The 72089-nt window shown below is 43.1% G+C and overlaps 1 protein-coding gene across 1 annotated transcript; it reads right to left on the minus strand.

Annotated features, from left to right (window-relative positions):
* Window positions 1-2763: 2763 nt before the first annotated feature.
* On the minus strand, window positions 2764-52393 carry SH3BGRL2 (SH3 domain binding glutamate rich protein like 2). Its single transcript, XM_065889111.1, has 4 exons — window positions 52343-52393; window positions 22346-22531; window positions 6071-6151; window positions 2764-3129 (listed from the first exon to the last, which is right to left on the minus strand). The coding sequence occupies exons 1-4, from the start codon at window positions 52385-52387 to the stop codon at window positions 3118-3120; spliced, it is 324 nt and encodes a 107-aa protein (XP_065745183.1). The 5' UTR covers window positions 52388-52393; the 3' UTR covers window positions 2764-3117.
* Between the last annotated feature and the right edge of the window lie 19696 nt (window positions 52394-72089).

A 72089-nucleotide genomic window follows, 5' to 3' on the forward strand; every position in this document is an offset into this window, starting at 1 on the left:
CAATGCCTTTAGAGACAAATAAATGCATACAAATGGAAATCTAAACACAATAATTTTGCAGATCAAAGTGGGCTCTGACACTTTAGAAAAGATGTAAGCATTTCTAGAAAAAGCAAAACCCTATACAGCAAAATCAAATTAAAAAACAAAACAAAACAAACCAGAAAGAGGCTTTGGTACCTTTCAACAAGGAAGGACAAAAATAAGTTTAGTTCATTATTAAATTCATGTAATATAAAAACATCTATGTGGGAGTGTTGAATAAATCTATAAAACAGAAACAAATCTAAAATATATTAGAGCCTGAGAGAAAAAAAAATCCTCCTTTTCTCCTTTGTGATTTTAATAGAATACCAGAATGTGGAAAAACAAGTACTTCCCCAACTAAATTTTCTTCTGGTCTGCATATACCTAGCAGGATGGCACTCTCTGTATTTTATCTCATTTTAAAATGGGATAATTTGATTTTTAGCAGCACATTTTCTTTGCCCCAACAAGCCTACTACAGGAAATAAAAATTCTGTCTTAAAATGCTTTTGATATTACATCTATGTCTGCAATTCCCATCCACTTCTTTCCTAGATTTTTAAGACTATGATTATTCAGATCTAAAGGCAGCTAGTTAAAGAAGGGATGAAGGGCTTCCCTGGTGGCGTGCTGGTTGAGATTCCGCCTGCCGATGCTGGGGACAGGGGTTCATGTCCCGGTCCGGGAGGATCCCACATGCCGCGGAGCGGCTAGGCCCGTGAGCCATGGACGCTGAGCCTGCGCATCCGGAGCCTGCTCTCCGCAACGGGAGAGGCCACAACAGTGAGAGGCCCGCGTACCGTAAAAAAACAAAACAAAAAAAGAAGGGATGAAGAAAACCATTACAGGTTTGGAATTCAGCTGGTAAAACACAAGTAAGGACACATTGCGGTCCCAGAGGGCAGTACCTTAGGACTCTGCAGAGCCTGGGTACTGAGGGAAATGCCACACAATGTGTTTCTAGCTTGCTCATAACAAGTACAATACCAGGTGAAGCTGGTCTCTCCTATTTCTTTGCTGCTCCAAAAAAAAAAAAAAAAAAAGTGGGGTGGGGTAGGTGATCTGTAACTGTGGTAAATAATTTAGCACTCCTATTCATCTAGTCTGTTTAGGACAACCATACTGGGCCTACTACAACCAGAGTAATTCAGAAGTTTTGAGACAAACAATTCTGAGTAGCTTTCTTGGTCTAGCATGTATTGAATTGATCCTACAACCCCAAGACTCAATCTTACCAAGTTGCTTCTCGGTCGTCACTGGCAAGAGTAGACAAAATGTAAGTTAGACCATTGCAATGTTAACTTTTAAAAACTGCTGTATCAAGAAATTCTAAGTCTTCTTAGACTTTAACACGATATCCAGTTCAAAAACATTTCCTGGTTAGTCCCTGGGATTTAGCAAGTGGAATTTGACCTGGATCGTATTTAATGCCAACTAAGCAGTCATAGCCGTGATTTTACAGCAGCTTTCCTTGCAGAGAAAATTGTGGATTATGTATCTGTTCCAGTCATGTAGGAATCAGTGGCATGCTTTCCTTCTGGTTGTAGTCCTGGGGTGCAAATCTCAGGCCGGGATGTCAGCTTTAGCATTCAACAGGTTCTTTACAATAGTCCACATTTAGCAAGTTGGAGGGAGAGAGAACACAGGTGACAGGGACTAAATTCTTCTGTTCTTTCCATTTCTTACAAACTTCCTGCTCAGAATCAAAAGGGCAGGTCCACCATCAGGACACTGAGAATAGCAGAATATCTTAGGCAGCACTCTGAACTTATTCTATTCAAGACTATTCCCAGGTTTGGCAACTAAAAACTCTAAAAAAATGTGAGCAGGGACAAGGATGCAGAAAAGAAGCCTTTGCCCTAATGAAGTCGACGGGTTCAGTGTTTGTCAGCACCCACTCCAAAGGAAGGAGAGATTTCACATGCCAAGTACAATTCAGAGTGAGTCTCTGACAGCCCCTTTCTCGTATGTACTCTGTTCTGAAAAATCACTGGTGTTCATATATGGAATGAGAACGTGTATCTATGTTACTCTGAAAATCCGGAACTGTGCACTGGCCAGAAATATGAGCTGGCAGTGTCAGAGGACCAGTGAAAAGTAACACAGGAAACAAATTAAAGTGTGTAGCAATATTAGTATCTTTTCATATGCCTCATCAAGGGTTCACAAAATATATCTGAGATCTTCCTTTCTCGAAAAATACAATCCCTTTGCAAAATATAGAAGCAGCTATTAGTTGGGGGACCTGCGTTTAAAAATATACGTGCACTTACGCATAATAAGTTGCTAGAGTTGAAATGCCTTCAGGTACGAGTCAGATAATGTCCCTATAAATTAACGATCAGTGCACCTCTTTAAATATATCTTTTAAGTCATCTTACACATTAGGTGAAACTTTTCCTTTGTAAGAGATAAAGAAGCATTTTTTTTTTTTCCAAATAGCAATTCTTTTCATCCCTGTCACTTGGTTCTGATCACACATTGTTGTGATTTCTGGAACAACAGTGATTTCTGGAAACATCTGTAGGGGTCTGGAGGACTTATGGGGGTAAGAGTTTCCATTACCGAGAGGAGGCTAGAACACCTAATTTTTTCTACAGTGCGGCAAAGCTCTTTAGCCCTTTGTCAACCAACATTGCTTTTTTTTCCTTTCTGATCAAAATATTCTAAGAGCCTGGCAGACTGATTTCAAGGACACCACCTAGGCAGCCTGAAGAGAAGCAGGTCTGAGCGATCCTGGCATCAACCACAACCTGGGGCAGATCCAGTACTTTCTCTCTGAGGGTGCCACCCATTATCACTCAGTTACTCAGGAGGCACACCTGTAACAGGTGACAGTCCCTCCGGGTGAGTGAGGCAACTGCAGGCAATTCTGAAAACAAGGAAAAAACCCACCACGGTCCTGATTCGGTTTAAAGCACTCATGCAATCCCATTAGACCCACGTCTTCCCCAAACACCTTTTCCATGGCAAGCAAAGTTACTGATAATGCACGTGGCTTCTGTCACAGTGATGCATTAGGTGAGCAGGTGTGTGCTGAGTACCAGGGGCGCTCCAGAATGCATCTCCGTCCTCTTCCGCTTGTCTTCGCTAAGGTTCTGCCTATTTATTTTAAAAAAAAAAAAAAAGCCAGTTATTGCATTGTGTGGGCAAGAAATTTCACCCTGGCGGTGATATTTTAAATGTCGGGAACAGAGATGTTGGAAATCACCGCCATGTGATGGATCAGAGCAAATAAATCCTGGGTTCAGGGATCAGAGCCCAGAGTTAAGTCACACCCACCTGACCTGCCAAATATAAAAGTGGAAAGAAAGCCACATGTTTTCAACTGAGGAAACTCCTCTGAGGTACTGTTCCACTCACACCTGGGTGAGTGGCGTGGCCGGGGGTTACCTTACTCAGGGGCCCTGCGGAGGGTGACCTGAGGGGACAAACGGCACTGGAATGGCCATACCTATTGGTAAATAGCTGATACCCTTCTCCCCCAAGTGCTACCATGATCCAGCCACTGGATGGCTGACCCCTGGCATCGGCTGGGAGTGGGCCTCTGAGACCTGCTCCCCGGCTGGTCAGTGCTCAAGGTTTACTGGTGGTTGCGTATTTTCAACATCACCCCTGAATGGCAGGGATCCGAAAGCAGAAACTTCCATTTCAGGCTCTGCTTTGAACCTGTTACGATAAGAAGACTGATGATTTTCTACCTGAAAAGTATTGGTGAAAAGGCCTTCTTTTCTTTTCGGTAGGTACCACGCTGGGCTCCAGCTGGCCACAGAAGGATGTGGGACCCCCTCCACCCCCCACCAGGGCTGCAACAATTCAAATTCTGGAGAAAAGTGGGAAATCTGTATTTTAAGTATCAGCAACCCACCTGAAGTCTTTAAAAAAGAGTCCGTGCAGGACAAACACATCCAGAACCAATGTGGCCTGCAGGCCGCTCTTCCGTGGTCTCCTACCCGCCTCTGCCCCATCCACTTTGGAGAACTGCCCAGGGTCTAGAGTTGGGTCTGTGAATGTTCTTTTCCTAGGGACCTTCTCTCCCCTCACTGTGCGAGAGCAATTAGATGCTAATTGAGTCTTTATACGTCCCCTGGCGGGCTTGCTCGCCTGGTCTTCCGTGTGTGTACTGCAGAGAGGGTAGGAAAGGAGACAGGAAAGGGGGCTCCATCTTTTGGTACATTACACCCGTGAATGCTCCGTCTAGGCCTTAGAGGGTAGACTGTATAATGAATTACTACCAAGGTACAAAATGACTAACTAGAAAGGGGGAAAATGCTGACTCGCTCTTAAAGATATTTGCACTTCTTTCCTACGGAGGTGAAGTATGAGTTGCTATTAACCCTTAAGGCCCTGAATGGCTCACGAGAGGGGATGGCACACACACTGGCACCGTGGCCTTCCACTCTGGTTCCGTGGGCCCCTGCTCTTGTCTGACTGACTCAGGTGCCTGAAAGCGGGGGGCTGAATGGGTGGAGGTGCCTAGCGCCCTCACTGACCATGGAATGGTCTCCTGCAATCAAGCAAACCTCAATGGCATCAAGACCAACTCCCATGACCGTTAAGTCATGTGAGAATGCATATCCTACAGGTCATAGGTTTCCTGAAAAACTTCTAAGAGAATAAATATTTTCAAAGAGTAAAAAAGTCAGCCCGAAGCCTCTCAAAGGAACCTACATCTTCAGGGAAAATGAGAGCAAAGATGGCAAGCACGCAGTATTTTTCAAAGGTTTTTGCACAGACGCTGGTGTCCGCTGGATTTATGCATCCGTTAGACTGCTCCTACCCCAGTTTATTCCAGTTCTCTGAAGATAAATCTGGATGGTTTACATGTCTTTGCACGAAACATGTTACAAAAATACTTTCATTTTCCTAAGTATTCCAGTGTTCCATCTTTATAAAGATAGTTTTAAGAGCCTTTAAGGGTTTTCTGTGTGGGTTTTGTCTCTGTTTAAAACATGTGCACAGAAACCACCCACAAGCATCTGTGGACTTACTGATGTATAACAAAGCATGATTTCACATCGGCGAGGAACTACAGGTGCTGTTGTATAATTTTTATTATTGATAGTCTCTGTCTTCCTCCCACAAGTGTTCCAGAAACGGCACAAATCCTGGGTAGCCTCAAAAGACCTATTACTTACAGATATCAAAGTTCCCAGCAATGTACTTTCATTTCAATTCAGTGTTACAAACAGAAGCTTTAGAATTCAGTTTCAATTTGAAATACAGTCAAAACCTCAATTGCTATGTATATCAAGACTGCAAGGAAATACACCAAAGATGTTTATGTGGTTTTCTCTGGTGACTTTTTATTTTCTACTTTGTACTTTTTTGCATTTTCCCAATTTTTCTACATGAGCCTAGGCTACTTTCATAATCAGAAAAAAAATAGTATTTCTGAAGTGGAAATAACAATCAAAATACTGCCTTATTTAATAAAGAAATGTTATTTTTTATTTTGAAAGTGAATCCATGTGCTTCACAAAGGTACCATAATATATATCATCTATAGCTCTAAATATTAGAAAAGTTTGAGCCTTTTACATTTGCTAAAAGACACATGACATAATAGAGTGGCTTCAAAAACACTCTGATTAGTTTAGGAATTGCCCTTTTTTTCAAGGTTGACCATTTGTTATTGCAAACCACGTCCCTTCCAATGTAAAAGACTTAAGTTGCAGACGACCTTAAAAACATGGCTTTGATACTATTTCAAAAAATGTAAAGTAATGTGAATTTGCACTTTAAAATAAAAAGCACCTACTGTTTTTTGCTACCTTAAATTTTTCTTGGAAGAAGGAGATATAAATTATAAATAAACTGAATTTTAAATAAAGATAAACTCTAATATACAGCAACAATTGAAAATGGGAAAGAAAAAAAACTGGCTTCCTTGTGTGTCTTTATTTACCCTGAGCAGTCCTAACTGTGTATTTGAGAAAGCAAAAACTGAAAATTTAGGAGACTAGATATGCACTCCTCCAACCTCAATCCCTAAGAACAACTCAAGAAAGATACATCTTACAACAAGAAAAGACTGACCTACCTTTGATGCCAACTGTGATTTGAGGCCTAAGAATGAAAAGACTGTGTTGCTTTCCTTGGATTCAAAGAAACTGTCATAATCCTAGAAAAAAGAGGAGGAGAAAATAAACAAAAGCAAACGACTGTATTTGGTGCTGTTGACAAAGTCTCTATGTAGATAAAAAAATGTACCACTACTCCATCCAGGCCAGGGAAAAGCTACATAAATCTACTGGATTTGCTCTGTTTGAGCCTCAACATTTGAGCATGATGATGAAGGTAACAACTTTTTAATCCAAAGTCTGTGGCAGGATTAAAATGGAAAACATTGAGGACAGAAACCAAATCAGAACATGCTCCCTCGAGTGTCAAACTAACATTTCTTTGTGTGGAGTCACTCTGACCTAAGCTTTTACTTAAGCATTTCAATCTGGAAGGCTGCCTCCCAATTCCACTCTTGATACTTTGTTACCTAGGGCTTAAAACAAAAAAAAAAATCACTGTGTAAACAGAAAAGCCATAAAGGTCTCCGTGTGTCAAAGTCGAGCGCTTCTATTCTGCTTTTGAAGTTTTCCACATTCCTTGAGACTGTCTTCAGAGAGAATAAAAAGATCAAACAAAAACTAGAGGAAACTATATTCTCTATAACATTTATCTTTACCTCACAGAATCATTTTTCTCCTCCTTTCAGGAGAGAAGCCATTAAGGAATTCTGGCCAGTGTGTCCATCAGTTGTTTTCTTTTCAGAAGCTTGCATGTGTTAATACTATTGGACATAGTTGCTAAGGCGGTGTGAAGCAGTCTTAAAATTGGAGAGAAATCCCTTGGATAATTTTAGGCAGAGGGTAAATATCACAGGCAGACAACGATCAGAATCACCTGTAGGCAACTGCTTTGTGCTTAGGGCCAGATCATCAGCACATCCTTAATCCCAGCTACCGCCCACCAGGTTAGAGACTCGCGCAGAGCAAAGAAATACGGTACCCAAGTTTGACAGCTGATAGGTAACGAAGCTGAGATTTGGGCCCAAGTTTCACTGGTGTTGAAATCAATGCTTTTTGTATGCTATGATGCTTCTTGCCCAAGAGGAAACCAGGTATGGGGTACCCTGTATATCAGAGTCACTGAGCCCTCACGAACCCACTGCTGAGCTGGGTCAATGGCATGACAAATACTTTTGAAACCTGTTTAGGAATCTAAATGAGAGTGGATGACTTAGAGTGGAGATCTGCTTCTTGCAAAGCAGGCCTCAGCTGAAGAAAAATCTTTGAATTATTTGACTCTGTGTAGAGATTCTCTTGTCCAAGTGCTTTAGCAAGTTGAGCCTCGTGTGGTTTGAAGGCAGCTTGATTGCAGTTCCCGGTCATCTCAGCCTCAGGCCTTGCGGGCACTGCTCCTGATCCTGAAGCGGTCACTCCTGCTGTCATTTCGGGTCAGCCCTGAGGCCAGTCACCTGCAAAGGGAGGCCTTCCTTGACCATGCCGAGAAGAAGCAACACATCTGAAGGGGGGGCGCTCAGCAAATACCTCCTTGGAAAATGGCATTTTAGGCTGAAATGTGAAGAATGAATAGAATTGGCCAAGTAAAGGGTTGGGATAGGAGCCTCTGAGACGGGAAACAGCACTGGGGAAGAGCAGAGCTGGCAGATGTGACCGGGATCAGCAATGCACCAGACTCTGTAAACCAAAAAAACGATTTTGAATTTTATCTTAAGTACAAAAGGAAATCACGGACGGGTTCTGAGCAAGGGAGCAGAATGACCTATTTCCTTTAAGAAAATCTCCACGTTGACTGCGTGGGGAATGGCTGAGAGAGAGGGCAGCAAGAAGAGAAGCAGGGACAAGGGTTAGGAGTGCACTGGGGGAATTCAGGTAAGAGACGGAGGCAGCCTGAACCAGAGCCACTGTCATAAATACGGGATAGGACAGGCTGGAGATATATTTTGGAGGATTGATCATACTCAGTTGTGTAATTGGTGTAGAGGGTTAGGGAGAATTAAGAATTAAAGCAGCCCTCGGGCTTCTCTCGGGCTTCCCTGGTGGCGCAGTGGTTGACAGTCCGCCTGCCGATGCAGGGGACACGGGTTCGTGCCCCGGTCCGGGAAGATCCCACATGCCGCGGAGCGGCAGGGCCCGTGAGCCATGGCCGCTGAGCCTGCGCGTCCGGAGCCTGTGCTCCGCAGCGGGAGAGGCCACAACAGTGAGAGGCCCACGTACCGCGCCTCCCCCGCAAAAAAAAAAGAATTAAAGCAGCTCTCGTACAACTCATCATCAAAAAACAAACAACCCAATTAAAAAGAGGTCAGAAGACCTGAATAAAACTTTTTCCAAACAAGAGAGACGGCCAACAGACACATGAAAAGATGTCCAACGTCGTTAATCATCAGGGAAAGGCAAATGGAAACCACAATGAGAGATCACCTCACGCCTGTCAGAATGGCCATCATCTAAAAGACCACAAATAACAAATGTGGTCGAGGGTGTGGAGGAAAGGAGCCCTCATGCACTGTTGTGGGAATGTAAATTAGTGCAGCCACTGTGCAGGACAGTGTGAAGAGTCCTCAAAAACCTAAAAATAGAACTACCATATCACCCAGCAATTCCACTCCTGGGCATATATCCGAAGAAAACGAAAACATTAATTCAAAAAGATTTACGCACCCCAATGTTCACTGCAGCATTATTTACAACAGCCAAGATATGGCAGCAACTTAAGTGTCCATATCAACAGACGAATGGACAGAGAAGATGTGGTATGTATACACCATGGAATATTACTCAGCCATAAAAAAGAATGACATTTTTTCCATTGGACTTGCAGGGTATTACGCTTAATGAAATAAGACAGAGAAAGACAAATACTGTATGATATCACTTATATGTGGAATCTAAAAAATAAAACAAACTAGTGATTATAGCAGAAAAGAAACAGACTCACAGACATAGAGAAAAAACTAGTTGTTACCAGTGGGGAGAGGGAAGGGGGAGGGGTAAGGTAGGGGTAGGGGATAAAGAGGTACAAACTACTATGTATTATAAAATAAATAAGCTACAAGGATATATTGTACAGCACAGGGAATATAGCCAATATTTTATAATAGCTATAAATGGAGCATAACCTTTAAAAATTGTGAATCACTACGTTGTACACCTGAAACACTGTAAAAACTATACCGCAATTAAAAATTTTTTGGAAAAAAAATTTAAAGCAGCTCTGAGCTTTGTGACTTGATGGGAAAGACCAGAGAAAAAGCAGGTTTGAGGGTAAGGTTGGAGTCGAGTTTTAAAATGTTAAGTTTGAGAAACTGTATGAGACACTGAGTGAAGACGATCTCAGTGGGGCAGTTGGAGGTTCCGACTGACTCTAGGTATTACAGATTTCATAGAAACTTATGGAAAATTGGATAACTTTTAATAAGAAAAACTATGTCTCAATTTGATGTAGAATTTTAGGCAAAATCCCATGAACTGAAAATGTTACCACTATTCTTTGTAACAAAGACAGTTCCAAATAATTGAGTAGCATTTCATTGACCTGGGCTCAAGAAATAACCCTGTTTGACCCACACTTTCTCTATCTGATCGTTTGTTGCTTATATTCAAAAGCAACTTCTTCAAGACTTCCTTCAAGACTTCTCATTGCTCCTTGGGGGAGAAGAGGGGTCTTGAACTTCTACCTGCACCAACCACTGTCTGGGTCACAGCTTCACTTCTGGGAAACTGAGTGGTACATACACTCAGTCAACTATAGATGAGATGTCCAGCAATCTACTAGCTGAGTTATGACCTTGACCAACTCCTTTAACCTCCTCGGACTGCTTCTTCCTTTCTGTATCAGATACGACCAAAGTCCCTTGAAGTTCCAGAATTCTAAAAAATAATGGAGCATTCAGTGGAGTTGCTCTTAAATGGGCCGTTAGCTGTGTCCAGATGTGAAGTCCAGCCTATGTATTCCAGTTCCTAGTGATACCTGTTTGAAGAGCTTACCTCTCTCTGAACAGGAAACAGGTTTAACCAAATAGGAGAGGGAAAGGGCAAAAGTGAGAGAAAAAAAACTAAGGACTAGTCAACAAAATGTCGTCCCTGTTCTTGAATTCTGAAAGGGCTTTACCTGTTTCTACCTGATAAATAATCTCTGATGTCAGTGTGAAAACGCAAGAATGAAAAAAGTAATAATACAAGAAATGAAAAATGAGAAACAGTGCCTGACTCAATGTCTATAAATGCAGTGTGAATTTTACTTTGAAGACAGAAGTGCTGGGACTTCCCTGATGGTCCAGTGGTTAAGACTCCACACTCCCAATGCAGGGGGCATGGGTTCGAACCCCGGTGCGGGAACTAAGATCCTGCATGCCGTGCGGCGAGGCCAAAAAAAAACAGAAACAAAAACAAAACAACAAAAAAGGAAGTGCTAACATGAAAATACAGCGTATGCAAAAGATCAAAAGGCAAGTTACGAGACTTGATATGTATAATTCAGGTTGCAGTGTTTATATTAAAAACCTTAATCTTAAAATGATTACAATTCTCCAAATCACAAAGCTAGAAATAAGGTCAACTTTCACAAGCGAGCTTCATACATATAAAACAAAACAGAGAATACATACGTGTAGAGAAAATTTGTAAACAATCCATTTAACCACACTGAACCAAAACTGTTCTCATAAATGTTAGTCACCAACAAAGGTATTTAGAAATGTCAGATATTAAGAAATCTCAGAATGGCAACATTTCTTATTTATATAAAAAATTCTCTTGAACTGTATTTCTGTCATAAAAGTTATAACCATTATTTTTAGTTTATGAACCTTTAACTCAGGGCCACATCACCACGGCCGGGGGACTTCTTACCGAATATTAAACTGGATGCTCCCAACAGTTTAGAAATTGTCACCCAAGGTAATAAACTCCCAAAGTGACAAACATAAAATTCGGTAATTGACTTTAAAAGCAATCATTTTTAAAAGTCAACGTGAGAATAGTACCTGACACACACCAGGCAAACTGGGGGATGAGTTGTGTCTGCTAATTAATGACCGACATGCCATGTTTTAGGTAATCTTGTGCTAATAATGTAATCTGATTAAATCCTATTTCTACTCTATTACTTACTGATTTAAAGAATTATGTAAAATATTTACTTTCTGACATACAAAAGCTTTTGAATGGCCTGTTGAATCTCAAATTGTAAGAAGTTAAATCACCTTCTTTGTCATGTTGACGCAAAGTTCTGAACACCCTCTTTTAGAGGTAATAAACTAAATACTATGATGTGAAATAATATGAGTAAAATAGTACTAGAAATCTTAAAATCACTTTCTATTAAGATAGAAGTTCTCTTATATCCTGGCCTTAGACATTCCCCAATAAAAGAGAAAGATCTGCTTCCTTATCAAATTCATTTCAGTTATCAGGCTTATATCTTAAAAGAAACAAACCACACTAGAGCTCATACTGCAAAAGTTAAAAGCACTGTATTTTAAAAACTCACTATAAAGTTTCTAAATGGGCTTGTTGAGTTCCTTATAGTCAAAGACACTCTCTCTGAAGTGTTTGCAAATACATGTCTGCAAATTGAACACTGTAAGACAGTCAACCTCCTGTGACTATAAAATGTAACGATCAGTTAATATCACCTTTGGAGGAGAGTACAAATACATAAAGCATATTCAAGAAAAAAAATCATTCAGTTTCAGAAGCTGGAACATTTTTAACTACATTTAAAACAAAGGCTGAAAAATTCACTTTGTTTCTAGTGCCAAATGAAAAGAAAAAATTCTGGGTTACAAAGATATCAGCATAACTGAGCACTGTTACTAATGGAATATTTACCTAAATGCTACAATTTTAAGAAGAATAAAGCAAGCTAAATAGCTGTTAAAGAGAAAAAGGAAAAAAAAAAAAGGCTTCCATTACCTACACTTCTGTTTGCGTTTAAGTGAAAACCAATGTTAAGAGACATTTATAAGCTCATGATAAAATCTACAACAGGTAGAGCTCACAGTAGTCTCATTCTTCCACAGAGCTTACTTAAGGACATTACCCGTTCCTACGGTTAGACTATTATGGACTGGACAAGCATTTGAGACAAAGGCCTTAAAGTTCTTTGCCCTTTTCGCGTTCCCTCAGAGAACAGCGAGGAAAACCCACAGCAGCCACTCTGAAAAGCTGCATCGCTTCCCACGCTAAGTCGATAACAAGTGACAGACCCGTATTATTTCTACATGCCAAGGGTCTTTCCAAACAGAAGGTTGCAGGGAACAAAAACAACACGTGGCCCGCAAGGAAATGGTGGCAGCAAGCACTTCTAAACGAGCCAAAGCAAATTTGGTTTACCCCAAAGGAGAAATTAAAGAAAAAAATTCCTCCTGAGACTACAAGAGCTACCGCTGCTGCTGCTGTAAATGGGCAGAGACTCCTTCCTCCTGAAATTTCTTTCAAGCCTGAGGGTAGCCTCTGAGCAGAATTTTTTGATTCAGTGGTTAAGAACCATTAATGCTATATTCCATTTTGTGAAATCTTGATAGAGGAGGAAAGAATATTTGACAGCTCCAATCCCGGTAGGATATATAAGATGTAGCTGTCTAAAACAGCTTCATTCAGCAATTTTTAGGCCAAATACCAAAAATATGAGTAAGCCCAAAGCTGAAGACTTAAAATTCCTAACACATTTAACATTTCTGACCATTCTGATACGAGACGGCAGAGCAAGCAAATACATCTACCCAAGCACCCACTGAAATTGGATGGGAAACAATTTTGTGCTAAACACAGGAAAAGCAACCAGCAATAGAAGTTTAAGAAATACTCAGAGGAGTAAGTGAAAAGGCTAAAATCAATTAAGAAAATCTCATAAATATCTGTGTCGCTCTTCAAGCCACAGGAATTTAGTAATATAGGATTATACACCTTCCTCTGCGACCACTCACACAGCTAAGCGGTTCTGTAGAGAATATTTATATGTTTATAACAATATAACTGTGGTATATTCACATAGCGTACAATAGTTATTATAATTACAGATGAGTATGTGACCGTTATAAACTTTAGCAGTGCAGAGTGTGCGTGCACACGTGTGTAAGTCAAAACGGGGGAGAAATGAGAGAAGCTATAAGAATGCAAGTTTCTCCTCTTCCAAAGAAAACAGTAAATACTATCTAATTTAAAATCAAGGAATATAGGGCTTCCCTGGTGGCGCAGTGGTTGGTTGAGAGTCCGCCTGCCAATGCAGGGGACACGGGTTCCTGCCCTGGTCGGGGAAGATCCCACATGCCGCGGAGCGGCTGCGCCCGTGAGCCATGGCCGCTGAGCCTGCGCGTCCGGAGCCTGTGCTCCGCAATGGGAGAGGCCGCAGCAGTGAGAGGCCCGCGTACCGCAAAAATAAATAAATAAATAAATCAAGGAACATAGATATTAGTCTATGAAACACAGAGTGGTGGTAACTTAAAACCACAAAGCAGAAACTCATAAAAGAGGCTACATCTTGGAAATCTGGGGGAGACTGACTTCACTTTGGACCCTCCCGTCAACAGACTTTATTGTCTCAACACTGATATTAACATGGCCTTAGTGTTTTAACAGTTTTGTTTTCTTTTCATTAACTTAAACTGTGTAAGGCTCAGAAAAGAGGAAAATTTTAATAAAAGGGAAACCGCCAGTTTGGGTATTAGTTAAGATACACTGCTAAACATGCAACGGGGGTGCCCTGAAATTGTCTGGACGAATACTGACACATTGAATATTTCAATATTCAGAGCACAAACCACAGTTTTCATGAAAGACATGTCCTAGGGATTCATCACTGTAGAATACTGAGACAAACATCTCAGTAAGGTGAACATGGGAGATTAAACATTTATAGACAGAAGAATAAAAACTAGGGTTATATAGAAGAGATAAGACTGCAAAGAATATCTAATTAAATTGCTATGCTTCTGGGCATCCAGCAATTAGCGATAAAGAGAATTGATAACTCCCTTCCCCACCACCCTTTCCTAGTATCCGTGAGGATGCCGCATGAGATCACGTGTAGTAAAACATCTGAAGGAGAAGATTCTCCTTGATTAGATAACTAATCTTTTAGACAGAAAACCTTGGAATACAGATTTTCAAATTCAGATCACAGGTCTCCTGAGAAAATTCTACCTGTGGGGTAGGCAAGCTTCTAATAGAGGTGATTTACCGAAAAGATTTCATTGTAAAATTTAGAAGAAGGTTCAATAAGCTTGCTTTTGAGAGATCTGGCTTTGAGTTTTATTAATAAACAAGAACGGAAACGCTCAGAACCTTGACAAGGCGAGACCCAACAGAATGGGTTAGCTACCTGCTTGGCTGAAAGTACCCACTTCTAGAACCAATTTTTGTTAAGTATGTTCTGTGTTCCCAACTTTCTGATAGGGACCAGATACTAAGACAAATATGCCACGTAGCCTGCTGAGGGTGAGTACAAGGAACTCAGAGACCAGCTGAAGGCAAAGGCATGAAAAAACATTCTGTGAACTAAAGGTCATAATAGGAGTAATGACACGCAGGTTTGCTGGGCATGGGGGAGGGGGAGGAATAACCAGAGTCCTAGTTAATTAGAGAGAGTCAATAGCAAGGCTCAGTGTGAACTGAGCTTTGAAAGGGAAACAAAGACAGAATTATGTAGGAGGTAAAACTTACAGGATTTGGTGACCAAGGGAGTATGGAGATGCGGAAAATGGGTGTGGGGTGACTTTCAGGGCTTTGCCTTGAACCTACATAAATAACATCCCTACTTTAGAGACAGACCACATCTCCTATGGGTAATGAAAATTTTTGACTTTAACTTTCCTTTTTATTTTTCTTATGGACTCTTAACAAAGTTCTATTAATTACTGCAGACAGCTGGACTTCAACATAGGTGGGTGATGATTACGTTAGTTCTGATAATCCACCCAGGGAAATAAGAGGCAACCTCTAAAAAATTAGTTTACAATGACATGGAAGCTATTTTTGTTGGGAGAACAAAGCAGGGCACAAAATGGTATATACACTATGATCATTTGTGAATTTTGGTAGTTGTGGAGAGTCCTGGAACCAATCCCTTAATCCCCTGCAGATACCAAGGGTATTTGTATGTATGTGTGTGTGTTGCGCGTGTAATCTTTTTTTTTTTTTTTTTTTTGCGGTACGCGGGCCTCTCACTGCTGTGGCCTCTTCCGTCGCGGAGCGCAGGATCCGGACGTGCGGGCTCAGCGGCCACAGCTCACGGGCCCAGCCGCTCTGCGGCATGTGGGATCCTCCCGGACTGGGGCACGAACCCGTGTCCCCTGCATCGGCAGGCGGACCCTCAACCACTGCGCCACCAGGGAAGCCCTGTGTGTGTAATGTTGTTAAAAATAAAGTTATATGTATGAGGCAGGGATTTGTAAAACTAATAATTAAGGGAGTTGGTTCTTCAGCTTCATAAAAGATCCCCAAACACACTTAAAATATATTATCCAGAGACAATCTTCTCAAGAGTCTTACATAAACACTGCACTTGGGAACAATACAACTGCATACATTTAGGTATACTTGTGGTGTGCTTCTGAACCTCTACCAATGGTTAGAAAATGCTAACACATCTTGTTTCCTTTCATACCTAAGAAAGAAAAGGAGAGGATACTCCACAAAGAACCACTGCTGGTCATTTAGCTTTTCTGTGCCTCATGAAGATTAGTCTTAACTTGTCTGTCGTCTACTTTCAGGCTCCATTAACCTAGGTAATATGGGGAAAGGCTGCCATAGCCGGCCCCCAAATCATTACTTAAACAAAACTAGTCAGTAGCTTTTTTTTTTTTTTTTTTGGCGCTATGCGGGCCTCTCTCTGTTGTGGCCTCTCCCGTTGCGGAGCGCAGGCTCAGCGGCCATGGGTCACGGGCCAGCCACTCCGCGGCATGTGGGATCTTCCCGGACTGGGGCACGAACCCGCGTCCCCTGCATCGGCAGGCGGACTCTCAACCACTGCGCCACCACAGAAGCCCTAGTCAGTAGCTTTAACGTAATCTTATTTGGTAATCTTATTTGGCTAGCAATACACCCAATGCTTGGGTACAAATTTAACATGCTACAAGTATCATCTAAAAGTGCAAAAAAAAGTAATTCAATAGTTTTAAAATATAAATAATTTTATCAGTTGCCTCATGGAAAATAATCAAATGGTTATTTTTCTATAAAAGTCTGCCTTCTGTCTCTCAGCTGAACTGTCCTCTCTTCATGAGACAGGACTTTACAGGAGTAGCTCCAGCCACACATTCTACCTCACTTCACCTCTCTCCCCACCTTCACCCAGAGCCCAGTTCTAAGTATTGGCCAAACATGCACCAGCTCATCTTGATTATCTGAATGGTCATTGGGTTCTTCCCCCTTGATGGCAAATCCACAAACTGGTTAATGTGACCCCAGTCAAATAAAATTTGGCTGCATTCCCATTTCTAACTACAAGGTTTTTTTTTTTAATAAAATGAAAGAATTAATAAATTCAATCAGCAAAGTTGCAGGACAGAAAAACAACACATAAAAATCACTCGTGTCTCTATACACCAGTAATACACGATTGGAAAAGGAAATTAGGAAAGTAATTCTATTTACAATAGCACCAAAAATGCCCACGAAACTTAGGAGTAAACCTAACCAAGGAGGTAAAAGACTTGTACACTAAAAGCTACAGAACATTGCTGAAAGAAATGAACGGAGACACAAAACATGAAAAGACACCCACGTTCACAGACTGGAAACTTAATATTGTTATGATGTCAATGCTACCCAAAGCAATCTAAAGATCCAACATATTCCCTATCAAAACCCTAATGGCATTTTTTGCAGAAATAGAAAAAAAAAACAAAACTCCTAAAATTCATACAGAATCTCAAGGGACCTCAAATAGCCAAAACAAGTTTGAAGAAGGACGAAGTTAAAGAAATCATACCTCCTAATTTCAAAACACATTACAAAGCGACAGTAATAAAAACTGTGGTACTGGCACAGACCAGTGCAACAGAATAGAGTCCAAAAAAATATAAACCCTCACATATATGGTCAAATGATCATGAACAAAGGTGCCAAGACCACTCAGTGGGGAAAGCACCGTCTCATCAACAAATGGTAACAGGAAACCTAGATATCCACACTCAAAAGAATGAAGTTGCACCCTTACCTTATACCATACACAAAAATTAACTAAAAATGAATTAAAGACCTAAACCTAAGACCCCAAACTACAAAATTGCTATAAGAAAACCTAGGGGAAAAGCTTCATGACACTGTATTTGGCAAGTAATGATTTCCTGGATATGACTTCAAAAGCACAGGCAACAAAAACAAAGACAGACAAATGGGACTACATTAAACTTAAAAACTCTTGTTCATCAAAAGATATAATCAACAGAGTGAAAGGCAACCTAAGAATGGGAGAAAATACCTGCAAAATACATATCTGATAAGAGGTTAGTATTCAGAATATACAAAGAACTCTTACAACTCAACAGCAAAAAGCCAAATAACCCAATTGAAAACTGGGCAAAGGACTTGAATAGACATTTCTCCAAAGATTATATACAAGCTCAACAACACTGATCATCAAAGAAATGCAAATCAAAGCCACAGTGAGATATCATCTCATGCCCATTAGCATGGCTACTCTCAAAACAAAACAAAAACAGAAAATAACAAGTGTTGGCAGGGATGTGGAGAAGTTAGAACTCTTGTACACCACTGATGGGTTTATAAAATGGTGTAACCACTATGGAAAACAGTACAGCAGTTCCTCAAAAAATTAACAGCAGAACTACCATATGATGCAGTACATACCCCCAAGAACTGAAAACAGGATCTTGAAGAGATATTTGCAAACTCATGTTCCTAGCATGGCTATTCACAATAGACAAGGGGTAGAAGCAACCCAGAGTCCATCAATGGATGAGTGGAAAAACAAAATGTGATATATACATACAATGGAGATCTTAAAAAGGAAGGAAATCTTGTCACATGCTTCAGTGCTATAGGCTAGATGTTTGTATCCCCCCAAAATTCAAACATTGAAATGCTGATGCCCAAAGACCTTTGGGAGGGGAGTAGGTCACGACAGCTGAGCCCTCATGGATGAGATTAATGCCTTTCATAGAACAGGTCTGGGACTTCCCTGGTGGCTCAGTGATTAAGAATCCACCTGCCAATGCAGGGGACATGGGTTCAATCCCTGGTCCAGGAAGATCCCACATGCTGTGGAGCAACTAAGCCAGTGCGCCACAACTACTGAGCCTGTGCTCTAGGGCCCGCAAGCCACAACTACTGAGCCCATGAGCCACAACTACTGAAGCCCATGTGCCTAGAGCCCGTGCTCCGCAACAAGAGAAGCCCCCGCAAGGAGAAGCCAGTGCACCACAACGAAGAGTAGCCCCTGCTCGCTGCAACTAGAGAAATCCCACGCACAGCAATGAAGACCCAACGCAGCCAAAAAAAAAAAGAGGACTGAGAGACCTCCCCTACCCCCTTCACCATGTGACGATACTACAGAAAGTTGGCAATCTGCAACCTAGAAGAGGGCCTTCACCTGAACCGAACCCTAATGTAACCCTGACCTTGGACTTAACTCTGAGAAATAAATTTCTATTGTTTGTAAGTTACCCAGTCTGTGGTATTTTGTTATAGCAGCCTGAACGGAGGGACTAAGACATACAAGATTGATGCACCTTGAGGGCATGATGCCAAGTGAAGTAAGACAGTCACAAAGGACAAATACTGGGACTCCCCTGGTGGTCCAGTAGTTAAGACTCCGCACTTCCACTGCAGGGGGCACGGGTCTGATCCCTGGTTGGGGAACTAAGATCCCGAATGCCTCGCAGCGTGGCCAGAAAACAAAAATAAACAAAGAAAACAAAGGACAAATACTACATGATTTCACTTTTATGAGGTCTCTAAAGTAGTCAAATTCATAGATATAGAAAGTAGAACGATGGTTATCGGGGGAGTGGGGTGGGGGAGGGGACAAACGAGTTATTTAATGGGTATAGAGTCTCAGTTCTGCAAGATGAAAAGGTTCTGGGGACCTGTTTTACAGCAATGTGAATACACTTAACATTACGCAACCGTACACTTAATAGTGGTTAAGATGATAAATTTTATGATGTATGTTCTTATCACAACAAAAAAATTTCAATAAAAAATATAAAGAAATCCGAGTTTTCTTTTTTCCTTCTGAATGGGGAGGGAGAAAAGAAATGGGAGGAAATGTTTTCCTTTTGTGTAGATATGTGTGTTTTTATTTCTAGTGCATTCCACACATGCCAGTTCCACAGAGAGAGAGAACAGAGTTTAAACCTTGAACGTGAGGATCTGAGCTTTCTAAAATGAGAAAAGCCTGTAGGCGTTGGGATGTTGACCTTTAGGAACCCATTTCCAGAGAAGAATCGTGCTTATGGTAGGACACTTCAGGGAAACAGCAAGAACAACCAGTCTGCCCCAAGAAGGGTTCTTGCCTACAAACAACTGAAATAGACACTGGCAACTTAAAAGGAAAAGAATGTATGAAGGTATAGCGGGGAGCTCACAGAATCCACGTTAAGCCTGGAGGACCAGTTCAGAAAATAGGAGGAACTTCCATGTCTGGGGAGCCAAGAACACACCCAGGCCACACCCCAGGACCAGCCTCCTTAGGACACCAGCCGTATGGTGTCCAGCCACCAGGCTCTGCCTGGCCCCATCACCCCTGGACACTCACTGGGCCACCTCCAACTAATGCTGTGTTTCGGCATCATTTCCTCAGTGTCCAAATCTGGGGTGGGAAGAACTGATTGGACACACCAGGGAGCTTCCATTCGGTGGGGAATTCCTCCCAATAGGCAGGATTTTCATGTGCTAAAGGAGCGAGAGAAGGCAGCTGTCCACACTGGTCAGCAAGCAGCTCAGCAGCTGTGTATGCCTCACATGCCTAGCTCACCCAGTTTAAAACAAAGCAATAAGTTTCCAGCCAATTCCAGGAAACAGGAGAATCTTCATGCTTACTGGATCCTGTCACTTGCAATATGGCAGGTTTCCACAGGTTATCCAACCAGATACGACCACGCATAAACCACTGCCGGGCAATGCAAGGTGCACAGAAGCAGGTGGGATGCACGAGGCCATGGTTCATTGCCCTCAGGTGTTTTTGCTTTTATCAAAATCGAATTTATTTGACCTTGGTAAGAGCAGACACTGTCTTCAAAACTCCTGCCAGAACAGACTATAAAGACAGAATGAATACACCAGCACTGCTGTCACAACTGCTACGGGACTGACACTGCTCAAGCAGCCATTTACCTAGCACAGTTTAATCAATATGGACGCCTCTAGCCAGCTCCCAGTCTACCTGAAAAAACTTCCATAGACTCTATAAGGCAAAGACACACAGAGATTTAGAAAGTCATAAAGAGGTGGAAATAAAGGGAAGGAATTAACTTTATTTCACATCACGTTCTTTTTTATTCATTGAATACATTCTTCTACTCAAAGGGCTCTGAAGACTTCGGCTTTTATGGTGATAGAGCAAAGATGTCTCTGCGTCCTTCCTCTTGAGAGGTCTATCAAACAAAAAGGACTAAAAAAAAAAACAGCAACAACTCCACTTTTAAAATAAACTTAGGAGATGTCAACAGCCCTGAACCACGTATGCAGGAAGTGGGTAGAGCAATGGAGAGGGAAGTCAAGAGCAGAGGATGGTCAAACCTCAGTGTCTGCAGAGGCAGTATCAACAAGAAATAAGCTGCATTATTATATAATAAAGGTTATTATTTTTGTGGAATTTTTTTACATCATGATCTCATATTAGGGAAAGTATATGGTTACCAAGAGTGTATTCCATTCATGATTACTCTAGAAAATGTACTTTTGTGCCTGCAGACCAAAATAAGATAATAGACGAAGATGTGTGTAAACTGTACAGTTCAAAATAAAGCTATCAGTCCAACAGTGCTAGAAAACTTAAAACAAAAATCCATTGGTTCTCTGTTCCTCAGACTTGGCGGCTGTGAAAATGCCTTTATTCTGGTCTTACAGTTGAATGGTAGTTTGGGTGGGTATAGAGTTTTAGGAGTACTTTAGAAACAGTGACAAATATCCTGGGAAGTGAGATGGATATTATCGTCCTTTGCTAAAGATGAGAAAATTGAGACATAAAGAGAGATGTGACTTTCCAAAGGTGTCAAGCCAACATAAAGTAGTACTAGAACTCAAATCTGTGTCTAGTGCCAGGTTCGGTTTTCTCTTCATGACATGTGAAAACGCTGGGCACGATCTTTATGGCTTTATGTTTCAGCATTTCATTCTGCCTCATGTTCTTGGAGAACTGTTTCACTGTTATCCCTTTTCTCCACCCTAACGAGCACCCAGTTATTTATTTCACCTTGAGCACCTCTGCACTGTAGCCCCTTCCCCTTCTCCTGGCCATCCTTAAAGGACTGCAGTTCAGGTCTCACAATAAACACTGACTTACATACTTAAAGCTATGGCAGAAAGCAAATCCTAACTACTCATTAGAGAGACATTTCGCAATGTTTTTTCTGAACCTAAGAAGTGAGAAGGAAAATAATTAGTCGAAAGTGGCTTCATCTTCTCAATGCCACCTGCAGCAGGAAGGCATCTGATGTATTTTAGTTGTTCATAACGATCCAGCTGGCTCACGATCACAAAAAAGTGAAACTCTGGTTTATAATCAGCCATTAGCAGTTTTTTTACACTACAGAGAGATAAAGATTCAAGAATAATTACCGCTTCCCCTCTGCCCCCCCAAAATGTATTAATAAAAAAATACGCTTTCAAATGTAGAACACAGTAAACACACAGGTACGCAGCTTCCCTTCCCACCCCCTTTTCCCAAAGCAAACAGGAAGGCACGGTCTGTGACCTTGGACTCATACACCCTCTCGAATTCACCCTCTGTTAGACTTGTGGAACTGACTAGGTACTAGGTAAGGAGGTCAGTCTGCGTTGAAAAAAACCCAACTGCACTCCAGATAATTTTTTTTTTTTTTTTTGCGGTATAGATAATTTTTTTTTTTTTTTTTTTGCGGTACGCGGGCCTCTCACTGTTGTGGCCTCTCCCGTTGCGGAGCACAGGCTCCGGACGCGCAGGCTCAGCGGCCATGGCCCACGGGCCCAGCCGCTCCGCGGCACGTGGGATCCTCCCGGGCCGGGGCACGAACCCGTGTCCCCTGCATCGGCAGGCAGACTCTCAACCACTGTGCCACTGGGGAAGCCCCAGATGACTCTGTTTTGAATCAGGCAAAGAAATGATGTGATAACAATCATTTGATACTTACTCCACAGTATCGGTTACCATTAAATATCTGAGGTGGCAGAGGGTTGCCCTGGGCAGGCTTCTTCTCCAGGGGGATGTTCTTGTACATCCACTGCCTCTGCTCTTCTGACATCGTGATGTCCACCTCCTCAAACTCTATCTTGTTGGCTTCCAGAAATCTAACCACATCCTGCTGTTTCTTCTTTATCTGCAGAGAGAAGACAAACACATAAGGAGAAATGCTCCTCCAAAACCAAGTGGAAATATTTCCAATTTGAACTAGATTTGAGTGTTCATCGTCAGAGGCCACTGAGCTAATAAAAAAGAGGTGATTTTTGCAGACGGCAAGCACTGTCCACTCCCTGGTGATCCAGCAGACGTCTCAGCAAGTGCTGACACAGTGATTTCTCCAAGAATTCTGGGGCACAACTCCGCCGGTCTGGGAGGGACAGACGAGGTCTGAGGTGGGAGATTCACTTAGTTCTCAGGGGGCCATAACTACCCACTCCCAGCCCCAGCAGTTGACATTTACAGTCACGAAAGCCCTGTCTGTCCCCGACCAATTGAAAACCACAGAGAGCCCATCTGAGATGTCGACACTTCATTGATTCCTGGGAGCGGCAACAGTTTTATCCCCCTCAGCAGCCTCTTTCAGATATGCCACAGCTGTAGCCACTGTCATGAGAGTATCCTTTCATCAATTCACAAGAGTAAAACGTTCTCCACTTCCAAGGGGAGAGTAAACAACAAGCGCCATCCTACTTTGAACTCTCTTTCTTAACCCTTCTTGTTCCCCTGATGTTTCATCTTTCCTTCTCCAGTCACTAGGGGTCAGGTATGCTCTTGAAGAGCTGCAAACACATCTAAAGGTTTTCCAGATGTTACCAATCTTCTTAACTGAAGGTATGTATGAACTCATTGAGACGCGGTGACAAGATTCAGGTATCTTAACCACAGCATGTAAAACCTGAGAAAACAAGTGTGCTTTTTCTGAACGATCCTGGGAAATCTGCAAAAACAACAAACTTAAGTGGTGAAGTAAATGTTATAATGGCCAAAGAAAAGAATCATTTTGAGAAGTGAAAGCAGCTAGAAAGACCTCTGGACAAAGAAAATAAAATGCTGAAGAACAAACTTTCACAGACTGATTGTCCCAAACAATCTCCTCCACCCCACCTCAATCCGACTGCTCCCCAAAAGCCTCAGTGACATGTGTCTCTGATCACTGGGTTCAAGTCTATAAATGACTAATGACGCGATGGCACAGTTAGTATGGACAGAAATAAAAGGCTGGCAAGAAAGGACATCTTTTAAGCACAGTAATATTATAAAAGGAGAGAATTACTGTATGGTTGTAAATCCAAGTTGAAAATGATATTATCTCCATTTCTTGAATTAAGCCACTTCTCATGTCTGAAAAAGTTAACTTTTTCTCCTCACTCATAGAATTTCAGAACCTACATTATTTTGTAACTTCGGTATGCAAAAAAGTATCATCCATCCTACTTAATTTTCCCTTACAACTCTACCAGGTAGAGTTTATCGACCCTGAGGTTGAAAGCGTTCAGCTATTTTGATGCAAGTCCTAGTGTGTGTTCTTATCAAGACAATCATGTCACTGTCCTAAAGTCCTTCTTTTTTTTTCCGGTACGCAGGCCTCTCACTGTTGTGGCCTCTCCTGTTGGGGAGCACAGGGTCCGGACGCACAGGCTCAGCGGCCGTGGCTCACGGGCCCAGCCGCTCCACGGCATGTGGGATCTTCCCGGACCGGAGCACGAACCTGCGTCCCCTGCATCGGCAGGCGGACTCTCAGCCACTGCGCCACCAGGGAAGCCCCCTAAAATCCTTCATTAGTGGGTCCCCACTGGCTTTTGTAAAGCAAACAAAAAGTTACCTACAATCCTACTATCCAGACAGCCACTGCCAAAATTTAAATCGAGGAAAGGGTCTGGATTTAATGTCCATATATGGAGCTCTACATACCCAGCACATTTCAACTGTTCGTGAGCATGATCAAAAATGGGACTTATCCATAGTCAAACCTTGGTTTTCCATATATAATGTACAGACATATAACGTCCACCACGACTCCAAAATGTGTGTACTTAAAGGCTCAATGTGAGGATAAATCAAGACATGTACACAGCTTCTTTACTCCCCCCACCTCCTGGCCATAAACACACAGGGACAACATACACATACACACACACACAGGGTATTTATTGCCGGACTCTAATCCCCTACAGCTCACCTGGTCTTTCCTTTCACACAATCACACCTGGTAAAACAACTGCACCTTGCCCCTTTCACTGAACAATAAATGTATCAGGACCACTGCCCTCTGTCATTGAAAATTTTTCAGAAGTATGAATTTTAATATCTTCCTGGCAATTCCATCACGTAGATGCACGGTTAACTATTACTCTATTGTTGAATACTTGACATGCTTGTAGGTTTCACCACTAGAAATAATATCATCTTTTTATATCTTTGATGGTATCGCTCAAGACTACTTTACGACAAAGCCCTGTGAATGAAACCCAGGTGAAAGGGCAGAGCTATTTCTCAGACTCCTGAAGGACTCAGGGTAAAACTGTCTTTCATCAAGGCCACCTCAATTTACATTACCATTAGTCTAAGAGTGTCCATGTCTCAACACCCCTCCTCCTTATAGCCAATATTTGAAAGTTACATCGTAGAATATTAAAATTCAAATGACGTGAGGTGATGGATGTTAATAAACTAATTGTGGTAATCGATTCACAATATATACAGACGGCAAATCATTATGCTGTACACCTTAAACTTATACAAGTGGTGTATGTCAATTATATCTTAATAAAACTGGGAAAAAATGGTCGCTGTTTTAAGAAAAAACTTCAAATGCATCATTATACCCTATCAACGCGCAGGAAGCAAAGGACAGTTCCTCACCGACACTGGTGATGGCTGATGGTAGCGTGAGGAGTGAAATGTAAGTAATTATATCTGTATTTTAAGAGGAAAGCAGGAGAGGCATGACCAGCTTTGTGTTTCAAAGAGATCACTTTAATGCTATGCAGCTTAAAAAGAAAAAAGGAGAAATTCTGTAAGTACTGTTAACACTGCTATGAAAAGGTCTCCAAGATGTATACATGGAAAAAAAAAAAGCAGAACTGTGTGTAGGCTAGGCACATTAAAAAAAAAAAAAAAGGAGAAAAGTAGGAACACTTTTGTATTTACTTGTATTTTCATTTTTTAGAAAAATGCTTGAAGGTTTATATAAGGAGCTAACAAAAGCGGTTGCCTGGGGGGTGAGTGGGAACTGGAGGATGGGGACAAAGTGACAGCAAGAGTTTTCACTCTATGTTTGTAAACCTTTTGGAAAAGTGTGAATGTGTCAACATTCAAAAGATTAAAGAGAAGAAATTTAAGAGAGAAAGAAAGCTTCCCATAGAAAACAACCTGGAGGGGGGCAGTAGTCCATGGCCATAGAGACCAGGGGCATTTCGTATAAATCAGCAGGACATGAAGCTGGACTTGGAGCGTTTCGTCACTTGCTGGCCTCCCTGACTCCTTACACTTAGAAGAAAGGCCAGATGATTAAAAAGAAAAGAAAAAAAAAAAAGAGCTACAAATCCTTGTTCCCCCACTTATTTACTGGGTGAGTTTGAGCAAGCTACTTAATCTCTCTATGCCTCAGTTTTTCCAACTTTAAAATGGGAATAATAGTATTACCTGCTTTATTGGATTATTGTGAGGGTTATAGATAAATTATGTGTAGCTTACAATATTTATTGCCTGGCACGTAACAACAGTGCTGTATAACGTCTTTATTATTGTTGAATTTGTTATTTGACATCACATTAAAAAAAATCTTTCAGAATGCAGTGTCAGGGAAAAGTTCACTTTTTTGAGACAAGGTGAATCAAATTATCATATTTTGCTTTGCTTTTGTTGAAGTTTAGAAATAAATTTAGCACATGTTCAAAATTTTTAAAAATTAAAAAAAAAAAAGAGCTAAGGCCACAGAAAATTAATACGATAGCAGGTCACCCAAATAAACAAAGGGGAGAAATTGTACTCCAGAGAAGGAAGTTTCAAGGGGATGTTTGTGACATTAGCCTCAGGAAGGAAGATGAGTCATGGCAGCAGGGCTGTTTTGAGATTTCCCAGGTGACCAGGGCTGGAACTGTGGAAGCCCAGGAATGAGCGGCAGGGACAGACCAGCGCAGGAGGTGGGACCTGGGAGAAGCCAGGGTCGTAGGTAACGGAAGGGCTTCCCTCGTGGCAAGAGGAAGCCGTCAAGGGCACTGCACAGGCCGGCATAAACCCAGGGTTCAGATAACAATAACATATACCGTCACTTCCTTGACACAAAGAGTTTTATTTACGTTTCAACCGTTCTGAAACAAAACGCACCTTGCAATCAATATCAAAAGAAGTTTGGGGAGAGAAATTTGTGGAAGAGAAGTAAATTGTGGGGCGACGGTCAAGGCCTTCACCCATGTCGATTTAGCCATGCGTGACGGTACCTGTAACTCACGCGACTGTTTTTTTTTCTTCAAACACACTTAGAAGCCATGGCAGATAACGCTATTTATCCAGTAGCCCATCTCCCTTTCTTTCTTAATAACCGAAGCCTGATTTTGTTTCAGAAAGCAACGTGCTCAGCTATAAAAACTCGTTGAGCCAGCTCCTCTGCAGCTACGGGTGATCACAGAGCACAGCGCTGGCCAGTGAGATGTGAGGCGTCTGCTCCTTGGGAAGGCTCCACCTAATCAATGAAAAGACAAAGCCCATTTTGCACCTGGTCACTCTTCTCCCTTCTCTCCTGCAGAAATGCACCCGTGGTGCCCGGAGGTGCAGAAAGCATTTGGCAATTGTGAAAACCAACACCGTATGCAAGAATGGCGGTGGTCAAGCAGAATGACAGGAACCTGGGTTCTTGATGACATCTTACAGCTGCCACACGAGTCTTGTACAGCCCACTCTAAACCTTATTAGACAAATAAAACCCTAATTAGTTAAGCCACTTTTTAGCAACTTTTCTAGAGCTTGCATCCCAATGCAATGCTACCTGGAAAACTCTTAACTGCTACATAAAATGTCTTCGGCAATACTGTAGTAGGATGGATTGAAAATAAAAGCTATTATTGCACAGCAGGGCCTAAAAATAAAAGCTGTAAGACATAAATTTCATATAAGTGAAATGAGGATCTGTCACTGGATAAACATGAATTTTCATTCCTTTTCTTTGTAAAGCAACAGCAAAGCTGTTGGACCTAAAACAGGCAAATATCTGCAAAAGCATGAGTTGCATTCCACCTTATCTTTCAAACGTACACCATTACACGTCATCCAAAGCAATTAAGGGGAAAGGACACTGTTAAATCTCTTGGGCTCTATCGCAGGGAGGCCCACAGGCCAATTCTAGCCGAGTAACTGTGTTTTTATGGCCCACAGCCAAATATAGCCTTTATCTTTTTAAATGGTTGGGGGGAAAAGAAATCAAAAGAATGATAGAATGATAGTATTTCATGACATAAAAATTCTATGAGATACAAATTTCCGTGTCCATAAGTAAAGTTGCATTGGAAGACAACTACATCCATTCATTTACACGTTCTCCCTGGATGCTTTCGTCCTAGAGAAATTAGCATAATTGAGTCATTGTAACAGAGGCTGTACCGTTCCCGAAGCCTAAAGTATTTAACAGCTGCCCTTTTCAGAAAAAGTTTGCCAACTCTACACTAGGTCACAGATCTTCATTTCCGGCTCAAAGCTCACTTTCTCAGTGAGGCCTTGCCTGACTATGTGATTTTATACTTTTACCAGCCTCCCTCCCCCCAAACTCCCTATTCCCTTTCAATGCTTTATTTTACCACAGCACATAGCATCTGACATACTGTCGTTTTACACATTTGTTTGTCCACCTTGTCCTACTAGAACACAAATTCCACAAGGGCAGGGGATTTTTTTCGTGTGTGTGTGGTACACGGGCCTCTCACTGTTGTGGCCTCTCCCGTTGCGGAGCACAGGCTCCGGACGCGTAGGCTCAGCGGCCATGGCTCACGGGCCCAGCCGCTCTGCGGCATGTGGGATCTTCCCGGACCGGGGCACGAACCCGTGTCCCTTGCATCGGCTGGCAGATTCCCAACCACTGCGCCACCAGGGAAGCCCTCCTGTTGTTTTTGAGCCACCCAGTCTGTGGTATTTTCTTATAGCAGCCCAAATGGACTAAAACAATAAACCTTTACCCTTTCAACTCCGGGGCCCTGCAGGACCCAGATCTGCTGAAGCCCCAAGCCCTGACGAACCGGCCCCAGTGATAAGCTGTCTGGGCTGGTGCCACTCAATCTGCTGACGTAGCGCGAACACTCAATGACCCACGCAAATCTTAGTGAAGACACTGGTAGCTTTCCCTGGCAACCTCCTGGCTCCAGGCATCCCTAGGGACTGGATCAGAGGCCAGGCTAACTAAATCATACTGCACTTGACTTATACTTACGCCCTATTCTCAGGCACTGAGCGCAAGTAAACTTGCGCTTCTCTACTCTCTCTCCGCGTAGGATTAGTTCTTTCCCAGAAGGCTGCCAGTTAACTTATGTAATTAAGTAGCCCCTGCCAGATTCTTCCAGACGCTTCCAGACGTGTCTAATCATGTTTGAATTCCGGGGTGAACACAGCGGAGGCTGTACCCTGGGACCTTGCGAGTCTCTAGTAAACAGACATCATCAATTTGAATAAGATAGGGCTTGTTTTTTTTTTCTAACTGAGATTTAACGTGAGCAATTGTGGGAAAGCAAGTGTAAAGACAAAGCACAAAAAAAGAATGAAATAATGCCATTTGCAGCAACATGGATGGATCTAGAGATTATCATACTAAGAGAAGTAAGTCAAACAGAGACAAATATCTTATGATATCACTTATATGTGGAATCTAAAAAAAATGATACAAATGAACTTATGTACAAAACGGAAAGAGACTCAGACATGGAAAACTTATGGTTACCAAAGGGGAAAGGGAAAGGTGGCGGGGAGGGATAAATTATGAAGTAACATAACATACATCTATATATAAAATACATAAACAGCAAAGACCTACTGTATGGCACAGGGAACTCTACTCAATATTTTGTAATAACCTATATGGGGAAAGAATCTGAAAAAGAAAACATATATATTATATATATAATACATATATATACACACACACACACACACACACATATATGTATATCTTGAGTCGCTTTGCTGTACACCTGAAACTAACACAACATTGTAAATCAGCTATACTTCAATTAAAAAAAAAAAAAAGACAAAGCACAGATGGCAGACAACAAGAAAAACTGGAAAAAAAGAAAAGTATGCATTTTAGAGTTAGACTGTCCTGGTTTTAACCCTGGCCCTGTCAGTCGAGTAGCCTTGGAGATATTACTAAGCTTCTCTTTTGGCCTTAGTTTCCAAATCTGTGAAATGGACCCAGAATCTTTTTTCACAGGTTTATTGGGAGGATTAAATTAGAAAAGAGCTAAACCGTAATAGGCACTGCTCAGTTGTTTCATTCATTCAAGCATGTTTTCTTTCTTTGCCCTAGATGTGGCCTTCTGCAAAAAATATAAAGTAACTTCACTGAACTTTCAAATGCTTTAGGTATTGGATGTAACAGTTCTTTATTTCACCTCCTTTCACACTTCAAATACACAGTTTTCTTTCTTCTGACTTGAGGCAGATGTAAGGCTGATTTAGGGCCTTTTATGTCTGTCGCAAGGAAAAAATCAAAGGCAGGCAGAGGAAAGAGGACAGAGAGCATAGATTTTCTTATAACTTTCTAAGACTTACAGAGGAGGTGCTGGACTAGACTAGGAGGGGTAGGGGGCCCAAAGACAACTCCTCCTTCCAAATAAAAAGGGAAGAAAGGTCTGATGATCTTTTCTGGGTCAAAGACACACGAACTTCCAAGCAATTGAGTAGGGTACCTCGAAGATCTATCATTCCATGGCAAATTCTTTAACTAATACCACACTGTTGGACTTACTAGGCATCACATTCTCATAAAGAGGATGTAAATGGCAGGCGATAGACTAGTTACCCCAAGCTATTCACTACGTCTCCTGTGAAGACTAGAAAGTGAAAGCCCTGTGTTCCCAGCCACGCTTGCAGCTGGGAAGTCACTGACCCAGAGCCCACTGCTAAGCTGGGGGCCAAAGTCCAATGCGTGGAGCTTCTGCACGAGGCTCTGCTCTCCTGCTGAAGCTAACGGATCAATACCAGGGTCCTTTGTCCCTGCCCTTCCTCTCTCTTCTTGCTTGGAACCTTGGTGTGAGGGCTGGAGGTGCAGGGGCTGCCTTTCCACTATGAGGCAACAAGCACCAGGAAAAGGCCAAGAGATCCCAGAAATACAGGCCCTGGACAAACCAGTCTCCAGACTGAACGTGGAGAGACCCAAACACCTCTGTTCATTTAAGTTCACGTTACTCAGGTTCTCTCTTACCTGCAAACGGACACACGCCTCCCCTAAAACACCCACCGATATGTTTCCTTTCTGGGAAGCAGGACGGGGTGTAGAAGAAACCCCAACAAGCCATTGGCTCACTGGCAACATTCAAATGCTGTTTAACTCAACACGAGATTACACGTAAAGCGCTGTGTCTCTGGTGTCTATTTCAGTCTGTCTTACTAGAAAGCAAATACCAGGCTACCAAGCCGAAGATAACAATGAGAGAGGCTGTCTTGCAAGAGATTGAAACTTGAGTTTTAGGGAATCAGAGTGTCAGAAAGAGCAACTGTGAACTACAGGGCAATTTTTGAAAGAATCATTATTATATGTTGTAAATTAAAGCAATACAATTTCAGTGATGGAAAACATTGCGCTTTTTTTGTCTGTGTATCATTAGCACAGCCCCTGGTACTTACTAGGCACTCCATATGTTTGTATTAAACAAATAAACATTATTGAGCTTGAATAAATACTTTTAACATATTTTCTTTTTAACCAGCAAATACTTTGGATCCTGTTTTCTTAACCAACTTGCATTGGCTTCTTTTTTCCATGTTTATAATGTTAAGTCGTCTTTTCAATTAAAAAAATAATAATAATATCATCCCGAAGTTAATTATTTTTTATATCACCTTCCAAGGATTCAACGTTCAGAAACAGACTTTATATGGTTGCCATAATAACATACACATTTTGGGTAGAATGTTTCGGTTGTATTACAAATATTTTCTGCTTTTATAATTTTCATAGTTATCTTATTGCATGTATGGATCCTATTAAGTACTTAACTCTAATGTTTAGAACATTATCCAACCATTGGAAATTTAAGTATATTCTAGATATATTTTTCTTTTATAAGAAAAGAAAGCTGTTTCAAACGGGCTGACATTTTTCATGATGACAAATGATATCAATAGTAAGCTACCCAACAGATATTAAAACGCACAGAGATGCTCACACATACACACACACCTTCTTTCTTGATTTTTCCCTTCAAAGTGAAGATGATACTTTATCAGGTAACTATTTCACAAAATAGATTTTAGGAAATGTTTGATATTATGATTTTGTTACTGAAAACAACGCTTGTTGTCTGTAAAAGCTGTCAGTACGAAAACCTAGAAACATAATTTTCTAATCTACTAAAAATCTTTCAAATGAAAAATTCCAGTGAGTTTTTTTAATGTAAAAATCTAACATCTTTCAATTCGTTTTCAGGAACAACTAATTGACATCAGGGAAGAGAGTAGGATTTTAACTACAAAATTTTTACCACTTTTGCGTTATTGATGGATGGGACCAGAAAAATGATTATCACTGTCCTTTAATTCTAACGATGCTTATCCTCCATTTGCATATCCTTTATAATCTGCTTTCTCTTGATACTAATACTTTGAAGACATCACATACTTCCACATCTTCAACTGTCACCTCTATGGAGACATATCTAAAATTTGCATTTCAAAATGGGCCTCTTTCACAAGGGCCAATCCATAGTGCCAAAGCCTTTCTGGAAATGTATGCTTAAACGTCCCACCATCACCTCAGACTTCACTGCTAAAACAAAACAACAAAACAAGGTTTTGACAAGGTTTTGTTGTCATAAGATCAACCTAGCAATCTACCTCCTTCTCCTAACTTCCCTGTTTCTGTTAACAATACATCACTGTGTTGATGGCTCAGCATGACCACAGACCTGCCTGTGAGTCCAACACTTAACACTGTTCCAAAAATAACCTACCTAAGGAAAGCCTTCACACACACACACACACACACACACACACTCTCTCTCTCTCTCTCTCTCTCTCTCTCTCTCTCCACCTCTGTTTTAGATGAAGAGCTTCTCCTATCTCAGTTTGGTAGGTACTGGAATTGTGACTTTGATGTCCTCGGGGGGCCCTGGTTCATCTGTGACTTTTTCCATGACAGTTAGAACATCTGATGATGATGTCAAGGGCAGTGGCCTGATCCCCAGAGGGGCCACTTCACTTTGATTTGTGTTCTAGCTCTGGACAACCAGCAAGGGATGGATCTGTCATCTCGGGCAAGTTACTTCTTCTATCAAAGCCTCATCGGTGAAAGGCAGATCAGAATTTAGGGCAGACGGTGGTGACGACAATTAAATGACGTAATGTTCTTAGTGCACGGCACGTAGGAAAAGAGCTCAACACACATTAGCCACTGTTATCATTACACTTTTAATTCTAAGGCCACAGACCTCATCGGCTATTCTGTTCTTTGGCAAGCTTACTCTCCTGCCAATCACTGAGGACACCTGGGCCCAGTACAACGCCATTCCCTCAGTGAGTCACTCATTTGTTCACTCTAGAAGGACATTCTGAGGGTCGAGCAGGTGCCAGGCACTGTGCTAGATTTAGCGGGTACACACCTGCCTCTGCCTTCCTTCAGCTCGTGCCCAAGAAAGCTGGGAGTTACAGGGAGTCAGAGTACTGACAGTGCCCAAACTATAAAACTAGGTAACGCAGAGAGGATTGATAAAAAGAAATGTTCAGGGCTTCCCTGGTGGCGCAGTGGTTGAGAGTCCGCCTGCCGATGCAGGGGATGCGGGTTCGTGCCCCGGTCCGGGGAGGATGTAAAGGGAGGATAAGGCTCACTTCCCAGGGGCCAAGGCCATGCTGACTTGCTGGGTACTGGCTGGAATGTTCTTCTTCTGAAATCTGGAAGAAATGTAACCCTGACTAGTTTCATGTTCTTTGTTCTGACAAGATATAAACTGTGCTGGAAACCTTGCTTCTGCAGAGCAGTTTCTCAGTCACCTGGGAAGCTGGCTTCCGACTAGTCCATTGACGGGATCCACTCTCTGGGAACATACCGTTTGGTAAAAATGGGCTTCCCTTTAGAGATGAGCATGACTGCTATCACGCTAGCACATATTCTGCGAGGCTGTATCCTCATGCCAACCCTGTCGTCCTCCCATCCTGCGAGGCAGGCTAGGGCAGCCTACAAGTGATGAGGGCAGGACGGGGTCTCCTCAGGCACACGCTGCACAGAGCTCGTCACAGCAGAATGCACCTCAACTGCCCAGGCCAGACTCACCAAACCCAGGAACAGACAGGCGCTGTCCCTTGCTGTGTGTTCACAAGAGTAACCTTTTTGACTTACTCGTCTCTGCTGCATACAAGGACTGAGAAAAAGAATGTTAGAGTTGGGGTTCCCTGGTGGCACAGTGGTTGAGAGTCCGCCTGCCGATGCAGGGGACACGGGTTCGTGCCCCAGTCCGGGAGGATCCCACATGCAGCGGAGCGGCTGGGCCCGTGAGCCACGGCCGCTGAGCCTGCGCGTCCGGAGCCTGTGCTCCGCAACAGGAGAGGCCACAACAGTGAGAGGCCCGTGTAAAGCAAAAAAAAAAGAACACTAGAGTTAAAGCTAGAAAGTGCGGGTGGTGGGGAGGGAAGGACCGGGAGTTTGGGGTTAGTAGATGCAAACTATTATATATGGAATGGATAACAACAAGGTCTTACTGTAGCACAGGGAACTCTATTCAGTAACCTGTGATGAGCCATAATGGAAAAGAATATGAAAAGGAATGTATATATATATATGTATGTATAACTGAATCACTGTGCTTGCTGTACAGCAGAAATTAACACAACATTGTAAATCAACTCTACTTCAATAAAATAAATTAAAAAGAAACAAACTAGAAAGTGGAACAGGGAGAACCACAGATGTCAGACAAGTAAAGAGGAATTAACGAATGTCCCCGTGGCTGTCCTCTGGGACTAAAAGACCTACTGTACAGCACAGGGAACTATACTCAATACCTTGTAATAACTTATAATGGAAAAGAATCTGAAAAAGAATATATATATGTATAACTGAATCATTTTGCGGTACACTTGACACATACACAATATTACAAATTAACTATGCTCCAATATATAAATAAGTAAACAAGTAAATAAAGAAAAAAGGAAAAAAGAAATTGACTGGGTCTTTACATAATGGCTTCTGTTAACTAAATCATCTCCATATGGTCCACACTTCCTGTCCAAGTTCTATTTATTCTTCAAGGTTCAGCCCCAAAGCCCACACTGCGATCAACTATGCCTACCCAGTGGTTCTCAGTTGGGGCAATTTTGTTCCCCCCCCCCCAGGAAACAGCTGTCAATGTCTGCAGACATTTTTGGTTGTCACAGTTGGCAGATACAACTGGCATCTAGTGGGCAGAGGCCAGGGATGCTGCTAAACACCCCATGATGTACAGGACAGCCCCCCAGAATGTCAACAGTGCTGATGCTGAGAAACCCTGACTTATACCAGCCACAGCCCTCCCAGATCCTCTTTTCATCAAACTCCCATTATCCCCACGGGTCACCACCATTTAATGATATACAGCCTGGCGCTGTTGATAACAGTTTAGTACCTGTGCCTCTTTCCCCAACTTAACTGTAAATTCCTCTGGCGGATGAAGACCATGTGTGTATCACATCTGTGTCCCCCCCGGGACTCAGCAGGGTGGCTCCGAAGAGCTGCTCGTCACATACCTGCTAGTTGACTTGTCTCCTTTCCCACCTGCTTGATGCAATATAAACGGCTTTAACTAATTTCTCTATCAACTCATGCAATAAATTGCTTTTACTCTGCATTTTGAAAAAAACAAAAATGAAAACAAAACAACTTGTATTACTTGGCAGTGTGAAGCCATAAAAAACATGAGCAAAAACCTGGAATGAAAGATGTGGGTGGTTTGATGTTTCTGTTTTTACACTCCCTGTCAAGATTACATGTTTACTTCCTTCAAGGAAAAAGTCAGCCAAGTATAAAATATGAACTTAAAATGCCGCTCTTTTGCAAGACTATCTATGAAAATTACATACTGCTGTTCACACACATGCTTCCTGTTAATTAGGGGATAGTTTGCAGAAAAACCTGCTCCAGCAAAACTTGCTGTAATAGTCCAAATCCTCTGCAGTAATGAGGAAATCCTGCTGAGGATGGTATTTTCCACCAAGAACGACAGGACTGCAGCCAAAAGCCATGCTTTTATCAATGGCCGGAGGTGCTGCCCTGCAACAGTGTGTTTGGAGTATGTTCTTCCCAGTTCTACGCCAGTCCATTCTCAGATGTGCGAGAAGAGATCCTAAGAGGTGATCTAGAAACTATATCTATTTACATTTGACAAATAATATGGGGACAGCAGATTGTTCTCACAATTACATTTTTAGGGGGATCATATAATGAATTAGTATTTCCATAGTGGGTGCACACTGACGCCTCAGAGAAAGTCTGGGCCTTTTCACCCGCATCCCATGGACCGGTCCCGTCAGCTTTCTCTTCCCTCCTCGGGCTACTGAGCCAGGCCGGTCAGTGCGCCTTGGGTGCTGAAAATTCCCATTCAGCTGGACACTCCATTCTGTTTAGATGCCGCACAACCGCCCCTAGGAGCTTTCAAAGCTAGCTCGAATCTCTGCAAGCTCTCACCCTTCCTACAGAGGACCCTGATTCCTGCAGCCCAGATAAGACAGTCTGTCTTGAAGTGACTCCAAATTCTGGCGTCTCCGCCTCAGATTCCTTGTTATCTTCAGCCGTGTCATTTCTGCATTCCGTCTGGACTCCAAAGAGTCAGTGGAGAAGTTAACAAAGAATGAGAAATTAACACAACATCGTAAAGCAACTATACTTCAATGAAAAAAATATTAAAACTGAAAAAGAAAAAAAAGGAGTTAGAGAGAGAGCAGAGAGACGCAGCACAAAGAAAAACCGAAGTCTCTGAAAGGTCAAGGAGGCATGGTTCACTCAACAGGTTTTACAAGACCTTGTGGAGACCTCGCGAGGCTGTAAACGCTGCCCTAGTAACTAGGGGAATGTAAGTGACAAATCAAGGGCTCCAGTGTGATGCAGTGCATAGTCCTTGCGGAAGGGGGTGGAGACAGGGCTTGTCAACAAGTAACTTCCCTAGAAAACTGGCAGTAACACAGGAGTGCCCACAGGGCCAGGGCAGCCCAAAGGCAGGTGCTCCGTGGGGAAGGTGCCCGGGATGGGCTATAAACACTGCAGCTGATGTGGAAGCAAGGAAGAGAAGCACAGAATGAGAAATATAGAAAGAATATAAAATAAACGGCTCCTAAGATGATGAGGAAAAAGAATCTACAGCTGTAATATCGAAAGGTAGAGAGAAGGAAAAGTGGCAGGCCACATGGGCACAGAGTTAAGAGCAAGTAAGTTACTTTCTCCTGGGATTGGAGAGTGAGGTCTTCCATATAACTGAAACTTGGCCCTTTAAGCACAGATTTATTATTATCTTGTTTTAAGCTATTTTTATTTTAGAAATCTTTCTGAAACGCACCACATGTGTTCCTGCATTGTTCAGCAGGGTACATCAAACCAAAATGTGCCAAAGCCGATCTGATCTGTTCTGGACAAGGCATCATCCTTCCGGCGCATTTTTGTCCTTTGATGTGGTGCACTGACATTCTCAGAGCCCACTTACAAGAGCCCGCTGTTTTATTTTATGCCAAGCAGAGCCCAAAGCTGTGCTTCTGGAATTCTCCATTTCTGCTCTCAGAAGGTGGCTGTCCCTTCTCAGAGCTTCCCCTGGTGATCCCTCAGCGGGGCCCAAGGCTTCAGGGGCCTACTGCATGCCCAGTCTTCTGGGTGAGGCCCTGAGGTCAGCTCCCTGACCCCTGCTCCACTGAAGGGAGAACAGCTGACTGCCTCTCAGAGGTCTCCCTGCTTCCTCCCAAATGAAGGTTCTAGAATTATGATATCTGGATAAGAGACGTAATACTGTAATAAAATTATCCCTAATAACGTAGATTCTCCATGCCACTTATTTACAAAGCAGCGAAATAAATCATGGCCCTCGCAGCCTTTCTGTTTTCCAATCAGACTTTCGTCTACTACATACTCCACTCCAGTCCCGCCTTGGCATGGTCACCAACTTTTATTAGCTTTTGTTTTTGATGTGGAAGCTACAGATACAATATTTCTTCTCCACGTGTTCAATAAATACAACATGCCAAGCTCTCAAACAGGAAACGTGGGGCAGTGTGAGATAAGATGAATAGGACCTGACCGCAACGAGCTTAGAACTTGGCATGCAAACCACCTGGGTACAAAATAATTGTAACCAAGGGTGAAATGCGCTGGGTGCCAGGAAAGCAGTTCCACATCCTGGAGGGCTGTGGAAACAGCATCCTCCCAGTTTGGAGGGCAAAGGACGGATGTCTTCATTGGGAAATATTATTGGCATGGGCTTCAAAGAAGGGAGGGGACTCTGACCAGTTTCAATGCAAGGTTGGCACAATCAAGGCAAAGAAAGCAGCATGAGAAAACGCACAGAAGGTGTTTTAAACCAGGGGTTTAAGAAAGGCCTGGGGCTTCCCTGGTGGCGCAGTGGTTGGGAGTCCGCCTGCCGACGCAGGGGACACGGGTTCGGGCCCCGGTCCGGGAGGATCCCACGTGCCGCGGGGCGGCTCGGCCTGTGGGCCATGGCCGCTGAGCCTGCGCGTCCGGAGCCTGTGCTCTGCAACGGGAGAGGCCACAACAGTGAGAGGCCCATGTACGCAAAAAAAAAAAAAAAGGCCTGGTGTGTGTATACAGTGGTCTAAAGAACAGTGAAAGAAAATGCTGTGAAGGTAGGTCAGATTCGGATCAGAGGGCCCAAGATGCAAGGCCAAAAGGTGAGGCCCCGAAGGTAGAAGCTCTCAGCAGCCAGTGAGGTTTTCCTACACTCTCTGAACCTAACATGCAGACTTAATCTTGTTAGAAGGAGGACGCTGTTTTCCCTCCTTTAATGGAAAAGGAATTTAAAAAGGTGAATAATTAATCATCTCATCTCGGTTAATTATCTCTTAGAACCAAGCTCACTTTTAAAATTATCACTATGGAACTCACTGTAGAGCATGTATGTGTCATGCTCTCACTCGACAGGAAATGCACGCCAGTGGAAAAGGAATCATCTAGTCTACAACAAAAGGCAGCATGGGTACACAAATCAAATTCATTTCTTTGACAAAAAGAGAACAGGGGGGCTTCCCTGGTGGCGCAGTGGTTAAGAATCCACCTGCCAATGCAGGGGACATGGGTTTGAGCCCTGGTCTGGGAAGATCCCACATGCCGTGGAGCAACTAAGCCCGTGCGCCACAACTACTGAGCCTGCGCTCTAGAGCCCGCGAGCCGCAACTACTGAGCCCGTGTGCCACAGCTACTGAAGCCCGCGCACCTAGAGCCCATGCTCCGCAAAGAGAAGCCACCGCAGTGAGAAGCCCGCGCACCGCAACGAATAGTAGCCCCTGATCGCTGCAACTAGAGAAAGCCCGTGCGCAGCAACGAAGATCCAAGGCGGCCAAAAATAAATAAATAAATAAACTTATTAAAAAAATAAAAGAGAGAACAGGAAAGATGACATCTGTTCTAGGTCACAAGCCAAGCTCAAACAAAATATTTTGGGGAATAAAAGTCTCTCAATTTTCCACTGGAGCCTTTTATTTAAGTGACACTTTCTAGAATCTTAAAAACAGCCACCTTCCCCATTTAAGGGATGCCATCTTTCTGTCTCGCTCAGAATATGCCTTCCTTTGCCCTTACCCAGATAAATATATCTGCCCTGGAGACTTACCTACAGGATAGATCATTCATTCTAGCACTGTATTCCCTATGGCTCTGTTTTCTGTGCTCTTCTCCTCAATCAGATAATTAGCTACTTGCGGGGAAAGGATCATGCCATATATTCTGTCCTAAACATGGCTGAACGTTGGGCAATAGAAGGTACTTATGAACATATGGGAATTGATTAACTCAATTAATTACACACACACACACACACACACACACACACACATCCCCTACAGACTCAATTCAGTCATACTGGTCTAAGTGTGGAATAAAAGAAAAAAATTAAAAAGTGAAAGCGAGCTCTTAAAAATAAAAAAAGATCTAAACCAGTTCTTAAGAAACAACATCAACAGTACTAGGCAGTAGGGAAATGCAAATCAAAACCGTAGCGAGATTCTACCACATACCCACTAAAATGGCCATAATAAAAAAGACAGACAATAACAAGTGTTGGTGAGGAAACTGGAACCCTCATCCATTACTAGTGGGAACGTAAAACAGAGCAGCCGCTTTGGAAAACAGTCTGGCAGTTCTCACAAAGCTAACACAGTTATTACCACATGAAACCACCAATTCCTCGCCTAGGAATATACCCAAGAGAACTAAAAACACATTTACACAGAAACTCCAACACAAATGTTCACAGCAGCATTGTTCCTAGTAGCCAAAACATGGAAACAACCCCAAATATCCCTCGACCGATGAATGAATAAACAAAATGTGGTACATTCATACACAGACTATTATTCAGCCACACCAAGAAACACAGCGCTGACACACTCTACAACAGGCCTGGACTTTGAGAACACGTGCTAAGTGAAAGAAGCCAGACACAAAAGGTCACGTATTGTATGATTCCATTTGTACAAAATGCCCAGAACAGGCAAATCCAGAGATAGAAAGTAGATTAGTGGTTGCCAGGGACTCGGGGAAGAGGGACTGGGGAGTGCGACTGCTCACGGACACGGGTTTCTTTTTGGGGTTGATGAAAGGAGCTAGTGGTGATGGTTGCACAACCCAGTGAATCCGTGAAAAACCACTAAAACAACAATTTAAAGGGTTATGGTATGTGAATGATCTCAACTAGAAAACAACAATCACATGATGAGAAGCCTAAGGCCCAGAAACGCAAAGTTTCGTGTCCAAAGACACAAAGCTGATTAGATGGCATCTCCAGAACCAGATTTCAAGTCTCCCGACGCCCAGGACACCGTTCCAGGAGAATCAGGACAAGTAGTGTAGACGCGAGGCAGCTAGTCCTTTACTAGCTCACGCCTCAGCAGAAGAGAAAGATGAACTGAATGATCTCTGCTGTTCCTTCCAGTTTTTGCGATCTAAGTCTTATATCACATCGTGAGCATTTCCTCTCCGCTACTGGTGACGAGAGCAGGGGTTCTCAGTCAGGGAGTTTACCCCTCAGGGGACATGGGAGAACGTCTAGAGACATTTCTGGCTGTCGCAACTGGGGGACGGGGTGGGTAGAGACTGGGCACGCTGCTCTCTGTCTGCAACGCACAGGGCAACCTCCCGGGACAGAGAACTATGCAGCCCAAGATGCTGACGGCGGTGCTGCTGACCAACCCGGGCTTAGCGTGTGATCAGCTTCATCTCCAACCTTTCCAAAGAAGCGCCAGAGCATGACGACCTCAAGCCGCAGTTCTGAGATTACAGACTGACTGGGAGGCTGGCACAGCAGAGACAGGAAAGAGACACTTTTCACCTCCCATAATAATTAGCTTCCACAGAGAGTCGACTATTCAAATGCCCACAGGAGTCCGGCAGTTAACAGGAATGCAGCCAACAAACACCTAGTAACCATTTGGGACTATTATGTCTCTTCTTCCACAGAAAAACTCTCACTGGTTCCCATTCTTCCTGAAACATATAGAACCCTCTCAATACACTCTCAATCGAACCCACTTTGGACAGACACGGATGCCAAGAAATACTTTCTAGCATAAGAAAAAGAATAGCACAAGCTCAAGAGCAAATGGCTCAGAGTGGGGAAGATGGTGGGAATGGTGGGGGGCTGTGGAGACCCCCGGGGTATATGCCCCCATGAAGGGGCTACCACTAGTCAGTTTCAGTGGATCCATGCCAGGATGGAGATCAAAAGGTCTCCAGATGTCTCAAGAAGAATGGGAAATCCAGATGATGTGTAGGGGTGAGAAAGACATCTCCCAGGACTTAAGATCTTTGCTCAAAAAAATTTTAAACACTGTTAAACCAAAAACAATGGGGTTCCAGCCTCTGCAACCAGACCCTGACCTCTTAGCTCACACTAATCCCAATAAACAATGTCAGTTTCACAGTTTCAGGTCTTCCTAGGGACATGTTCCATCCAATACAGGACCTATTGTCTGATTATAAGAACAATTCTTTTTCCTTAATTAAATCTTGATAGTTCATTTAAAGTTGAAAATTTACCAAAGACCAGAGAATTATTGCTGACTAAAACTCATAATATCATTGATGGCTGCCATTTCTTGAAGCTCCAACAACTTTACAAATGGGGACGCTGAGATCCAGAGGAATAAAAAGGCTTGCTAAGCTACCCTGCCAGTTAGGGAACCAGAGGCATAATTTGAACCCAGGTCTCTCTGCTCAGAAAAATCTATTCTCTCCACTTCCAACGGCTACCACGCCAAGTTACTGTAAGGAATACAAATAACAAACGCAAAGCCCTGAGTACTTCCTGCACATGCTGTGAACAGCAGTTGTTACTATTATGATGAAATATTAGCTTTCCATCTCAACCCATACTCCTTATAGCTTTTATCAGTCTCTGAAGAAGCAAAGCTATTGTTTTCACAAGCCCTGAGGACACTGTGCCTAAAATTGACCTGCTGAGTGGAGTTCTGCCCCTTCCCCCTTCCTTAGCATGAGTTCACACACTGTTATCCCAGCCAGCTTTCTGGGTTGGCGTGACCAGGTCCTCACTGATCTCCAATCAGGGGCCCTTCTGGTGGGCAATGTGGGGTCACGAAACAAGTACCACACACAGAGTCAGAAGACAGGGGCTCGAATCTGGTTTCGCTGAGCTGAATGATCCTGGGCGAGTTACTTAACAACTCTGTGCCTCAATATCCTCATCTGTAGAATGGGTATAATAGACTGCCGTCTGTAGGATGATTGTAAGGATTAAATCACCTACAGAAAAAATCCTCCCACATTGCTGGGCACAGGTAAACACTCGTTGTTCACCTGACTTTTCAATGTCCAAGGCTCGGCACAGTGGGCAGGCTTATCCTCGAATCTACCTATTCCAGTGCTTTTCTCCCTCTCCTGTCTCTACCACCTTTTTCCACAAAGCCCCTTATCTCTTTTACCACCACCCCTGCCCATCTGCCAGATTTGAAAGAACGCTGGCTGCCTTCGTTTCACAACAACAAACAAGGTTCGGTGTTCAGTTTCACAGTCAGGATAATCACTGTCTTTTCCCGGAAGTATCACTCATTTTCATTAACCACAGAAATCCTGCCCTTTCTCTGCTGCCACCTCCTCACCCCATATTCGACGTGAGATGTTTGCAGAGGATATAATCCATCAATTCAACCCACTTCTCATATTTCTCTTCCCTCTTACAGACTGAAACTATTCTACATTCAGTTACATGAATTTGAAAGACAGAGTCCAACTACACAGAATCTAAGACAGGGCTGGCAAGTATGTGGATAAGCCCTGGTCTTCCCTCCTCCGGGGCCAGAGCAGACATCAACAATCAATCACACTGTGTGGGGGGCTTCCCTGGTGGCGCAGTGGTTAAGAATCCACCTGCCAGTGCAGGGGACACGGGTTCATGCCCTGGTCTGGGAAGATCCCACATGCCACGGAGCAGCTAAGCCCACGCACCACAACTACTGAGCCTGCGCTCTAGAGCCCGCAAGCCACAACTCCTGAAGCCTGCGCGCCTAGAGCCCGTGCTCCGCAACAAGAGAAGCCACTGCAATGAGAAGCCTGCGCACTGCAGCGAAGAGCAGCCCCCGCTCGCCACAACTAGAGAAAGCCTGCACACAGCAATGAAGACCCAATGCAGTCAAAAACAACGACAAACAAACAAACAGAAAAACCACACTGGGTGTTTTCCAGCTGATCCCAGACGAGGCTCCAAAACCCCTCTCCCAGCTCTGCAGGCAGCCACCATTCATCAGACAGAGCTGCCATTTGGGATGAAATCTACTTGCCAAGTTTAGGAAGCCTTAAATCAGATGAGGACTCTAGAATCATGTACTGTGTACAGCAAAGGAATAGTGCCCATTTGCATCATAGTAAGCACTTGGTAGGCTGTGAATAAATATGGTTTAGTGACTGGTGCACAGCATGCTGTGTCCCTATAAAGTGTTCAAAAATTACAGAAGAACTCTAATCAAGTGGTTTGCTGGGGAACGACCTCAAATTGTCATGTTCTTATTCAAATTTCAGTTGAAAACTCTTTACACTTAAATTTACTAAAAATTCTCCAAAAATTATATCAGCATGCATCCTTGGCTTAGTAAGCATTATGTACCATATGCAATATTTTGATGATTAAAGATCTTGCATAATTCAGGGTTACAATATTTTTCATGCTTTTATTACTGCTATTACTACTGCCGCTGCCGTTAATAACGATATAATAGAACTAATAGATAAAATGCGCCGCATACTTTCTATGTACCTGCCACTGTATGTGGAATACGTCAGGCCTTCGAAGCTCACAGCAATCCTACACAGAAGGTACCGCTGCTGTCCCACTTTTACAAATGAAGGGGCTGAGGCTCCTTGCCTAGTCATGTCGCTCACCAATGGCAGACTAGGATTTGGACCAAGCCCCGCCTTAACCATGAGGCTACACTGATGCGGCCAATGTGCTGCACTGGGTGACATCTCTCCAATGGTACATAATCCAAAGATGAGGCAGAAGTAGGTGCATGGGTTGAATGTAAACTGACTCCAGAATTAAATAAATCAGTAGGTATTCAATCCAAAGACCTACTTCGGCTAGTATGTAGTTTATCATAAAATGACAGTGTAACCCAAACCTCCTGTCAACTGGGGATCCAGGCTTATGGAAATGGCCAATTTCCAGTCAAAGGAACTATCCTGATGAACGTGATTACTAAAGAAGAGAACCTGGAAGCCTCAATCCACACGGGAACGTCATGAATGGAGACCATACTCCCACTCCTTGTGCAACCCACAGAAGGAAAACTAACTCAAAAGCTATGTTGGCTGTGTTGCTTTGGGTTTTTTTGTTTTGCTTTGTTTTATTTTCACTTGAACTTATTTGAAATCAGATGGCGGTCATAAACTGATTTAAGTCAGATATTATAGTCACAAACTCTTTTCCCAATTTAAGTTGCAGACAGGTGGTGTATTTTTTTATTTACCTTTTTTTATATTGAAGTATAGTTGATTTACAATGTTGTGTTAGTTTCAGGTGTACAGCAAAGTGATTCAGATATACATATATCTATATCTATTCTCTTGCAGATTCTTTTCCCTTATAGGTTATTACAAGATATTGAGTACAGTTTCCTGTACTGTACAGTAGGTCCTTGTTGGTTGTTTTGTTTTTAATATCAGATTAGTGTGTAGCAATAGCTCCTGGCTTTAACTACATATATTTGCATTTACCAAATACCACTGAACTGACCTGTCAAGCAAGTCACCTCTTACTCTTAGCCCTCCACTCCCAAGCCACTAGAGCCAAGGTGACAAAAAGCCATTTCCAGATCTGGGCTATCCATCACTAGTAGGAAATGGAAAATGCATCCTGACGTAGTAGAACTCTCTGCCCGCAGTCACAGCCAGTGTTCCCTTTCCGGCTTTGGGAGCTCTGAGGTAATATTGGCAGGGAACACACAGAGGTGCCGCAACAAGGCAGACACACCCTGATGCACACCGCTCCACTCTCAGGGGTCAGTTCCAGGAAACGGCCTTTGGGGTTTTGCCAGTTACGAGCCAGCCCAAAAGAGTCAGGTCCCCTCGGGAATACCAATCAAACTGTTCCAGAGTCTCCCAGGGGCCATTCCAGCCTAAAAGTCCCTGGGATTGTAGGTCGGGGCCCCCTCTGCCAGCATCTAGCTCAGCTTTCAGTCCTACAGCAGAGTTGTCATGAGTCCAGAAGGGAAACATTCCATTAGGTACTTTTCCTCAGTCCATTAGCGTTTGGGAACAAAACAATCAAACATAAAAGAAGTAACAACTCTAACCTTAAATTACCACAGCCCAGTTCCTGGGGGACTAGCCTGTGCTGGCAGATAAACTCAGATAAGCCTTTTCAGAGGACAGAGGGAAACCACTGCTTTAAACTAGATGCTCAGTTGCAGCTGGTGTCCATTTCCAACCTCTGACTCCCCTGTCCCACTCTCCCAGCCACACCAACTGCCAATCAAAACTCTGGCAACGGTAAGTACTGATCCTATTGGTCTAAAAAAACACCAAACAGAAGGTTTCATCGACTTGTTGTTAAGCCACAACGAGAGAGAGGGCCCAAAAAGAGAATTGTACATGATCAGTAGAGGATTTCCCTCACATGTTAAAAAGCACTGGTCATTTCTGAGAAAAAATAACTTTTCACTACATTTCTCATCTGGAAAGCTAAGCTCCTTTTTGGCAAAATGGATCAACAGAGTAATAGAAAATTGATCGCAGAAAAATAATGAATACAGGAATGTGATTTAAATGAGAACTTAAATTTCTAACGAACTCTGCAGCTAAACTAACACCCCCGAAAGCAGTCCCTACTGCAAACCTGATGAAACCTAAAAGGGTCTCCTTCTGAGTTTAGAGTTTGGAAGGCAAATTTTAAAAAGGTTAACCCTTGGCAGCTAAACTAGTAATCTCTTGATCCAGTTTTCTTCAAATCTGCATTTCAAAATTTCATATATAATGATCGCTAAGTCATACTAACTCTTATGTTAAAAGTGAAACATTCACTAAGAATCTAGAATTTTTCTATTCTGTCACCCATTTCTAACTCTACTGAAAAAAAAAAAAACCAATTCATTTCAGAACTTTTTATAAATTACACATGAGAAACCTGAAGAAGAAATATTCTTTAGAGGTAGTATCTCACACTGCTGTCTGTAGAATTGTTGGGTTTTTTCACAATTGCTGTTTTCTGCTTTTGATCAAAAAATTGAAAAATACAGAAATAAACAAAGCTCAATTAGGGTTACACTCCTGCGATGTGGAAACCACCTCATACTTTTATAAACAGATGTCAAAATTTAGCTTCCTCAAATCAAATGAAATATTTATTTAAAATGTCCTAATGCACATGGATTTGAAAAAGTCCCTAATTTCGTAAAGGAGTCCATGCCCTTGATTATATTTACAAGTTTAAAGTATCATAGAATGGAAAAATATCAAATTTGGGAAATATTAAGATGAACTAGAAAAAGTGAGGTCAGGTCTTCACTTGGGATATCGATAAATCTCCCTTTCTAGCAATGGACCTTAGTATACATTGACTATAATTCCATACCCATATCTGACTTTAAGATTCGGGAAATTCGCCCATAGTCTTTCCAATTAAAGGGGGGAAATGCCATCAATTAGTCCTTCTATTTCAACTGTCAACTTGCATGCTGTTGTGGGAAATGAACTGTGTCCCCCTAAAAGATGCTGATGTCCTAACCCCCGGTACCTGTGACTGTGACCTTATCTGGAAATAGGATCTTTGCAAATGATCAAGTTAAGATTAGGCCAATAGGGTAGGCTGAAGTTCAATATAAAAACGGGAAATGTAGACACAGAGGACACACACACACACACACACAAGGGGATTGCCATGTGTACATAAAGACAGATATCAGGGTCATAATCTACACACCAAGGGGGAGTGCCAAAGATTACCAGCAAACTGTCAAAAGTTAGGAGAGAGGCACAGAACACAGTCTCCCTCACAGCCCTCAGAAGGAAGCAAGGCTGCCAACACCCTGATCTTGCCTTCTAGCTTCCAGAACTGTGAGACCAATTTCTGTTGTTTAAGCCCCACAGTTCTCGGTACTGTGTTAATGGCAGCCCTAGAAAACCAATACACAAGCCTTCCCAGCCTGACGTTCCCTTACAACTTTGTCCTTGCATTCCCAACTTATTCCTGTCTCTCCTAATTATTTCTTATAATGCTCCTGCCACTTCCCTAAACTCACTCCCTCCCCTCCCCTGCCAATGCCCTTCGGCGCTGTTTCTTGTCAGGGGTACCACTGGCATTTTGCATCGGGCAGCTCTTACAGGGGACCGTCCAGCACGCTGCAGGATGTGGAACACCCCCGGTACTTTCATTCCGCCAAGGGCCCATAGTGGAGAAATTTCGCTCTGGAAGCTGTGGAGCCACCTGCCTGCCAGACTTTGACTCAGGGTCCCACCATCTACTGTGTATCATCTCAATTAACTTCAGTCTCTCCATCTGTAAAATGGGAATAAACCTTGCCATGTGACTCAGCACTGAGTTTAAGATCCTAGCAAGCCCAGGCTTACCTTCACTAGCTTTTTTTGGCATTAGAATCACTGAGGAATTGATGCTCACTCGGTTTTATATGGTCACATCCTGACTTTAACCACCTTGGAGCTCCTTTCAGAAGCTCCCTTATACAAACGAAGCTTCACAATGCATTTTGATCATTTTAATGGATCTGACCATTGCATGTTTACAGCAGTCATACGTCACACAAAGCAAAGCATGGGCACGCCTTTCTACAGCTAAAAACGAGTGTGACAGCTCTGAGCACAGTTTCTACATGTTTCCCCTCCACTCCCACACCCACCTGAAAACACAGTTGCAGCCGTGGATAAAGGTCCATGTCTTCCAACTCTGCTTCCAACTCTGCTTTCTTTGTACATTTTCCTCCCGGTGACGGTCCCCTCCAACATCCAGGGATATACTACTTCTGTCTAGCTCATTTCCCCTTGTCCCATGGAAACATCCCCCAAGCCAGCATCAGCCCTTCATTCTCCTTGATGAAATGGTTTGCAACCCAAGTCTTTGGGCTGTGGAGTGTCCGCACTGATTCACGCCATGAAGGCAGAGTGTGTGCCTGTTCTGCTGGCCATCATACACCTAACAGCACCTAACAGAGAGCCTGGTACTTCACAGGTTTTCAATGATTGATAAGAGCATGAATCAATCAAGGCATGAATGAACGTACAAAGGGATACATTCAGTAGTCAGGAGACCTGGCCTCCACTTAACCCTCAGCTCTACATTGACTGCCATTAATGACCTCAGGGGAAGTCATTTAATCTCTAGGCCCAAATTTCCTTCTCTGTGAAATGAGGTGGTTGGACTTCACTAGAAAATCTCTTCCGGTATTCTTCCAGCTCTCACAACTGAGCCCAAGAACTTTTCACAAAGAGTGACAAACTTTACTTCCTTTTTGAGAAATTTTAGTCAAGGCAAGCAGGATGGTAAAGATTCTCCTGAAATCACATACCAGGGGGTCTCTCCCTGTCAGACAGCACCTTGTTCCCTGGGGACAAAAGGCTCCAGACAGCACGCCAGCTGCAGATCCTGAAGACATCTCTGAGATGTTGAGTACTGTGGAGTTTGTTATCACCCGCTGCTTTCAAGGACTCAGAGTCTACTCCGTACTCAAAAGGTCCACAGGGAGCCCAGGTGCCTGTCCCCTCCCACCTAAGGTTCTTCCCTTTCCAGCCTGAACAAGATGGGCTCAGGCACTCTCTCCCAGGCTCCAAATCCAACTCAATCCCTCTCTCTGCCATCTGCCTGAGGCTCCCACATGTATATTTTATGATTTCTGGCACATTTCCTCCTTATCTGACATCCTGCAATGCATCCCTCCACCGCCTATATAATTTCTATCTCTGGTAAAGAATGTTCCTGAAAGAGGCATGTGTCCTTGGGTTGTACTTTATTACTGGTGGTTTCACCTTTCCCATCTTATCTCCCCACCTGATCCCCACCTGAATTCCTGGAGGACAGAAACCACACCCTCTGCTCTCCTCCAATTCCCACAAGACCAAGGACAGGGCTAGGCAAGCAGCAGACCCTTAGAAAATGCTTGTTGAGCAAATAAAATAATGAACGAATGAAATAATCGACTGATTTCAATGTTTTTACATTAAAAAGTCATATCAATATATTTCCTGGATAAAGTTACCAAGACCTCCCCTTCTGGGTATACAACCAGAATAAATTAGATTTTAAAACGGCACTTCTATGACTACACTATTTTCTTAGGACTGAAATAAAGTGCCCTTCTCTATGATATGAATGACAGCGGCATGATTAGTTGCGTAAGAGATCTGATTTTCAAGTAGCCATAGCATAATAATGTGGCATTGCTTTTATTTCCTATAAAAGCTGATTTTACTTGGAGCTGGGGAAGAGAAAAGGGCAATCACCCCTTCTGTTAATTATTCTAACTACCACTGTTAGGTGTTGCAGCTGCAGAGTTCAGGCAAATCAGAAAAAGATATGAGAGTTTTCCCCAGATAGATTGTTTAAATCTATTGTTGACTGGGGCAGAGCATCTTTTTTGGAAATTCCTGGGACTTACTTGGCCACGTCTACTTCTAGTCACATTCCTTCCTTGTGGTTTAATCCACTCCAGCTAAAACCAAACTGACTTGGGAATCACATTATTCATTCTCCCGTGCACTTGCTGGTCATGGTTGGTCACCGAATGAAACAGAGCCAATGGTCAATGCAACACCGCTGGAGGGAAAACACAGCTATGCCCTCACAGCTCAATACAGCATAATACCGGAAGCCCTAGTGAGCCTCTTCTGCTCAACAGCTGACCTTAACAACTTCATTATCTCTTAGAAATCACCATTCTTGCATAGAATCATAAACTTACCCTCACCCAAAGTATTGATGTTACCTAATTACAGAAAAACTCTGTACTGATATAGGAGATAAATTTACAATTGGAGGGACTCAATGACTGAGGGTTGTCTGAGACCCGAAAAGGTCAGGTACTTTAAAATACACAATTAGCGTTTATGGGCTGTACATATGGTATGTGATAACAGAGTATGTCTTCCAGCTGAAACCGTATCTTGTTGGAACACAGACTACTGGGTGTGTTAGTGAGGGGACCTGAGCCATCCCAGTAAAACACCAGAGGAAAAGAATAAATTCACTTTGATACTAACATGTATATTGTCAATGTGAAAGAAGTCATTATAAGGATTTATCCACATTTACCCAACTAATTAATTCAAAGCACTTTAAAGCTAGAGTGCAATGCTGAGTTATTCATCACAACCCTTCATTCTATGGACAAGAAACTCCAGCAGAGGTGAGGTACTTCAACCAAACTCACACCACTCGTCAGAGCCTTCCTCAAAACTGGGGTCTCTTAGGTCTAGCTTCATGTGCAAAACACCCAACATTAAATTTAAAAGTTAAAAAGGCACATAGCAGGGGCAATAAATATTTGTTAATGGAACTGAGGAAACAGAGATGTGGGGTTCCAGAACTCTCTTGATATACGACCTTCTTACAGGATAAGCCAAGTCATTACCGTAAGTTTGACCTGTCCAACATCGGTAGCGTAGGCTTCTTAATTCATAAAGCATCCCTTTTTCAATCAATAAAATGTTATTGCAACAATTATCGGAGCACGCAAGTTGATGGTGAAACCAAAAGCTCTGTAGCACTCTTATGAAGAAGTGAATTGGAAAAAAATCTATCCGTGAAACAGTATGGGTTTCCAAACACATGAAGTGCAGCTTCAGTGCAGACATCTATAAAAGGCAGGTATGACTAAGCAGCCCCAAATAACAAGAAACACCAAAACTATCAGGAATGTGGGAGACCAGGGCATGCCTGCCTACAAAGATAAGTTGGAATTTCCCATCTATTGTAACTAATGCAAAAGGGGGCCTTTTTTTCTATTGTAGGGTAATTCCTTTTTAAATAAAAAACCTCAGTGTTGTGTTGCAAACAACATTTTCTTCCTTCCATCTCACCTGCTTCAGAAACAAATTTGGGGAAAACATGGTTGAGTTGCTGGGCCCGCAACCAACTGGCCAGACCAAATTTTAAGCTATCAGCATTGCACTTTCTGATGTATTCGATTCTGTATCTCACCAAAGAGCCTCTTAAATCTAGAGTTTTACTCTTAGCTAAGGTAACCAAATCTTAATAATCTAATCGTGTAGAACATACTGCTACCTGTCTTATTCAGTGGGCTGTCAAGTATATTACTGAATTTTTCCCTAAAGTCTGACATCTAGCTATGTAACTTCTTCCTAAAAAAAAATTCAAGAATATCGACCACACAAAACAGCTTAAAATAATTAAAGAGACCACAATTTATATATCCCCAAGATGAAACTGAGCACAGCATTACTGGAAAAAAGAAACCAAACGCACCACATTTTACATATAGATGTAAAAATATTTATAGTACCCGAGGCCAAAAAAAAAAAAGGGGCAAAACAAAAACCCCTGGCACGACAGGACAAACCTGGTTTACTGTTCTCTCTGCGCAGGTATAAAACTGAAGAAACGTGCTTGGTGGCGGGGCACAGAGGGTGGAGAGCAAGTTCCACTTAAACTTGTTCCATTCAGGAGCTAGGTTAGCAAACCAAGCAGCCTGACAAGCTCCCGTACAACACAGAACCGGGCTGAGTGTCCCAAATCGGCAAGAACTGACACCAAGGGAAGCGGGACCCCCGAAGCTCTCGGACCACCCATCCCCAAATCCCCGAGCCACTCAACTGGAGCTGGGGGCTTCCCGCCGACTCCATTTTCCTGTCTCCCTCTCAGGCCGTGCAGGGTGGGCACGTGGGTGAGTCCGGGGTCCCCCACCAACCTTGGCTCCCCGCCCTATTCATTGTCCGAGGATGATGGATCACCTGCCGGGCGCCGGCTCCCGCCGCCGGACGCGCAGCGCGCCGAGACGCACCGGGGCGAGCGCCGCGCGCCTCCCGCAGGATCGGCGCCCTGCCGCCCCTACCACGCAGACCCGGCCCGCGGCCGGTCCCCTACGTGCTCACCGCCACGAAGCCCGAGGAGGAGGCGATGAACACGCGGATGACCATCCTCTCGCCGCGCCGGGACTGACCGTCGGCCCCCGGAGGCTCCGGGCTGGCGCGGACGCAAAGGCAGAACTCGGCTGAGAGCCTCCGCCACCGCCACCGCCACCGCCGGGCACAGCGCTCCGGTCTGGGAAGATCGCAGGGATCCGTATCCCTCCCGCCCGGTCTGCAGATAAAAGCTGAGAGCTTCCCAACCGCCGGCCAAGGTAGAGAGGGGGGGCAGAGGGGAGGGGAGGGAGCCGGCTGCGGGGCGTGATGGGAGTTGTAGTCTCCGCAGCTCCCTGGGATGGCGGTGGACTGAACTCTTACCAACCGCCTCCTTGCTGCGCGTCGATGCCGGACACGCGCAGGTGGCTGGAAGGCCACCCGAGGCCGGGAAGAAGCTATGACGGGGGTGGCGAGGATCCTGGCGAGACGAAGGGGCAAAAAGAAAACTAGGCAAGAAGAGCTTGGTTCAAAGTCCGAGCTGGGGTTTCAGTGTTGGGGTTTACTGGTGTGGAGCATCCCCTCCCAGAAACGTCCACAGACTTAGTGGTGCCGCGGAGACCCATCGTCTCCGGGTCTCCTGCCCGCCCAGCAAGCCCCAGCGACTCGCGGCCGGCGGGGTGGGGCGGGCCGGGCGCTCGGGGAAGTGGGGACGGTAAGGGCGGTGGGGACGCGCGCTCCTCTCTTTTCCCAGCGGCTCTGGAGGTGCGGAAAGGTGATTCTTTGCGGGGTAAATGAGAGATTTTCTTTTTCGGTAGACGCTGAAAAGTAGAAACCCAGGTGAGAGCACAACCGATATTTTATTTTTCTAGCAAAACTGTAATTGTAGCAGAAAAAATAAATACCAAGCGAAATTAGAATCGTACTATCAGCATCGGGAATCAGGACCCCGCCCGCCCCACCCCCTCCCCTACACAATGGCTTCGCCTCCGTGCACCTGATATTTACAGTTGAGCCAAATCTGTGCCTTTTCCAGACCTGCTGCACATTCCAGCGCAGTCTCCCAGGAGGATGCTGTTAAAATGAAAAGCTTCTATGTAGTTGCTAAGAGTTTAGGAATAGTTCTTCAGCAAGTGTTTTCTGGTTCACGAAAGCGCAAGCCTCTCGCAGCTCCGTGAAAATGAACCCGTTTTCTCTGCAGTATTGTACTTACTTTCTTCCTTTCAGCAGGGGAGTTTTAGCAGAGTTCTGGGAGCAATGTTAATTAATAGTTCTAGAAACAAAGAAATTAGATGATGAGGTCTCCGGCTCTTTGGTAAAATTCTTGCACGAATACTAATCGTTTTGGAGCATTTGTTTTTTAGAGCGATTTTGAATACTTCAAGTGTATAACCGTCCCTATTCATCAGAAGTCATGTCTGTAGTATTCCATTGTTTATTTAGCACAGTGACAGAAGATACAGTGCTGATGGGACTTTATTTCTTCTTACTAGTCAGCAGTTTTAACTATAAATTTCGCTGGCTGTAGATAATCTCTCTCTGCAGATTTACTTTAATTTGGCCACCGTAAACGCGTAAATGAATGTTTATTACTTTTACAATAATTTTCTTAAAGGTAGATACCGTATTTCCTGTATAAATGCAACTTTATAAAAGTCTCAATTTCTTCGGTTTGGAATTATTCAGCTTTGAGGACATAGTTAAACTCACCGAATGAGAACTCAGAGCCTGTGCTCTAACAGGTACCAGAGTGGGTGAAAAGCTGAATAAGTCATTTCCTCAATCAGCAGAGCACCTGTTGTCTGCAAAACAAAAAGTCAGGTACAGAAATAGCGACAGAATGAGATACACTGTACCAGTAGAGTGTTGTATGGATATAAAGGAAAGCGAGGGAAAGGGTGGCCTTCTAGAAGAGACTTTAAAGGTGAGTAGAATTTCTGCTGGCAGATAGAAGGGATGCAGGATGGAAAATGCAGGGTCTGTAGGAACAGCAAGGGGTCCGTTTGGTTTCAGGAAGGAAAATCAGGGTCCTAACGGGGCAATGCTGAAAATACAGCTTTGGTTGAATGCAGCAGGAGGCACTCACTGGGTGGTCTGCCTAACTCCCTGCCTTCTTCTGGAATCTCTTCCTCAGCTTTGATCCAAGAACTTGTAGGGGTGGTTTCCCAACACGCCCCTGGTTCATAGAGCAAGACCCAGAGCCCTGGCCACAGCTGATAGGTTGAGGGGTGAGCGTCTGAGCCAAGCAAGGCCAGGCAACATCTCTTCCCTAAGGATTTAAAATTAGGACTAGGGCTTCCCTGGTGGCACAGTGGTTGAGTATCTGCCTGCCAATGCAAGGGACAGGGGTTCGAGCCCTGGTCTGGGAAGATCCCGCATGCCGCGGAGCAACTGGGCCCGTGCGCCACAACTACTGAGCCTGCGCGTCTGGAGCCTGTGCTCCGCAACATGAGAGGCCACGACTGTGAAAGGCCTGCACACCGCGATGAAGAGTAGCCCCCGCTTGCCGCAACTAGAGAAAGCCCTCGCATAGAAATGAAGACCCAACACAGCCAAAAATAAATAAATAAAATTTTGAAAATAAATAAATAAATTAATTAAATTAAATTAGGACTAATAGAGAGAGAGAACGCTTGAACTTCATCTTGTGACCTGGAAGCTCAGTGCTTTCAGAAGCCCTGTTCCAACGTGAGAACCAGAGAAGCTGAGGAAGGTAGTCAACAGGAAGAGAACAACAAAGCAGGGGCGTGGAGGGCGATGGAAATGTTTCAGAGAATCCTGATAATGCTTTAGCCCAGGGGCCCTAAAACTCTGGCCTGTGTGTCAAATCCAGTTGGTTGTCTGTTTTGTAAATAAAGTTTTATTAGAACACAATAGTTTTCCTATTGTCTCTGGCAGAATGCCAGAAACCATATGGCCTGCAAAGCCTAGTACATTTACTCTGTAGCCCTTTTACAGAAGAAGTTTGCCAGTTCCTGTTTATGGCTCAGCCTGTTCCTGTATCGCCGCTCTGGAGGCCTGTGTCATAGTCCTGTATTCAAATCATAAATTCCTCATCTTAACCTAAGTCACCCCAAATAGGTTTCTGTTTTGTACAACCCAAAGTGCCTTAAGAAGGTTGTACTTAATTTGTAAGCATTCTGAGGAAGAAAAGGATATGATCAGAACTATACTTTAAAGACTTCCCTGGTACTGCAGTGGTTAAGAATCCACCTGCCAATGCAGGGGACACTGGTTCAAGCTCTGGTCCGGGAAGATCCCACATGCCGCAGAGCAACTAAGCCTGTGCGCCACAACTACTGAGCCTGTGCTCTAGAGCCTGTGAGCCACAACTACTGAAGCCCTCATGCCACAATTACTGAAGCCCGCGCACCTAGAGCCTGTGCTTGGCAACAAGAGAAGCCACCACAGTGAGAGGCCCGCGCACCGCCAGGAAGACCCAACACAGCCACAAAAAAAAATTATTTTAAACAAATTTGTTAAAACCAAGTCTTTAAAAAAAAAAAAAAAAGAACTGTACTTTGAGAAGATCACTCTGGTCATAGTTAGCTGTTTTTTGGACCCTCGGTGAAGAGGTTTATCCTTAAAGCTTGTATTCAGGACAAAGTGTTAGCAGTGCAGGAACCCACAGTAGCCAGTACAGAGTTGGGACCCAGAGAGTGACAGAGAGTAGAAAGCAATCTGGAACATAAGCTAAGAGTCCAAGATCACCACCAGGGTATCATAGCACAGAGAGGATTCCGAGCTGATCTGACAAGTCAAGTCTGCAGATAGAGCAGGTGGTTGAAACTTAAGACAGAACTCAGAAAATGGAGTAGGTCATTAAGCATCATGGAGGCTGCTCCTGCATTGCCTAGAAATCGATCCCTTTTACAAGTCGTGGTAGAACATCTGGCAAGAGTGGGTTTTTCCCTTAGTTTTATTGACGTATAATTGATACATAATAGTTTGTAAATTTAAGGTGTATAACGTCTCTTTTCCTGGCAGCTACACAATCCCGGCCAGAATATCTATGTAAAGCGCAGATAGTAAATCCTCTCCCTATAGGGGTCAGGCAGGTGACATAAGTGAGAGAGGTGGGGTAGGTCCAAGTGCACATGTATTCACCGAGAGGACTGTAGCAAACTGGACAACACTGCTCAAAAATACAGATTTTTGTCTAAAATATTCTCATCTTTCGATATTGACTCGCAAGTTCCATACAGCCCTAGGGTTCTCCAGGTTTCTCCCTCCAGCGTAAATAAAGCTCTGAGCCTGGTGTTTGGCTCCCAGTAAAGCCACAAGAAGCACTGGGTGTTATTATAATAATGGTTTGTTATCATTGCTGACCTCTATGAGAGCATTTCCAGCAGGAGGGCAGAGGCAGAAGCCACATCGCAGCGATAGCTAATGAGGCAGTAGAGGGAACGATCTAGTCTTTTCTAATTGGAAGTTGAGGAGTAATAAGAGAATGAACAAGGACAGAAGCTTGCAGGGGAGTCAGGGAACAGAAACATTCTTCTTTCAGGTTTATCTACAGATTAAATGAAGAGCTCTTTGAAACAGTCTGGAGTCCCCCAACTGTCCAGATTTTATTTTTAGAGTGGCATTGAATCTGATTGGTAATTCTGTTTTGTCGGGGGTGCCTGTCCTTAACACTTAATCCAAGACTGTCTAGCTCCCCAAGGATTTCACTTAAAAAAAAAAACCCACACATTTATTTATTTATTTTGGCTGTGCCGGATCTTTAGTTGCGGCATGCATGCGGGATCTAGTTCCCTGACCAGGGATTGAACCTGCGTCCCCTGCATTGGGAGTGCAGAGCTTACCCACTGGACCACCAGGGAAGTCCCAGGAATTTCATTTTTTAAAGAATGTCGGTCACCACACCATGCGTGTGACGATCCCTGCCCTACTCCAGGCAGCAGCTCCCCTGAAAGCTCAATGAGCACATTTGGCTGTTAGTAGGCGACAGATTTGTGGGAGTGGAGGTTATAAGCCAAAGGGCAGGAGTAGGGCAGGGATAGGTCAGAGTGGTTAAGGAACAGGCCTCTGAGCCAGACCTGGATTGATGTCCCAGCTGTATGAGCTTCCTTAGGCAGTTTAGGTAACTTTCCAATACCTCCCCTTCCGCGTTGTTGTTGGGGGCTTAGTGGAGAAGGTGTAAATAAAGTGCTATTCACACAGTGCCTGGGACACATTTGGGACTCACAAAGTATTAGCTGTTACGAATCATGCAAAGTAAATCAAGGAATGGCCTTCATTTGCATAAAGCATATAAATCCTGTAAATATTTCTGTCTCATGTCTGTGATTTGAGCTTGCTAAATAACAGGGATCTGGTTCGTGTGAGCCTCTTGTCCAGTGCCATGTCCTGTTAAAGTACTTAAAATCTTTTTGATGTTAATGAAGTTTAGAGACCATACTTAAGAGAAAAGGAGTATTAGTGAAATGAAGCAGCAATAAAGGCAAGTAAGGCGGCTTGAATTTTGTAAGAAAATTCATTCGCTGCTTTTATGTGGCTTCATCGGGCCCATCCTGTCTATTCTTAATATAATAAAATCTTAATTAACAGAACCATACTAAGCAATCCGTGAACTGGATGGAACTTTCAGCCGTCACGTTTAAGAACTGGAGGCAAATCGTAAAGCAAGGAAATAGGCTTGAAACCAACATTCAGGACATATTTTTTTTTTAATTGAAGTATAGTTGATTTGCAACGTTGTATTAGTTTCAGGTGTACAGCACAGTGATTCAGATATATATATATATGTGTGTGTGTGTGTGTGTGTGTGTGTGTGTGTGTGTGTGTGTGTATATATATGTATGTATATTCTTTTTCAGATTTTCTTCCCTTATAGGTTACTACAAAATGTTGAGTAGATTTCCCTGTGCTATACAGTAGGTTCTTGTAGCTTATCTATTTTATATACAGTAGTGTGTATATGTTAATCCCAAACTCCTAATTTGTCCATCCCCCACCCCCTTTCCCCTTCGGTAACCATAAGTTTGTTTTCTATGTCTGTGAGTCTCTTTCTGTTTTGTAAATAAGTTCATTTGTATCTTTTGTATCTTTTTTTTTCTTAGATTCCACATATAAGTGATATCATGATATGATTCTTGTCTTTCTCTTTCCGGCTTACTTCACTTAGTATGGTAATCTCTGGGTCCATCCATGTTGCTGCAAATGGCATTATTTCATTCTTTTTTATGGCTGAGTAATATTCCATTGTATGTATATATACCACATCTTCTTTATCCATTTATCTGTTGATGGGCACTTGGGTTGCTTCCATGTCTTGGCTATTGTAGATAGTGTTGCAGTGAACATTGGGGTACATATATCTTTTCGAATTATAGTTTTCTCCAGATATATGCTCAGGAGTGGGATTGCTGGGTCGTATGGTAGTTCTATTTTTAGTCTTTTAAGGAACCTCCATACTGTTCTCCATAGTGGCTGTACCAATTCACATTCCCACCAACAGTGTAGGAAGGTTCCTTTTTCTCCACACCAGGACATATTCTTGAATCAGTTCACATTCAACCCAATCAATAGGGTTCCCTATCCTCTCTGACATGAGAAAACACTTTCATTTCCCCAATACCTTATTCCCACTAGAATCTGAAAAAAGTTAGGAGGAGAGAGGTGAATGCACAAGCCATCTTGGAGCACTATATATATATATATATATATATGTAGGAACTATAACAAGGAAGCTTCGAGGTCTGCTGGTAACCACAGGAAGAGCTAAAAACCTTGCATGCAGTTAATTTCTTGCAGCTGTAGTCATTCAGTGTGTGTCACGTGCTGTGCTAGATGCTGAGGACTCAGCACTGAATCAAACATAGTCCCTACTGTTGATCTCGGAGAGACAGCAGTCAGCGGTCCTGAAGAGAGATCTTAGTTCCTTGCCCAGGAGCTGAACCTGGGTAGCCTGGATGAAAACCAGGAATCCTAGCCACTAAACCATCAGGGGTTAGAGGCTAGAAGCAGAGTTCCCCTGGCTCCTACCCCCATTGAAAGCAAAAATGTTTCAAGGAGGCAAAAACTGTAAAAACAGGTACAAAGTTTATTATTAGAGACACAGCACAACGTATGGGAGAGCATACAGAAAAGCAGTTTATTTATTTAAGTTTATTTAAGTCAGAAGCTAGGCATCCTCTCTAAGGAGGAGCCCAGTAAAGTGGTGATTTGAATCACTTATATAGGACAGTCCTTCTGAGTCTTTGTTTACCTTTGGCCCATTATCTTGTTTCTTTTTTCACACCTGACCAGTCCTAGGACCCTCCTTCCCTAAGATGGGCGAGCAACTTTTTGCCAAGATGGATCCCACCGCAGAGGCCTGTGGGTGCATGTCCACACTTATTATGGGGTGGTGCCCCCTCCCTTTTTAACCCCCAAGGAACCTTCCTGCGCATGTGCAGACAGGGAAGTGTTCCTTGGCCTCAGGACTGGTCATCGTATCTCTTTACTTCAGCAGAGCTCAGCTTCTGCCACCAGCTTTGTCCTTGGAGTGTCTGGGTGAGAACAAAGCTGCAATTTTACTCTGCTTGACAAACACCAGCTGTCTGGCCCGGGGGCCCATCTATCTCCTACCTCACCCTCATGGAGATTATGGCTTCTCAGGAAGATGAAAACTGAACAAGAGTATGCTAGGTGCTTGAAGGAAAGGACTATTTTTATTGTTTTATTTTGTTTTTTAATCTTGTAGGACTCTCCTAATCAATTTTTTTGGAGATACGTATATATATACACACACACACGTGTGTGTGTGTGTGTGTGTGTGTGTGTGTGTGTACACATCTCCCCCTACCCCCTCCAAGATTACATTCCAGATCAAGAGATGATGTCACCATAACAAGATAAAGGTTAAAAGTTGATATTGCTTAAGTAGTTCTCGGCAAATTAGAGGAACTCCCAATACTCTACAATATTTTGATTATTAGTTCAGTACTTTATAAATGAATGCCGTATTATAATAAACAAAAATTTACATTTAGGTTGTTGAATTTTGAAATTATTTTGATTCCTCATGAATACATTGCTAATGAGTTTTCAGTTCATTATAATTTCTCATTATGCTAGGCATAAAGCCATTTAGAATAATTGCAACAGAGCAAGTATAAGAAAAAGTTTATATATAGCTTCAATTAGAGTAGATGGAAAAGTCAGGTTAAGCAAATATAAAGTGATGTTGTTGTAGCAGTTATTACTTTTTATTATTGCTTTTCCTATGATTTTGAAGGGCCTACTCAATGGAAATGATGAACATTTGCTTTGAGTACTTCTAAATACCTTGAGCTATAATGGTTTTGAAAAAAACAATGAGCTCTTCACCTTTAAATTTCTCAACTCTTTCCTAAAAAGTAAAATCAAAGGGCAACAAAAAATATAGAGCCCTTTGTTGGGTTACCACTTCTTTTCCTCAGTTTTGCATCTATCTCTAGCCAGTTTATTCAGAGCAACTTAAATTTCAGCCATCACTCTACATTGGTCTCCACTGCAATGAGAGCTGTCGGGTTTAAATAGCATCTTTTTAGAGGGAAGGCATTTTTGCATTAAGTGGAATCCCTTTTAACACCAACGTCAGGGAATGAGACTTCTCTGTGAATGCACTCACTGTACTGGGAAGCTGTGATCTGGCCCAGGTATCACTAAGTTTATGACAAAATGAAGGACTTAATAATGAAGCTCTAGTCCTTCTAGTGTTAATTGCTTTCTGGTTATAAACCAGACATATCTGAAAAACCCATTAAATCCTTCTTGCCCTGAAAACAATGTAGTGGGAATGCCTTATTTTACTTGAACCACAATTTACATTTCCCAGAACATGTAGCTTTTTATTTTTTTAAAGATTTTATTGGAGTATACTTGATCTACAATGTTGTGTTAGTTTCAGATGTACAGCAGTGTGATTCAGTTATACATATATTCATTCTTTTTCAGATTCTTTTCCATTATAGGTTATTACAAGACATTGAGTACAGCTCCCTGTGCTATACAGTAGGCCCTGTTGGTTATCTATTTTATATATTGTAGTGTGTGTATGTTCATCCCAAGTTCCTGATTTATCCCCCTTCCACATTTCCCCTTTGGTGACCATAAGTTTGTTTTCAGTATCTGTGAGTCTGTTTCTGTTTTGTAGATAAGTTCATTTGTATCATTTTTTAAAATTAGATTCCACATATAAGTGAATCATATGATATTTGTCTTTGTCTGACTTACTTCACATGGTATGATAATCTCTAGGTCCATCCATGTTGCTGCAAATGGCATTATTCCATTCTTTTTTATGGCTGAGTAATATTCCATTGTATATATGTACTTCATCTTCTTTATCCATTCTTCTGTCGATGGACATTTAGGTTGCTTCCATGTCTTGGCTATTGTAAATAGTGCTGCAGTGAACGTTGGGGCACCTGTATCTTTTCTAATTTTGGTTTTCTCTGGATATATGCCCAGGAGTGGGATTGCTGGATCATATGGTGAACGTGTAGCTTTTAAAATCTTTTTTTTAACTTATTTATTTGATTTATTTATTTTTAATTTTTGGCTGAGTTGGGTCTTCGTTGCTGCACGCGGGCTTTCTCTAGTTGCGGTGAGCGAGGGCTACTCTTTGTTGTGGTGCGTGGGCTTCTCATTGTCGTGGCTTCTCTTGTTGAGGAGCACAGGCTCTAGGTGTGCGGGCTTCAGTAGTTGTGGCACGTGGGCTCAGCAATTGTGGCTCACGGGCTTTAGAGCTCAGGCTCCGTAGTTGTGGCGCACGGGCTTAGTTGCTCCGCAGCATGTGGGATCTTCCCAGGCCAGGGCTCGAACCCGTGTCCCTTGCATTGGCAGGCCGATTCTTAACCACTGTGCCACCAGGGAAGCCCCGAACGTGTAGCTTTTTAAAAGCCAATCTGTTCAGTTCGGTTTATTTGTTGAGCACCTGCTCTCTATTAGCAACTTATCAAACTTCCTCTCTTAAGCAATGTGCATTTCTTTAAATGTTTAATAATTATTAAGAAATCATCCTTCAGGACCATAAAAATATGAATATGTCTTTGTAGTTCCTGAGATGCATGTAAATTGGATAGCTGTTCAACAGAGGGGATATTATGCGATTTTAATCCCATACCGCTGATATATATCAAATTCCTACTAGGTACCAGGCACTCTACTAGATGCTGGGTATATGAAGAGTCATAAAAGAGTGTGTGCATTAGAGGTGGAATAAAACAGTTTTAGCACAAACTGAAGTCCTGGATAGAAGCACGAAGGCCAGTGAGTGGGTGGTTATGTGCGAACAGTGCAGAGACATGGAGTATGGGTCCTTGGAAAGGAATCTCTGTAGTAAGATCTAAAGTTTACTTGCAGTATGTATCATGTCTGTTCCGGTTTTAGTAGAATAAGTAATATTTTTGGTACTTAAAAATCTCATCAGTGTCTATTTTCCTACAGTTTGCTACATTTTGCCTTTGTTCCTCAATCAAGCGTAACAACTGTGTATGTGGAGTCAAGGTTGAGGGCGGGAGGTGCTGAAGCAGACAGAATTCAGTGGTACTGAATAGCAGCCTATCAGCCCAAAACAGAAACAGGCTTCTTGTGTCCAAAATCCACTTCTGTTCCCATAACAGTTGACATACAGGCAGCTGTAGGTTTGGCTGAATCTAACAAACTTGTGGCAGCAATCGGGACATTTGATGTGAAATATTACATAACAAGAAGAGGATAGGGAGGTGAATCCAGGTTTATCACCACAATTCAGCAACGTCCTCAAAGCCCAGGACGCTTTCCACTTTCCATTGCGCCACCCTCAGCATAGTGATGTTCTTCCTTGGGCTCATTGCCTCGTGGTTGCAAAGTGGCTGCCTCAGCCACAAGGATGGCATTGTCATACTTCATCCCAAGTAGGAAGAAAGAAGAGGGCAGTCAGAAAATATGCTTTCCTCTTATCACAGAGGAAAAGCTTTCCCAGAAGCCCCCCAGTGTGTTTCTCCCTAAACCTCTTTGATCAGAACTGGGTCACATGGCCAAGGGAGGCTGGGAAAGTACATATCAGGAAGGAGAGTGCCAGAGGCAAGATGGGTTTAGGTCTTTATCCCCAAGGATTTGGGGGTGGAGGGTGGGCATATAGCCAACCCAAACTACTGGGGTTCTACGAGCAAGGAAGACAGGGTGAGTGGCAAAAAACAGTAACTGTCATTTGCTCAGTGTGACCTTGGGTAAGTTAATTAGCATCCTTGCCTCAGTTTCCACAGCAAGAAAACTGAGATAATTATAAAATCCAATTCCTAGGCTTGGGGTAACAATTAAATGGCATAACCTGTGCTAAGTGCTTGAATAAGGGACTGGTACATGGTAAGCATGTGTAAATAATAGCTACTAATAAAAAGAGCCACTGTATTTCCCAAAGTTCTTGATTTACAACCCACCTCAGATTCTTTGGATAGCACCATGTGCAGAAGATACACAAGTGGAAAACATGGTTTCCAACCCTGAGAGGAGAGTTCTTTCCACCAGACGTACGTCTGTAACATAGTTTAGACCCTTTGTGCTCTTTTCCTGCAGTATCTTCCATTCCTCTCCTTTCTTCCCATTCTTTTCTTGCTTCTCTTCCTTACTTGCTCTCACTTCTACTCTTCTCTCTTCTTTGCCCACACATGCTCCTTTTCTCTCTCATGAGAGGCCAGGAAATCATCATTGCTTTGCCACTGCTCCTGACTCCAAGGCTGAAAAGGATGCTGACCGTCACACAGGGCTCCAGATTCCTATGAGAGAGTTATCCTCCAAGGACTAATAAGTGATCTATTTAGAGCTCGGTTAATTTATTCTGCGTGTGCTGAAGCTTAAGTAATTCACAGGCCAGGCGACAGTCATGCACCTAGCATGCGTGGATTAGATGATACACACACGTCACTGCATTAATTTCTTTTTGCCATATTACTCTCAAAGGTCAGAATAAAATTGTTGTAGGGAAAGGCAAAAAACTTTTAATTTAACCAAAATGGTTTATCCACCTTTTTTTTTTTAATGAATAGGGCAGAAGTAGGACAGATAACTTAAGAAATGAACCTTGAAAGAATATATTTGCAAAAGAATTACCCAGCAAGAAAGGAAGAACATTTGTTTATCTCAAAAAAAAAAAAAGGCAGAACCTGGCTCCTGTGAGACTCATGAATGGAACACAGCATAAAAAGAAAAGGAGAGAATGTGTGTGTTAAGAGTTTTGGAGGGCTTCCCTGGTGGCGCAGTGGTTGGGAGTCCGCCTGCCGATGCAGGAGACACGGGTTCGTGCCCCCGTCTGGGAGGATCCCACATGCCACGGAGCAGCTGGGCCCGTGAGCCATGGCCGCTGAGCCTGCGCGTCCGGAGCCTGTGCTCCGCAACAGGAGAGGCCACAACAGTGAGAGGCCCGCGTACTGCAAAAAAAAAAAAAAAAAAAGTTTTGGAGATGAGCACGGAAAAAAGTCAGTCTAAAGAAAACTCACGTACTAAATAGTTAAAGCTCTTCTGAGAAATCTGAAACATTAAATTTGAAAATGGAAGCTCCAGCTTCAGTGCACTGTAAACTCTTTCTTCAACCAAATGGTATATCTTAGGAATATCAGTAAAATCTTGTGTTTGGTTTTTCTTTCTTTTTTTAATTGCCTTTAAGTTAGTACAAGAGGGAAACGATTCCCATTTGTACCTACTAGAGAAGGGAAGGGAATAAACCAGAAGTTAAAACCAAGCTGTGTTAAAGCTGCACCCTCCCCTTGTTCATTACACGTCCGCTCTCCAAATAAACAGGAAAAAGCCCAGGGTGCCTGGGGCTGGATCTGAGGGAAAACAGCTGAGTTCGGTTCCTCCTTATCCTCATCTCCACCAAAGGGAAGTGGGTTGATGAAATGACTCTTTGGGGAATCAACCGCACCTGGGTTCCCGGCCTCCACCCCACTGGAAAACCTTAGCAGACATCAGGACCTCAAGTGCCTACGAGGACCAGAAGGGCACGAACAAAGGCAAAAAGAGCCACCAATAAGACAACACGAGCAAAACCGCTTGTTCTGAGACTAAATAGCAACAAAAGTGTAGGACTGCTGAATCAAGGATGCAGTAACAAAAAAGAATGGGGAAGGTACTTAGGTACCAAATGGATTCTCAGGATATGTTGTTAATATCAGCCACTGAAAGAGCTTCCTCCCTAATATCATTAGGGAGGAAGAAAACAAGGCACAGAGCAGTGAATATAGAGTGCTTTCTTTAGTGTAAAAAGGGAGAGGAAATCCCATGTACAGTTAAAGAGTATCAAACCGGGCTTCCCTGGTGGCGCAGTGGTTGAGGGTCTGCCTGCCGATGCAGGGGACACGGGTTCGTGCCCCGGTCCGGGAAGATCCCACGTGCCGCGGAGCGGCTGGGCCCGTGAGCCATGGCCGCTGAGCCTGCGCGTCCGGAGCCTGTGCTCCTCAGTGGGAGAGGCCACAGCAATGAGAGGCCCGTGTACCGCAAAAAAAAAAAAAAAAAAAAAAAAAAAAAATCAAACCAACAGATTGATAAAATCGTTGGTTACCTAGAGATGGAGAAGACGAGAGGCAGCTGGAAGGGGATGTGGATAAGTATAGTTGAATTCTTTAACTCTATTTTTATGTAATTTTGAATTTGAGCTACATAAATGCTCAAACGTGTTTTACCTGTTCAAAACTAAAATTTACTCACAAAGAAAATAAAAGCAAACCAAATTTGAAATCAAACCAAAACAAGTTACTCTAGCTATAGATCATATGGATGACATAATATATACAGAAAAATAGTTCTTTGGAGTGACACTGGAACACAATATTCTTATTGCCCATCTTTAGTTGAATATATTCTAAGGACAAAAAGAAATACCCCTTCAAAAACAACATCTAAAATTCACCAAGTAATTTTCTGCTATTTGCATTTTAAATCTACTTTATGTCTATTGTAAACTATAGCAAATTAGTAAATATGTAAATGTTATTAGAAACATATTTTTCTATGTAAGAGAAAAGAGGTACAATGTAAAATTTTAAAAGTTAAGAAAAGCCATGTAATATGAAATTTGAATTGAGGGTATCAGTATGAACTCATGATTTAAATACATTTCTTAGCTTTAGCCACTGAAAGAGCTTACAGGCAATGATAGTACAGTGGCAATGAGTACAGTAGCTCCCTGAGTACAGAGATCTTGGATTTCAAATACTGTTTTTCAATAAAAGATCCCAGCGTTCCTTGGAGAAATGACTAATTCCGGATCTGGGGCGGGAAAGTACAAGGTGAGCCCAGGACCTTTCCTTGTGCCAAAAAGCAGGGAAGTGCTCAAAGAATGATGGGGACATCTCAAAGGATGCAGGAGCCAGCCAGCTTGAAGGAGCTCCCTCTGGCCAGATTTGGGGCAATTTGAGCACCAAAAATGAGTGCAATTGATCATAAAAATGGAATTAATAAAAAGCCACAAGTCTGTAGCACTGTTCCAAGAAAGACAGAAAAAACCCGATTTGCCACCATCAAAAGTGACTGTAGCAACTCCTTATTCTGAAAGTTAGCAAAGAGAAGGAGGCATTTACCCTTCCTTTTTAAAAGGAAATGTAATTCATCCCCAATAGGTAAGGAAAAGCTCTTGTTTATAGAGGTATGCCTGCAAAGAAATGAAGGAGAAAAGAAAACTTAGAAAATCACCAATTTGCAACTATCAATTGAACAATATATACAATTAAATATCAATGGATGTGTATATTATCAAGTACGGAACAGATGATCCACACCCTGCCAAACAGATTTTCAAGAGAATCCCATCCTTACAATGGGAGAACCTGTGGGCTATCACTTTAGCCAAGAGATCATATTTAGCGTCATATTCAACCTGGCATTGAGTCTCCTGACTGAAGTGATATGAAGTACAAATCACCTATGAAGTATCCCTGCCAAAGGTGTTTAACAGAATTCCAATCCAGTCTTTAGACCCAGCTTCCAGTTTACAGGAAAAATCAGGGGAGAGAGTTATGTAACACCACAAGGAAACAGAGAAATCCGGAATATGGGTTATTCTACCAGACTTTGGCCTGGACTCTTCTAAGAAAAGTCAATGTCAGAAAACAAAACAAACATAGCAAAGTTTGAGGGGCTGTTCTTGTTTAACTTGCTTACCCAAATACAATGAGTGAAACTTGATTGGATCCGGGTTCAAAAACACAGGCAAAAGCTACAAACGCAATTGGGGACAAGGAAATTTTAATCTGGACTGGCTATTAAACTTGGATATAAATATGGAACTATTGTTAATTTTCTTCGGTGTGATAATGGTTTATGCTTATGTAAGAAAATATTGTTATTCTTAAGGAGATGCAGGATGAAATATTTAGGGGTGAAATCTTGAGATGTCCATGACTTCATTTCAAAACTTCATATAGATGATAGATAGATAGCTTGGTAGAGAGACAGATAGGGATGGAAGAACCAAATATGTCAAAATTTTAATAATTGTTGAATCAAGGCTTTGATATTTCTCATAATCAAAAGTTGGGTGAAAATTCATATTTGAATTGAATAGAGTAAGAGACAATATCTGGCCCTTAGTAAATAGATACTCCATGCATTTTCTTTTTGCTTCCCTGGGTCACTGAACAGAGCTTCCCAAAGTGACAAAGGCAGCATGTGAGTGGTGGAAGGGATCGTGGAGATCACCTGTCCAACCCCCTAATGTGACCATCAGGAAGATGAGGTCTGGTCCCTGAGTGCAGTGGCTGGTGAAGATTTAGGACCACCTCCTTGAAGCTTTGTCGTTCTTCCCAGTAAAAGAATGAGCTCTGGGGCTTCCCTGGTGGCGCAGTGGTTGAGAGTCCGCCTGCCGATGCAGGGGACACCGGGTTCGTGCCCCGGTCCGGGAAGATCCCACGTGCCGCGAAGCGGCTGGGCCCGTGAGCCATGGACGCTGAGCCTGCGCGTCCGGAGCCCGTGCTCTGCAGCGGGAGGGGCCACAGCAGGGAGAGGCCCGCATACCGCAAAAAAAAAAAAAAAAGAATGAGCTCTGGAATCAGGAAGGCATGGATGCCAAGCCCCCGTGTGATCTCAGGCAAGTCACTTGACATCCCTGAGGTGGATCTTCTGCCCACATCCTCCTAACAGGATAATAGTCTAGTCTCACATAGTCATCACGAGGATGGAGTGAGAAAAATGTGTACGAAGAACCTTGGGTAGAACTGCCACAGAGCTGAGAATCCCAGCAAACGCTGGTTCTTATTATTCTTGCCTCTCACTCCTCAGCACCCTCCGTGTCTCTCCTTCCTCTGCCTTTTGCTACAGTCGCCCTTCAGCATCCGTCTCACCTGGGCTTTCAAGGGCAAGGCCGGGTGCAGCATCACAGTTCCAGTGGGCCCCTGCGTCTCTCTGTGGCTGTATGTGCCCTGCCATCTGTCCTGAGCTACACGGTGACATTGTGCCAAGGAAACGTCCTGCTTACCAGCACGGCCAAAGAAGGTGGCTTCAGCCCACGTGCTTATAAAATAAAACCGTGAAGAAATCAGGGGTGGCTTAAAACAGATTTTGTAAAAAGAAATATAAAATGTGAAGAAAAATATAAATCCAGAAATCCTTTGATGGGAACAGTTTGTTGTGTGCTGTAGCTCACAAACAGGGGGAGACAATGGCTCTTTTTTTTTTTTTAATATCTTGATCCTCATTAATTTATTTTCAGATGTTTTAACAAAGATACTATTTTTCCTATATCATTCATAATTCTCCCAAAGAGCAGAACACAGAGCATAGAGCATTCAGTTCTCTATGTAAGAGAACATACATATATGTACAGCCAAAATTAAAATTGATATCTCTCTCGATAAATTTATGGATATAACGCTAGAGCTTGCCAAACTTTTTGAAATGATTATGACATTGACTTAACGATATCTTATGATATTTACATCCATATCAGTCCTAAGAAATGTTTTGCATGTGCACATCTCTGTAAGTACGCACTTTGAAGAAACATGAGTGTCACACTCCTGTTTCTTATTTAGCAAGATAAGTACCATACTTGGAAGTATCAGCAATTGGATCCACGCAAGAGGAAGGCTATTGTCACTGAAGCTGAACTGTGCTACCACCCAGGTCTTAATTCTTCCCCTCAAGACAAAAAGAAAACAACAGACTTTACTTTGCAGACAAAGTAAAGTTACCTGCCACATGATACAATCACCCAACCCCTAAGTTTGTTGTTGTTTTTAAATTGAGACAATGGTTCTTGAAGTCAAAATAAATAACCACAACTTGTGGAGTGTTTAATAGGTATCAGTTACTGCACTGGGCGTTTTGCAGGTGTGATCACGCTTAATCCTCATAGCAACTCTTTTAAGAGAGATATTATTCCCCTTTTACAGACGTGGACATGCAAGCTCAGAGAGATGAAGTGATTTGTCCAGTAAGCTGCAGAGCCTCATTTGCCTCTGGGCCCCATGCCAAAGCCTGCACTTTTATTAACCAATAAACTCCACCAGCTGCAGAGTTATCCTGCCCAGAAGTGGCCTCACGGAGGTCACCGTAGCGATAAGGTCCACTCAGCTGGACTCTAACCTTTATTTTTTCTAAGCACATCAGCCAGGGAGGACAGTCCAGGTGTAAACTCATGACCTAGTTAGTCTAGGCCTTCTTGCGAATTGTCTGAAACCCAAGCCTTTTGCCCTCACCCCAGGAGGACGTGATCCCCTCTGTGGCGGTCCCGAAGTTAAAGCATCCATGGGCCTCATGGCCTCCTGAGCAGTGGGGTGGCACCCAAGCAACCCAAGAATGCCTGAGCGCAGGTGCCGAGGCCATCATCCCCTGCGGACATTAATAACGAGTCCTCCGGGCTGCCTCTGCTAGAGCCCGAGTCAGTCCCTTGTACAAGCAATCTTTAGGCTGAGCCCTGAGAGGGGACCAGGAGTGGCTTTCTTGGACTGGAACACCCTCCCAGGGAATGAACTTCCAGGCCACCTTGGGTCACTTCTAGGGCTCTTTGTGTTTCTGCTGCTGGAGTCCCACCAAATCAGAAAGTGGTTTTAGCCCGCCTCCGCTCCATGGACCTGCCTGCTATCTCTCCTGGGTTACAATCCCAGCCCTTCCTAAAAACTGCCCTTTCCATCTCCTGTGGCCACTGACCTCCATGACCCAGGAAACGCTTACTTCATTTCCATGAACACACCTGACTCAGGGCTTATCTCAGTTTCAATCAGAGCTTTTTCTATACAGTGTGCCACTTAGGTACTCAGAAGCTGCCTTGAATCCTTCCTGGAACTATCTACTGGAAGTATCTACTATGTGCAAAGCTCTGCAGTAGGTTCAGGTCAGAGGGGGGATGCTTACCACCCAGCAGAGGGTGAGACAAGGCAGAGAGCGCGACAGCATGAGGCCCAGTGCAAATGCTGTAGGAACACTCTGGCTGTCAGGGATGAAGAAAGATTTCAAGGAGGCCATAGCATTTTACAGCATTTTGGAGCCCCAAACATTGTGTGCCGGGGAACAAAAACAAATAAAATTCGTATCTCGCCCACCTTATCATTGCCTTACCCGTGCATGCATCCTGCATTCCAGCCAGGCTAAACTGTTTGCCTTATCCATAATGTTGTCTATCAATTTTCACCTCCAACTCTTTGCTCTTTCTACCTGGATCACCTCCTTCCCATCCACAGTCTCCAACTGGCTAAATCTAATCATGTTTCAAGACTCATGTCAGGGGTCATTGTTTCCAGAATGTTCTCCATGAGGTCCCCCCTAAGAGACTCCCACAGCAGCATGTGTCTGTCTTTATCATTGATGGTTATTAGCATGGCTTCTGGAGCCGGGGTATCTGGCCGTGATTCCTGGCTCTGACACTTACCAGCTAAATTGCCTTTACCTGTTTAAGAGGACTGAGTTCGTACCCACATAGCACGTAGAATAGTGCCTGGTCGTCAGAAGCACCAAACGGATGTTAACTATTATTAACTACTGTGATTATGCCACCGGAAAGATGCTGTTACGAGGGAGGAGAGAAGGTATGGCATTAAGAGGAGAGATTGCCTCTCCCCTGCGCTCCAGCCCCACTACATCCTCAGTGCCCTGGCCACCAGAAGCTGAAAACATAGACTTTGTTTGTTAGCTGCCTATTTGAAATGCTTCTTGGGCTCCCACAGCTTGTGGAGTTTGTGTGAGCACACGTGTGTGTGAGCACACACAGAGCTTCATGTTGGCGCACTGGCTCACTCACCTCTACCCCCCCCCCCAACTCCCTTATCCTTGCTGACTTCCCCTACATCCTCTTTCAGCCCACTTTGCCTTTGAATTTGCTGTTCTCTCAATCTATTTGCTATGCAACCTTAGATAAGTTACTTCATTTTTCTGGGCTTTCTCTTTTTTTCTCCGTATAACATGGAGAGGTCGAACTGTCATCTCTATAGCAGTATTTTTAAAACTTCAGGTCATGACCCATTAATGGATCAAGAAACCAACTTAATAGGTCTAACAGATATTAAAATGTGAAATAGAATAAATGCAAATAATGTGAAATAGAATAGAATATGTATTTATGTGTGTGTGTGTGTGTGTGTGTGTGTGTGTGTGTGTGTGTGAGAGACCCGGGTCATATGTAAATGTATTTCTTACTATGCACTGTGGTCCAAAAAGATTGAAAGCACAATTCTTTAGATCCTATCAGCTTTAAAATTCAAAATGTGTAGAGTATTTCCAAATTTTCTTTGCAACTCTGAGGATGGAAGTGAACAGAAACATTTCGTTTTTAAGGAAGAGATACTCATGACAATAGCCAGCCACTTCGGGTTGTGCTGACAAGGCAGTTAGCCTCCGCTTC

The sequence above is a fragment of the Phocoena phocoena genome, chromosome 12 (assembly GCF_963924675.1).
Source record: "Phocoena phocoena chromosome 12, mPhoPho1.1, whole genome shotgun sequence".
Classification (NCBI taxonomy): domain Eukaryota; kingdom Metazoa; phylum Chordata; class Mammalia; order Artiodactyla; family Phocoenidae; genus Phocoena; species Phocoena phocoena.

Coding starts and splice junctions, on each gene's coding strand:
- SH3BGRL2 (XM_065889111.1), bottom strand. CDS start 52,387: ATGGTCATCCGCGTGTTCATCGCCTCCTCCTCGGGCTTCGTGGCG. Junction 22,532..52,342: donor CCTCCTCGGGCTTCGTGGCG/GTGAGCACGTAG, acceptor TTCTCTCTGCAG/ATAAAGAAGAAACAGCAGGA. Junction 6,152..22,345: donor ATGGTAACCGATACTGTGGA/GTAAGTATCAAA, acceptor TCTTTTTTCTAG/GATTATGACAGTTTCTTTGA.